The 72,089-nt window shown below is 37.6% G+C and overlaps 4 protein-coding genes across 4 annotated transcripts; 2 read left to right on the top strand and 2 right to left on the bottom strand.

The window, feature by feature from the left end:
• The first annotated feature begins 1,924 nt into the window (after positions 1-1,924).
• LOC110737829 (60S ribosomal protein L14-2-like) lies at positions 1,925-4,240 on the top strand. Its single transcript, XM_021918175.1, has 5 exons — positions 1,925-2,074; positions 2,182-2,283; positions 3,048-3,177; positions 3,261-3,373; positions 3,955-4,240. Exons 1-5 carry the CDS (start codon positions 2,072-2,074, stop codon positions 4,006-4,008), a joined length of 402 nt encoding a protein of 133 aa, XP_021773867.1. The 5' UTR covers positions 1,925-2,071; the 3' UTR covers positions 4,009-4,240.
• Positions 4,241-42,683: 38,443 nt separating this feature from the next.
• On the bottom strand, positions 42,684-47,455 carry LOC110737573 (protein FAR1-RELATED SEQUENCE 5-like). The gene is made up of 4 exons (XM_021917913.1): positions 47,424-47,455; positions 44,282-44,436; positions 43,518-43,632; positions 42,684-43,431 (listed from the first exon to the last, which is right to left on the bottom strand). Exons 1-4 carry the CDS (start codon positions 47,453-47,455, stop codon positions 42,684-42,686), a joined length of 1,050 nt encoding a protein of 349 aa, XP_021773605.1.
• A 7,052-nt stretch (positions 47,456-54,507) lies between these two features.
• LOC110737572 (protein FAR1-RELATED SEQUENCE 5-like) lies at positions 54,508-56,820 on the bottom strand. The gene is made up of 5 exons (XM_021917911.1): positions 56,685-56,820; positions 56,218-56,534; positions 55,184-55,497; positions 54,805-55,047; positions 54,508-54,592 (listed from the first exon to the last, which is right to left on the bottom strand). The coding sequence occupies exons 1-5, from the start codon at positions 56,818-56,820 to the stop codon at positions 54,508-54,510; spliced, it is 1,095 nt and encodes a 364-aa protein (XP_021773603.1).
• Positions 56,821-64,930: 8,110 nt separating this feature from the next.
• Positions 64,931-71,753, top strand: LOC110737828 (universal stress protein A-like protein). Its single transcript, XM_021918174.1, has 5 exons — positions 64,931-65,109; positions 66,570-66,781; positions 67,831-67,952; positions 68,106-68,224; positions 71,485-71,753. The coding sequence occupies exons 2-5, from the start codon at positions 66,601-66,603 to the stop codon at positions 71,591-71,593; spliced, it is 531 nt and encodes a 176-aa protein (XP_021773866.1). The 5' UTR covers positions 64,931-65,109; positions 66,570-66,600; the 3' UTR covers positions 71,594-71,753.
• The last annotated feature ends 336 nt before the right edge of the window (positions 71,754-72,089 follow it).

Below are 72,089 nucleotides of genomic sequence, written 5' to 3'. Positions count from 1 at the left end.
GTGGGGTTTTAATTTTTTTTTTTTAATTTGTTAAAAAATAAGTCATAATTAATGACTTAATTAGAAGTTAATTAAATGTTAAACAATTTTATCAAAAATTAAAAATATAAAATTATTTATTTTCTTAAAAAATTTAATATTTAGACCAATTACATGACTACACGTGTAATGAGTAACCTATTTAATAGGTTACAAGTTTTTTGTCTTGTTTAAAGTTGAGACCCCCCAAAGGATGTAATATTCATGTATAATCCAAAGTTTGTATTATTTAAAAAGGATGGTGCAAAGATTGTATTATTTTTGGCAATTTTTCCTATTTTGTCTTGTTTCCACACACTAATCTTAGTAGTTTTAAAAAAGAGCTAATTAACATTAATAGGGGTAATTAAGTAAATAAACATTTTAGAGGGTATAATTGTCCAAACACTATTAATAAGAGGGTTATCTCATACGAAATCAATAACATAATAGTAAAACACACACCAGGAATGACACGTGTCACTTCCTGGTGCTGTATTTTCCCTCCAAAACTCCCCTCCCCTTTTAGCAAAAAAATCTTTTATTTTTACATAATAAAAATCTTTTATTTTTGGAATATTTGTATAATACAACTATAATAAAAATTATTCCAAATCTAATACTATCTCCGTTTCATATTATTTGCAACGATTAGACATTTTTCCTCTCTACTTTATGTCAAAACGTTGCAAATAATATGAAACGGAGGCAGTATATTATCTTTACATAAAATTTATTTATTTATTTATTTTGTGTTCTTAATTTTTCCATACACATTTACCAAAAATGTTATTCCAACTTTTTTTTAAATATAGAAAAAGTAAGCCACTTAGGTACCAGAAACTACAATTACCACCTAGACACCTTATAGACGGAGTATTATTGAATTTTTCTCAAAAAGTAATAATAAAATTGATTCATATAATTGATATTAAAGAAACTACTTTAAAACATCACTTTAATTTTTTACTAAATACCTCTAATATGTTGTTTCTTAGACTAATGAAGTATTAGATATGACTATAAAACACAACTATATCATAGGTCTATATCTAGGAAAATGTGAAATATCAATCAATTTTTTTGTTACATTAATATCTTAGTAAATACGAAAAAATTATTATCGTTTGCTGAATTATAGACACGTATCCTTTTTTTTTTTTTTTTTTTTTTTTTCTATAAATAGTTATCATCTACAAATAAAATTTTAAACTAATAAACAAATAATGATCAAACTATAATTATTGGATACCAAACACATTTTTATATAATAACAAAGAGCGATGATATCATGTAGAGAATCAATTCATAAAATGAAAATGTACTATTAATAATATAGGTTAGTGCTACCTAATTGTGGATTATAATTGCCTTTAATGATCCGAGTAGTATTTATTTCCATTGAAATTATTTTATTGGATATAAAAAGTGATATATTATTTGTAATTTATGTATTTAAATGTATGTTGTGCTAATAGTTTTACTGTAGATTTTATTTTATTGTTTGATTAATATTTTCATGTTTATTAAAAAGCATTTATAAATAAGACTTTAGTCACATAGTCACTAGATTGTATAGTTTTATTGAGAAATAATATACATCATTAGTGTAATATAATGTATACTACTTTTAAATATTTTCAACATAACTATAATCAACAATAATTTTTTTTTTTTTTTTCCTCTTCTCTCAATTGTAGTTTTAATAATTTTGCCTTTTTTTTTGAGAAAATATTCTTTTATTTTTCTATATGCATTGCATTTGTTTGTTCCGCATAAGTTGTTTTGTATTATTTTACAATTAATTATAGGAAAAGATTATTAGTATCGTTTATCGCACGGGCACTTATCTAGGACTTTTTAGAAGACAGTAATAATAGGAATTTTTTTTTTAAATAAAAAAAAAAAAATCCACACCCAACCCCAACCCAAACCCAAACCCAAATGACCTAATAAAACCCTAGCCAAACATATTGATAATTGTCAGCTGCCTCCTTCATCCTCCTCTCTCCACTCCACTTCCAGGGATACCAAAAACCTTCGCACTTCGAAAATGGTAATCTCTCTCTCCTCTATTTTCCATGGAAATTTTACTTCCTTCTTATATTTTATACGAATTTGTAACAATCAAATCAAATAATTTGATGAATTAATTTGATGTAGCCTTTCAAGAGGTACGTGGAGATCGGAAGAGTAGCTCTTGTCAACTACGGCAAAGAGTATGGCCGTCTTGTCGTCATTGTCGATGTTCTTGACCAGAACAGGGTATTTTCCTTTATCTTTTTTCATTTCAATTGTTATAGAAATTCAAATTTCATCTTCTATTATGCTTTTCTGAACTGTTAAGTTATGATTGATTGCTTTGAATCGGTTAGATTTAGGATTTATTTGCAGTTTTTGAGTTGAAATTTGGTTAGGGTTTAGTTCTGGGATATATGTTTGTTTGTAATTTTATTGATGAGCTGATGATTTTGTTTCAATTCTGCTTCAATTAATTTACCTGCATTTGTGTTTTTATGGTCGTTGTGAATTGGAAAACAAGCTCAAATCTTGTATTATTTGCTTGTTTTCATGGAATTATGGACCCCTGTCAAAAAAAAAAAATGGAATTATGGACTTCTATCTTATTCATAATGAGTAAATTTGAGAACTTTATGTGAATTATGAAAGTATGTAGGCTTTTTCTCTTTGGCTGCGTTACTAGCTTGACTTGTGTATTTAACCTTGAGTTATCCGGGTTTTTGACACCCTTATATCATTATATGGGTATATAGTATAGATATTTGATATTTCAATGGAACCTTTGTTTGTTGAATGGTTTGGGATGTCACATGGACTCGTATCCAAATCCTATACCCGAGTACGAGCCTTCAGTTACGCACAATTTATTCTTGATTGGACTCCTGCATGCTAGACATTTCTCGACGTTAATTTCGTGTTCGATTGCTATGCTAAATTATAATTTGTTAGTTTTGGTTGAGTGGAGCACGAGTTTTGTTTGCATCTAATTGTCCAAAATTACATTTTAGGTTCTAGTTGATGCTCCCAATATGGTCAGAGGTCAAATGAACTTGAAGAGGCTCTCCTTGACTGATATTAAGGTTGAGATTGAGAAGTCACCAAAGAAGAAAGCCCTCGTCGAAGCCATGGAGGCTGCTGGTAGGGTTTCTTTTATATCGTATTGTTCTTTTAGCATATTTGTCTTCTGTGTGCATTATAATTGAATTGCAATGATGGTGCAGATGTTAAGAACAAGTGGGAGAACAGCTCATGGGGTAGGAAGCTGATTGTCCAAAAGAGAAGAGCTGGTCTTAACGACTTCGACAGATTCAAGATCATGTTGGCTAAGATTAAGGTTTGTGTTTGTATTAATTGTCTTCATTTTTATTGGTCCAAACTTCATTTTGTCCCTACAATATTGCTCTGGTTGTTCAGTAGTACTTTTTTCTGAGGCTCCTTGTTAAACACTTTGATTTTTGGGGATATTTTTGTGAAAAGTAAGCTTTGAAGACGTTGAGCAGTGTTTGCCAAGGAACATTATTATGTTTTCGCATGTTGATTTTAGCATTGTTTTTTCCTCTGCTTGTTCTGCAGTTCCTAGTTAAACACTTTGATTATTGGGCCAGGTTTTTTTTTTTTTTTTTTTTAATGAAAATAAACCTATAAAAGTTGTTGAGCAGTATTTTTTTTGCTAAAGAAAATTCAGATGTTTCTTTTAGTGTTGTTTTCCTCATTTGCTTGTTATTTCTGATGATGAGTAGCTGCCTTGTTCTGGGTTGTGCTTTGTTGCTCTGAATTGCATATTGCACCTATTACTTTTTTTTTTTCTACGGTTCATTTCATCAGATATCGACATGCTATTTCTATAGTTGTTAATTCAATTGTCATGTTGTCTATTATGGTGCTGATTCATCCCTTCTATTTTGACTCCTGCAGAAAGCTGGTTCTGTGAGGCAGGAGCTTGCTAAGTTGAAGAAACAGGCCGCATAAGATGTTAGGATTCATGATTTTGTTCCCTCTGGTTAATTTGTTTTAAAATTCAAGATTTTAAAATTTTTTGAGTGACTTCGTTTTTTGAAGTACAACCTAATAGCAAGGGAATTTTTATATCTACCATCTTTGTGCTGGAACTAATACTTGTGTCTGAGTAATGATTAGAAATCAGCTGGTTGAAGGTTTTTAGCTTAATATTGTTAGTGCACCTTTCCTTTTGAAGTTTCAACTTGTTATTCAACAATGTATGTGTATCTTCGATCTTCCAGTTTCAACATGAAAACAATCGAAAAGTAGAAAAACATCTATCTTTGCCAATGTCTTCCAAGATCAAGTGGATGGGAGAACTATATATCAGCCCCTTGTTTAATTTCATTAAATACATGAATTAAGTCACTTGTATCAATCTTAAAAGCCCATCTTGCCAATTCCTAACCATACCTTGCTGAGTTGCTGCACCCGCTTCTGCAATATCCTCTTCCGCAGTATGATCAATGCAGCAGCTTCCAACAATTCACCCTTCTATCTTGCTAGTTGCACCCACACCCAGCCCCATATACTCTCACATGTGCATCTGATTATCTGAGTTAATTTTGATGCATACCATAGGAGGGGACAATGGCTAGGCGAGCAAAGGTAGGAGAGTAGATGAAGGACTAAAACCTTCATGGCACAGAGAGTAATTTTGCATTGCATTAGTTGCTTCAACATTATGTAGTGTTACCTCCTTTTTTTTTTCAGATCAGTGTGACCTCAAAAAGTCTATTAAAATTCGATTTGTCTACTATTTAATGTTAGTAAGCAACTTGTAAATAACTCATTTTTTCACTGAACAAAGGTCATAAACTCATAATGTCATATATAGGATTGGGTTAATAAATGAGCTTGTTTCATAAACAAACGTCTCTCACTCTCTCATAAACAAGATTAGTGCTTTTGACAAATGAAAATCTTAAAATTAATCCTTTTGATTTAAATTAACATCCTCGAGTAATTTTCAAATTGATAAAAAATTGAGTAATTAATATCTAAATAACAAATCGATTGACATGCTTTTACAAGAACAAACCAAGTCCTGTTTTTAATTTGTTTTTATTCTTTTAAAATGAAAAAAAAGAAAAGAAAAGAAAAAAAGAAAAAAAAAACCTAATGTTCATAACAAGAGGTCTTGAACTTGGATAAACAAGTATATATTCCTTTGTTTGAGTTAAAAAAAAAAAATCAACTTGGTTATTGTACGCGTCATTCGAAGCGCCTATTTAAGCATGTTATGAATATGCTCGGCATTTATAGGAAGTGGAAATTGATATATACGATTAGGGACAACGATTAGGGACAAAGCAAAGTAGGGAGCCGCCAACAAGTTTTTAAGGAACTTGTAAACCGTCACGGATCATTAAAAGGCAACCACGAATAAGGGACAACGATAGGTAACAACGATTGACCCGTGAAGGTTACACCCTATTCATAATCTTTGAGATTACTAACTCCATATGGTTCAGAACCACGAAAGGAGGATCGGGGATGATGGTACGAAGTGAGTCATTGAGTCACATTCGCCTGTATTGGCATCTACTCGATTCTTATGGTGAAAAGTGATTCCTGCAATCTCAAAGGCATACAAACAAAAATTCAATTTGCTCCAAACTATTATTAAGCTAAATTAGTGAATGTTAATGCAACATATAATTCTAAAAATATTGTGATACTTGATTAAACAAATAAGATTAAAGAGGAACCTAAACCGGTTCTCCAAATTATCTTATCAGGCGTTATATTCAATTACATATTCCCTTTAAACATGCAATATGGTGATCAATAAATATAATACAATCAACATCAACATTGGAAGCAATTTAACCATAATAACGTTAGTCAAATCAAATCATAATAATAACCCTAATCATGATACTAGCAATAAAAATAACAATAGTAAGTAATTGAATGAATTACTCACGTTCCGCGCTTCTTTAAATTGCTACATCATTGCTACATCATGAATAGATTGTTAGTAACTTCAATAAATATAAATCAAATTGAAATTAAATTAAATTAAATTAAAGTAGAGTTGATTTGGTTCAAACCCTCAATCGGTTCTACCTTTCACGCCTCGGTTTAAGTACTGAACTTCGGGTGTTGTACGGACTCTGGGGAGTGCTTAGGGAATGTATTGTGAAGGAATAAGGAAGGCAAGTATTTAGGCTATAGCATAGGGGAGAGAGATAGAGAGAGATAGAGAGAGAGTGTGTGTGTTATTTAGTGCCCTGAAACTGAGAAATGAGCCTCGTATTTATAGAGGAAATGTGAGGGGTGAGGTACAGAACCGTAGAAATGAAGGCGCCGTGAAACAAAACCCTAGAAGATTGCCGCGTCATGGCAGAAATTGTCGTGATTTGGTGCAGTCGTTTGCCGTGACACGGCAGAGACTGCCGTAGCGCGGCATTTCTGCCGTGACACGACAAATCCCTTTTCTGGAATTCTGTCCAAATTCATTTCTATCTTTTTGTTTAACATTTAAGCACGTGATAATTAGGCGCCGTTTCAGTATTCTGGACTTATTTCTGGCTTAGGGTTTTAATATTTATTAATCGGGCTAAATTAGTAAATAAAATGAAACGAATTAAAAAGGGTTTGGGCTAAAATGAGGGTTGGACTATGCTTTGACTAAACATTTGAACTAATTCCTAATGGCTACACCCCCTTTAGCCATAACTCCCTACCCCCCTGAAATTACCATATACCCCTTACCCACACCCCCCCACTAACCACACAGTTACCTGCGGTAACTTTAACTAACCACGGTAAGTGAAAATAACCCCCCCTACCCCACTTATATATACAAAAATAAATAAATAAATAAATTCAAAACCACCATTTTCATTCCCAGAACAATTTCTTCGTCGATTTCTCTTTCTTCAAAACCAAAAACTCGCAACAAAATCACTACAAATTGCTTCAAAATTACTGCAAATTGCATCGAAACTACTAAAAGTGTCTGACATTCGCGATGAAGTTCTTCAAGCGCAACTAGATTCCGAGAAAGAAGAGTAAGAATTATCCATTTTAGTAGACTTTTGAGTGTAAACCCTAGATTTTAAATTCTAATTTGCGTTTTGATGTTCTAAAACATAATCTACTATAATTAAACTTATTTTTGTGCAAAATTGACTAAAATCTACTATATTTGGTGGTATTTTTGTAGAATCGAAACAGAGAAGAACATGCACTTCGAAGAAGAACACTTCGGAAATGAACACTTCGGAGAAGATTCTGTCGGAGAAGACAGATTCTGAAGAAATGTAAGTTTCGTTTCAAAGAAAATGTATAATTGTTAGTTAAATAATGGATTATTAGCAAAAACATTAACAAATTGGTTAAAAACAGAGATGATGAAGATCAACCTATTCAAAGAAGAGTAGAAAAACTAAAAAAAAGTCGCGAACAAAAGTCACCAGTTGTAGATCTAGATCTTTTAAATGAAATAAAAAAGTGGTACGAATCCAAGGTGATTAGGGGATTTTTCCCCAACCAATCATCATCTGACACGTGGACCATTTGGGTCCTGCCATGTGTCCGCCACATGGACCAGTTGGGGCCTGCCACGTGTCAGGCGATAATTAGTCCACCTCGGACCAGTTGAGTCACGCCACGTGGCCTCGGTATGCCAACTAGGCCAAATGGCCACCTAGGCCCAATTCCCAAGGGAAGCCCAGTCAGCTCTTGAAAGGAATGGTGTCCTTCCAACAAGTGTATTATTCCGATAGAGGGTTCAAAATTATTATAGAGCTAGTTCTTCAGTAAGGTCAAGTGATCGGAATGCCTAGGTGGAGGCCGCTTCCGATCAGTAATATCGAGGTACAATTGATATTACAGCTTAATCTTAACTGAACCCTTCGGGTCGAACCCAATCGAATCTCCGATCCGAGACGTCGAATTTATCCGAAAGGATTTAATGAGTCGACAGAGTTTTACGAAAACAGACGTCGGAAATCGAGCCTAGGGCGTCGATACCGAGCGTCGCAAAATCACAAGCAACAAGTATGAGCGTAGCCGTAGCTAGGCTAGGCTAGCTCATAGCAAGCCTAGGTGCACCATGTGTGTGCTAGGCGCACCATGGTGTGCTAGGCACCATCGCAGCCTAGGCGCGCCCTGGCAGCCCATCGCAAGCTAGCAACATGCTAGCATGGGTTCCTGGGTGCGCATGGCAGCCATCGCAAGCCACATAGGCACCAGGCAGCCCATGGCAGCTAGCAGCATGCTAGCGTGGTGCCTGGGTGCATATGGTGCCCTATCGCAGGCAATGGCCGCACTAGGCGCACCGTGGCAAGCACTAGGTGTTGCGTGCGTGCGTGCCCGGCTTGGCAGCACCATCGCAAGAACCAAGTGCTGGCATGGTTGGCTGCCTGGAAATGGCGCGCCATGTGCATATGCTTGTGTGCTAGCCTTCGCATGGCAGCACCAAGCATCGCAGCACATGCAAGAGGCTGCGCGCCAGCGTGATGCTAGGCCTCGCACAAGCAGCCTCGCACCACAGGCGCATTGATGCATGTGGGCTGGCAATGCGTGAGGTGCAGCGAGGGACGCGAGTATGTGCGTGGTGCGTGGCGCATGGCTGGTGCGTGAAGCAAGGCATGTGCGACCAGCCAATGCGTGGGATGCGAGGGCCAGCATCAGCGATGCCCAGCAAGCACTAGCTGGGCGATGCATGGCTGTGCATGCGATGGCAAGGCAGCACCACGCATATGCGTGTGTGTGTGCCTGCGATAGCAAGAAGGCAGCATCACGCATATGTGTGCGCGTATGCCTGCGGTAGCAAGGCACCAGCGCCAGCAATTCCCAGCAAGTGCTAGCTGGGCGATGCATGCTGTGCGTGTGATAGTGGCGCTGGGCAGATTGGCTGGGTGATGCGTGGTGCGCCAGCCAAGCAAGCTAGCTGGCTGAGCGTGCTGGCAGCGCCAGATGGCAGCCAGCCTAGCTGCCTTGCAAATGGCGGTTTGAAGGGGAAGTGGGGACCAAAGCCACCAAGCTTCCCTTGGGGAGCAAGGCAATGATCCCCCCCCCATGGGATATGGTCATCACCTAACCCATTCTCTCCTTTTGCCACTTGTTGGCTTGTGATTGTTTTGCATAATTATTTATTTTAGAATTAAATAAATTATTGCAATTGCACATGATCCCACATTGATCATGAAAAGGGGTTTCAAGTCCCCATTCTCTATAAATACCCACTTGGTTGGGATTTTGAGAATACAACCTTGAGTGGAATTAAAAAGGCAACTCTAAGAAAAGAGTAAACCTTTGATTCGTAAAACTCATAGTTATTTTGTCCAGATCTTGACTAACCTTCAAGACTTAGGACGCTCGGGTCGGGTCGAGGGTACGATCCGTCGGAGATCTCGTCTTTTCGGGATTTTGAAGTAAGAGCTCTTTGGGAGCGAAGCACGCGTCAAAGGTATAATTCTTGTCCTTAATCTTGTTTGATTAAGTTTATTATGCTTGTTTAATTGCTTTAATTAAGGGGCGGGTCTTGGTGGGTTTCCTTCCGCGTAGTGTCGGGTCACTACGAAACCCTACAGCTCTATGTTAACTTAAACCTAGTATTTGGCACATTTCCCGAGGTTATAAATACTCTAATTAATCCTCATTAAGGGGGATTAAGCAAATTAATTACTCTCACCTAGATAAAACCACTACTTTTTCCGCATTTAATTACTCCTAAAACAAGTACTAACTTGACCGTCGGAGGCGGAGCTCCCACCACCCGGAGCCTACGTTGTTTTGCAGGTACAGGCGCACAGTTCCAGTCTCGGAATTGTAACTCTCCCGCAGGACATCAGAAAACCCCGAAACATTTTGGCGCCGTCTGTGGGGAGAGTACTTTCGAGATGGCATCAACGTCTGTACTGAATCCAGAAGAGAGGCGTCCAGTGGACGACCCTCAAGTCTACTCAGACCAAGATACTGTGAATGAGGTCGAGGTTGAAGCACAACCGGCCTCAGATGGGACCCTAAGGGCCCGATGCACCCGTCACACCGAAAGGAAAGAACGGGTAGATTACCAAGCTGGACCCAGCAATCCAGCCGGCCAACCGCCTGAGCAATAACAGGCGGCTGAAGGATCCACTCCCATTACAAGGAATGAACTCATGACTTTCATGAGGGGATTCAAGGGAGAGATCCAAGAGTTGATTAATAAGAAGACGCTTGCTCTCTCCAAGGAGCAGTCGGCTAGAAAACCTTCTTAGTTTGGAAAAAGGAAAACTGTACAGGGTCGAGAGGCGACTTCTCACCCTAAATCTAGGAAGTGGGAGCCTCCTGTGATTGACTTAACAAAGTACCGCTTCCCCTCACCAGGGAAGAGAAAGCCCATTCGTCATGTACAAGCGGACGGGTCAAAGAAAACATACTCAGATGCTTGGCTGTTGCTAGAGCAGAAGAAGAATGAGCGACTGTCAGAGTCGGCCTCTACTTCAGATTTTCAAGATAGTCTGCATAATACCTCCATAAGGTATACTCAATAAAATTATGAAAGTCAGACAGGCGGTACCTCCTGTCGGTCTGGATTTCATAAAGATCAGTCGGCACCAAACATGCCATACGTACCGCAACAACAATACTTTTTGCAGCCCCCTTTGTTTAGAGGGCAGGCGGCAAAAAACATCCAACCTTTGGACTGGTAACTACGGTTGCTAAGACTTGGAGAACAGCCGTCCGCCTTCTCCAAGGAAATTACAGAGGTCGCCCAGCCGGCCAAAGTTAAGAATGTGTTAATAGGCGCCTACGATGGCACTACAAACCCTGAAGATCATTTAATGGTGTTCACCAACCTAATGTACCTCCAAGGGTTGGATGATCCCACTTGGTGCAAGTGTTTCCCAGCGACTCTCAAAGGAATCGCATAACAATGGTTCGGCAACCTGCCGGACTGGTTGTATGAATAATTTCAGGACGCTTGCTTATCTGTTCACTTCCAATTTTTCTATGAACATCCCTGCAAAGAAGACGACCCTTGATTTAGGGACCATTCAGCAGGGAGAAAAGGAGGGACTCCGTTCCTACATCAGGTGGTTTAACCCGATGAGGATACAAATACAAGGACTGCCGGATGAGGTGGCCTACACCGATTTCTTCAGAGGTCTTAAGGATGGGTCGACCTTCAAGTTCGACTTGGTCCGAAAGAGGGTTGCGACTCTCCAAGAAGCATTGATTGAAGCTGAAGCCTATATACAGGCGAATGATCTCTGTAACACTGGAAAACAGTTGGATGGAAGGAGGTCTGACAAAAAAGAAACCTGACAAAAGCAGTCGGCAAATAAAGATGAGAAAAAGAGGAAAGAAGTCTGGGCGGCCGACTCTTCTGGACAGTCGGCCTAGAAGAAGAAGAAAGAATTCAAACCATACTCTCCCAAGTATGCGTTCGACAAGGATAGCCAAGCTATCCTCAAAGAAATCAAGAGCCGGATCTCAATAGAGAAGCCGACACCCATGAAGGGTTCTGTAAGCAATCGGAACTTGGATAAATTCTGTCACTTTCATGAAGATGTTGGTTATGAAACCAACGAATGTATCAGCCTCATGCGCTACCTGGACTGCCTGGCTGAAAAAGGCGACCTTGATTCCTATGTCAAGAAGTCCAAGGGGAATGCTCCCACAAAGAACAAACAGTCGGCCAAGAAGAATCATCAACTGGCCGACAGTTCTGATACTGATGACGCAGTCGTCTACACTATAGCCGACGGCTTCTCAGGAGGCGGCCCCACTATCAGGGGCAACAAAGATAATATCAGGCAGCTAGATGTTAATTCGGTTCACCAAGAACGGACCGCCAAGAGTTCATTCCCAGAGATTGTTATCATAGAAGAGGATCTGGGAGGTGTTAAGGGGCCGCATGATGACCCCATTGTCATTGAATGTAAGGTGGCCAACCAAAGAGTTGGCCGCATCCTCATATATACCGGTAGTTCCTCTGATCTCATCTGTAGCAAGTGCTTGGCAAAGCTCAAGTACAAAACTGACTACATACATCCGGTATCTTACCCTTTAGTAGGGTTTGGAGGAGGTGTCGTACACCCAGTGGGACGAGTGGATCTACCCATCCATCTGGGTGAAAAATGGGAGGGTCGTCACATGGTGGTTCGGTTCTTAGTAGTTGAGGAATTGTCGGCCTACAATATGATACTAGGACGACCCACCCTGAACAACTCTAAAGCTGTCATTATACCTTCTCTTATGCTGCTCAAATTTGAGAGGGATGATGGAACAGTCGGCTCCCTACGGGGAGATCAAAAGATGGCACGAGAGTGTTACCTCTCGGATATCAAACCCACTGTGGCGAATGCTGGCCCAAGTGGTGAAAAAGCTGACCTTGAACTTATCAAGGAGGATGCGCCTGCTCAAAAGGCAGGCGACAAGAAAAGAAAGGCTACCCGATTGGGGGTCGAGAGAAAAGAAAAAAGATAGCAATCACTGGCAGAGGAGCGGTCGGACGAATTTCGTCCTCAGCCGGCTGGCGAGCACACGGATGTTGTCCTGGACGACTCACGTCCCGACCGAACAGTCAAGGTTGGGACGACTGCTCTTGAAGCTTTGGGTGAAGGTTTTCACCAACTTTTGAAGGAATACAAAGATATCTTTGCATTCGAAGTTCATGAAATGCCAGGCATCAGTCCTGACCTGGCCGTACATAAATTGGCTGTGGATCCGAAAAAGAAGCCAGTCAGGCAAAAGAAGCGGAACCATGGTGAAGAAAGAAGTCAAGCGGCTGCTGCCGAGGTTAAAAAGATGCTTGATGCAGGGTTCATTTGGCAATGTTATTTCCTTGAATGGGTCGCAAATGTGGTACTGGTAAAGAAGCCGAATGGTACCTGGCGAATGTGTGTGGACTACACAGATTTGAATAAGGCATGCCCCAAAGATAGCTATCCTTTGCCTAAAATTGATAATCTGGTCGACTCAACAGCCGACCATGCTTTAATGAGTTTCATGGATGCCTATTCTGGCTTCCATCAGATTCCTTTATGGAAGAAAGATCAGGAGAAGACGGCCTTCGTCACTGATCAAGGACTGTATTGCTACACGGTCATGCCGTTTGGTTTGAAGAACGCCCCGACCACTTTCCAAAGAATGATAAACACGGTCTTCTTTGACCAAATTGGAAGGAATGTCGAGGCATATATAGATGATATGATTGTAAAAAAAAAACTTCAGACGGATCATCTGGCGGACCTCCGAGAAACATTCTCCACAATCAGGTGGCACCATGTCATGCTCAATCCCAAGAAATGTGTTTTTGGGGTTGAGTCTGGGAAGTTTCTCGGATTCCTCATTAATCAGAGAGGGATAGAGGCGAACCCTGAGAAAGTGCAGGCAGTCATTGACATGCAGTCGCCTCGCACCATCCGAGAGGTTCAGAAGTTAATAGGTTGTCTGGCGGCTCTAGGGAGATTTCTCAGCCGGTCAGGTGACAAGTGCCTTTACTTTTTCCAGGCAATAAAGAAGAAAGCAAGGTTTGAATGGGGGCCGGATGCTGAGGCGGCCTTCCAAAAATTGAAAGTTCATCTGCATTCCTTGCCGAGGCTGGTCAGTCCCTTGCCTAAAGAAGTGCTCTACTTGTATCTCGCAGTATTTGACCATGCTCTAAGTGCCGTCCTCCTTGCTGAAAGTGACGGTTGTCAGCTCCCGGTCTACTTTGTCAGCCATGTGTTGAAGAATGCCGAGTTGAGGTACCCCCTAGTGGAAAAGTTTGGTCTTGCTCTCTTCATGGCCATTAGAAAACTGAAGCCTTATTTCTTGGCACATTCAGTCGTCGTATACACAGATCAGCCAATCAAGCGGCCACTGACAACTATGGAGTCGTCAGGCCGGATGATCAAATGGGCGATAGAGATTCAGAGCCTTGAAATCACATTTGAACCTAGGAAAGAAGTAAAGGGGCAAGCCTTTGCTGATTTTATTATAGAGATGACTCGACCCTCTGATTCTCAAATTCCAGACCAAGTCTGGAAGGTCTACGTGGATGGGAGCTCCACATCAAATGGTTGTGGAGCAGGCGTCATATGTTAGTCGCCAGAAGGCGACAGGTATGAGTATGCTCTACGTTTCAACTTTCAAGCCTCGAATAACGAGGCAGAATATGAAGCTTACTGGCCGGTATCCGCATGTGCAAGGCGGCTGAGGCAAGAAGAATAGACGCCTGCTCTGATTCACAATTGATAGTGAGTCAGTATAATGGCGAATACGAAGCAACCCATCCGGCCATGATTAAATATTTGCAGGTGGTGCGACAAGCAGTCGGGTCCTTTGAGGAGTTTCATTTGACTCAGTTGCCCAGATCTGAAAATAACCAGGCGGATGCTCTTTCAAAGATGGCATCCTCGGCCTCGTGTGATACTCCAAGAACTGTCTTCTGGGAAGTTAAGGAGAAGAGAAGTATTGAAGAAGATCCTATTGGAAATCTAGATCGAAGTTCAACTTGGATGGATCCAATCTGGGTATACTTAACAGACGACACCTTGCCGGAAGATCATTACCAGGCAACTTTACTGAAAAAGCGAGCGTCCAGTTTTGAGATTCGAAAAGGGGAACTCTTCAAGAAAGGGTACCTTCAACCCCTCTTGAAATGTTACCCCAGAAAAAGGACGAGAGGTCTTAGAAGATCTGCACTCTGGATACTGCGCCTCTCATGTAGGCGGCAGGTCGCTTGCTCAACGAGCATGACGGCAGGGTTACTTTTGGCCTACCTTAGAAGCAGACGCCATGGAGATGGTGAAAAAATTTGACAAGTGTCAAAGGTTTGGCAAGTTAATTCACCGTCCGGCTACTGATCTTACTGCCATCCATAGCCCACTACCGTTTTCTAAGTGGGGCATGGATATCCTTGGTCCCTATACGCCTGCTACAGGCGGCCGAAAGTACATACTTGTTGCAGTCGACTACTTCACCAAATGGGTAGATGCAAAGGCTGTAAAGGGAATCAAGACGAAAGATGTGATCTCATTCATCTGGAAAAATGTCATCACTCGGTTTGGGGTGCCCATGTCTATGGTTTTTGATAATGGTCCGCAATTTGAGACGCCTGTTCTTAAAAATTGGCTGGGACACCAAGGCATCTCATATTGCTTTGCATCAGTCGGCCGTCCTCAAGCAAACGACCAAGTAGAAGCTTTCAATAAAATCATCTCAGACGGACTTAAGAAGAAGATTGAACGAGCAGGCGGCCTATGGGTAGATGAACTACCACATGTTCCCTAGGCCATCAGGACGACTGAAAAAAGGGTCGACTGGAGAAACTCCATTCCTCCTAACTTATGGTGCAGAAGCTGTTCTTCCAATTGAACACTACGAGCCGACTCTTCGAGTAATGTTGTATAATGAAGAGGCGAACTGGGAGTCCATGCGCCTGACATTGGACTCACTTCCAGAAAGAAGGGGCAATGCAGCCCTGCGCCATGAAATCTACCGCCTGAGAATGACAAGGTCATACAACAAAAGAGTGCACAAGCGTCCACTCAAAGTGGGGGACTTTGTACTAAGAAAGATGGAAGCAGTCGGTAGGGCTAATGAGTCAGGCAAATTAACTCCCAACTGGGAAGGACCCTACCGAATCTATGAAGAGGTCCGGGACGACACCTATCGCCTGGAAACACCAGACGACCAACCCTTGCCTCGAACCTGGAATGTAGATAATCTCAAGAAGTATTATTTTTGAATGATGTAAAAAGCCAAGAGCTATTAATAAAAGTCTGCTATTTTACTTCATCTATTTTGTATTATGAGGGGCATGCCGCCTGCTCCATGAGCAACCGCCTACTCTCCGTATTTTCTATCAATTGAGGGGCATGCCAAACTGGTAAAACAGTCGGCTACTCTCCATTTTACTCGAATATGAATTTAACTAAGAGGGGCACGCCGCCTGTAGTCATACAGTCGGCTATTCTCTCATACTTAGTTCGTCATGAACTACCTAAAGGCATATGGCCAAATGATCAGACCAGGCGCCCAGCCAACTGATTCAATCTATAAACTAATACGACCTGTCCCAACATCGTAGCAGGCGTCCGGCGGCATCCATTCGGATGAAATTCGTCGCAGAGAGCAGCTCCCTTTTGGGTGTAACATTGTTCAATAAACTAATTACATGGCACCCAGACAACTGTCCACAAGGATAACTACGTAGCTGTTTTTGAGACAAGGATAACTCTAACACTAAACCAAATAAGTGTTAGCTGTTAACATTTGAGTCGGATAACCGTCTGTATTACTTGGGATAAGTACAGGCGGTACCTCTTGAGTTAATAGCCAACAAACATTGGCTAATCAAGGGGACTAGCCGGCCTCCGCCACCTGGTACCTCTACTACTCAAGCAGGAGTGGCAGCGACTGAATAACACCAACGTTAACTCATAGTTACTCCCTCAACTTGGTATGGAACTTAAAAGGTTTGAATAGATCGCCTGTTTTTTGGCAAACAGGGACGTTCAACCCCTATTCCTACTAGGTTACCACTCCTTGGTTTAATAGCTAACAAACATTGGCGAATCAAGGGGACCAGCCGGCCTCCGCCGCCTGGTGCCTCTACTACTCAAGCATAGAAAATGACGAATGGGTAACCTCAAAGATTGCCCACAAGTCACTCTCTCATGCTAAGACGATTTCTTGTCAAACTAACAGGCGGGCTAGTTATAAGCGGCCTGTTCTTTTCTAACTTGAAAAAGTTAAACAAACCTAACGTATTGCCTAAAATATGTTGGGGTCCGACTGGGTAAATGGCCGACTGATCGCCTAATCCAGGGGCATAGGCGGTCGTTAATTTGTACCTGTTCTTTGTACCTGTTCGCAATTTTTGGCTTACAATTTTAAATATGGCCAAAACACAGTCGGCATGACATGCAAGCGGATATCAAGGATCCTCGACACTTAGAAAAAATAAAGTATGAAACAAATACAATAAGCAAAGACGACCAAAAGATGGTCGCCAAATTCATATAAACAACCAGCCATAAAGACCAGCAAAATATTCAAATACCCCGACCCCCTGGCCGGGTAAAGAGACAAAAATAAACGGCACGCAGGCCGAAGAAAAATTAAAGAAATAAAAGCTTTAAGATTGAGGCAGGGTTTCAATATTGACTGCCGCCTGATCAGCAAGGGACGCCTGGTTCTGGGAGGCATCCTTCTTACTTGTCTCGGCATCAGGGGCAACCTTCTTAGATGCATCCACCTCAATCGGCCGCAGGGCTACCTCCTCCTCTTCCTCTTCTGAGCCGGACTCGGCCGCCTGGTCATCCTCCGCCGCCTGCTTCATGATTTGTTGATTGTACTTTTCAGTACAAGCATTGAACTTTTTCTCCTAGGCGATAGTGAGCTTTTGGGAAGAGAGCCGTCCAAGTCATCTTCATAATTTGAGCTGAGTCGTCCATCATGGCTTGGACTAGCTCCATGGGAAGTGGCCTGCGCCTGATAATAAAGAATATCAGTTGTCAAAATTTCATTTTGGGCAATTTGAAACATTGCCTTATCAACGTCAGAGGCGGCCATAGCTTTAGCAGCCTTTACCTCTTTATTTTTGGCACTAATTGGCCTTCGGAGGCCGTGTACTCTTTGCACGGTCTGGAAAAAGGAAAAACAGGTGTCAGATTTGAGAATAGCAGGCGGTATGCAAAATAACCAAATTAAAAATATTCCAAGTCTACCTCAGAAAGGAGACCCATGATGTCGTCTAGGTCAAGGGTGCCGACTCCCTTGACCGCGTCCCTCTCCTCTTGAGGGACAACCTTAATCATGGACTTGGCCATTTGGACCAAGTCCGGTTCCGTAGGGCCACCTGCAACAAAAACAAAGAGAAACATCAGAAACATGAAGAAAGTGATGAATAAATAAGCTAAGTCTAGCGGAGCAGCCTATACCTCTCGGCGGCCGATTGAGAACAAGTGGTGGGTTCCCCACACTTTGTGGGGAGACTGGCTGCTTGTCAGCCGATTGTTTCCTGGAAGATCCAGGCGTACTCCCACCAGTCGTCTTCCGAACTTTTGAGTCCGGTTGTTGGGAGGAGGAGGGTTTGGAAGTGCCCTCCTGCGAAAAAGATGAGTAGTCAATAATTATTTAAGCAGCTTTTCAAGACAAGTCCTAAGGCTCGAAACTCACTATGGGCGTCTCCTTGGCAGGAGAATCAGAAGAGGTCCGCTTCTGCTGCATGATGGAGGCTCGTAGCAAGGCAGCCGCCTTCTTGGAAGCAGAAATTTGGTCCATAGCGTCAACTACAAGCAAGAACCAAAGGAGTTAGAAAAAATTTGAAAACAAATCAAAAGAAGGGTGCAAATATTCAAGAGGCCGGCTACCTCTGGAGGACTGACTGCTAAGGCCGCAGGCGGCCAGAAAAAACTCGTTATAGAGCCATTGAAACTCTGGGATGCAGTTCAGGAGCACTTGCTCTCGTACCCCAGTAGTAGAGTTTGCCCTAATCTCTACTTTAAAAAGCTCTCGGTCCAGGATCTCTTCCCCGGCCTTGAGGGGAACAAGCGGCATATTGCGATCGCCTGCTAGAAGAGGCGGATCCTTGTTCCACCTATTATAGCGCTTGTTCAGCAGACGGTCAGGGCTGGCAATGATGAGGAAGGTATTTCTCCAATCCTTCCATTTATTTTCTTTGCCCCTGGTCATTAAGTAGCCCTTGTGGCTCGTTATTTGGTACCAGCCGGTACCGCTTGCCTTGGGGGTCCGGCTGAGATAATTCATATGGGTGAACGCCTCAAAATTCGGCTCCACCCCGTGCATTTCACATCCGGCTACGTAGCCAAGGATGTTGAACCAAGAATTAGGGGCTAACTGCCAAAGCCCCACCTCGTATCCATCGAGGATTTGCTGAACGGCTGGGTGAAGGGGAAATCGTAGCCCCGCCTTAATGGCCGCCTCGTAGCAGCCAAAACAGGCGTCCCCGTAGCTGGATCCTACGGGCTAGACGACGGTATCCTCGCTATCTGGCACAAATACTTGATAATCCGGACCCATCGTATGGTCCGAAAGAAAGGTATCTATTCGTTCCTTCATGGCCTTGATTCGACCCTTTGGAACATGACAATAATAAGGATTATTTAACTCCCTATGAGAAGCGGATGGTTCCGACCAGTCATCCCCCTTTTCAGCAGCATGAGAAGCCCTCGCCTCATGCAAGCGAGCATGCCTTTCCTCTGAGCCTATAGAGAGGCGGCTTGAAGAGCTAGAATCAGACTTACTATCAGAAGAGTCCGACTCCTCCCCTCTCCTTGAGGGGGCCGATCCCTCTTCTTCTTCAGGGGCCGCTTGCTGACTGGCCAGGTCAACAAAGAAGTGGGAAGGGGCTACTTTAGCTCCCTCCTCAGAGCTCTCGGCAGAGGGGCCGCCTTGGGTCCCTGCGGTATCAGGCGGCTGGTCCGATGTTTCACTAATCGGAACCCGGAAAGAGGAGCCATCAGAGTTTTCTATTCTCTTGGTCTTTTTTGTTCTTGCCATACTGTCCTGCATAGATACAAAGACAGTTGGATTTCGGGACTTGCGCAAAGTTTGAAGTACCGCAAGGCAGTCGGCACCCCTAGTCCTAGACTCAGCCGTCCCCGGTGACCGGCTGATTACTAACCTAGGCCGTGCCGGATGCTTTTAAGGTCTCATTTTCAAAAAGAAAGAAAAAGTGCAAAAGCAAAAAGAATAAAGAACAGACGGTTACCTGAAACTTAAGTTCTGAAGATCTCGATAGAGTAGGCGCCTAGTAAAACAGTCGTCCTGTCAGGTCAAAAGTTGCAAAGTGTTAGAGCTCAAGTTGAGGGGTCTGAGAGTTCTCTTGAAAAAGTTCGCAAATATGAATAAAAGACTTGTTCAACATGCCTTTATATAGGGCAAAAGAGAATGCGAAGAGTCGCCTCCAAATTCAAAAAATGAGCGGGAAAAATGCTCGGCCCGTCATAGGGCGACACCTGTAGCAGGCCATCGCCTGTTACAGGCCAACACCTGTCTCAGGTGACATGTGAACAATCACGTGCCACCTGTGAGGGGCAAATGATTAGGGGATTTTTCCCCAACCAATCATCATTTGACACGTGGACCATTTGGGTCCTGCCATGTGTCCGCCACATGGACCAGTTGGGGCCTGCCACGTGTCAGGCGATAATTAGTCCACCTCGGACCAGTTGAGTCACGCCACGTGGCCTCCGTATGCCAACTAGGCCAAATGGCCACCTAGGCCCAATTCCTAAGGGAAGCCCAGTCAGCTCTATGTTAACTTAAACCTAGTATTTGGCACATTTCCCAAGGTTATAAATACTCTAATTAATCCTCATTAAGGGGGATTAAGCAAATTAATTACTCTCACCTAGAGAAAACCACTACTTTTTTCGCATTTAATTACTCCTAAAACAAGTACTAACTTGACCGTCGGAGGCAGAGCTCCCACCACCCGGAGCCTCCGTTGTTTTGCAGGTACAGGCGCACAGTTCCAGTCCCGGAATTGTAACTCTCCCGCAGGACATCAGAAAACCCCGAAACACAAGGTAATATATGTTCATGTCCTGAAAATTATATGTTCATTTACTAAGTAATATATATTCATTTGTTTAATTGACTTTATATGCCAAAATAACAAATGTTCATTTTGATGAGACGTTATGCACATTTATGACATTCATAAATAATCATATGAGTATGCAAATATACTTATATGCCTATGAAAACGTTTGATGATTTATGAAATACGAAATGCTCATTTATATGTATAGTAATGTTTATTTTTAAATGTATGTTTATATTGGTTCATTTGAGTATACATATATATTTTTATGCCTAAATATCAAATGATCATTTCTTTTAAACATAATGCACATATAATATTGATACTTTGCATTTGATTTGTATGCCTAAATATGAAATGTTCATTTCTCTATTGTAGTGATGTACCATCTAAAGTGAAACACTTGCTTCAATTTAGAGATGGAAAATCTGAACCATTAACTCTAAAGAAGGTTATAGGAAAAAATGAATTGGGTTGTATGTTATCAAAGATACACGTTAAACGACAAGTAAGTTTATATGTATAAACATAATTATTTTTTTATGCAATCATTGTGCATTGTGTATATATATCAAACTTATTAGGTAATTCTTAAAATTTTAGTGAAAAAAAAGGTTCGAGCGAAATTTGTAATGTCAAAATCAAGATCACTAGAGACAAATCAACCAATAAGGTATAAAAACTTTATACCAAATATTCTAAATTAGTTCATACTTGAATATCATGTTATAACAATAATTCTAATTTTTTTAGTGAACAAAGTGAGAATGTACCTGCTATTCATACCACTACTGAGATTGAGAATCAATCTGAATCACAGGAGACAGAGTATGTTCTACACCAATTATTTTATAGAATGTTCAATCTAAACAAATTTTTTCATCTTGATAATCCACATTCTAATCTATGAAATGTAAATAATATTCAGAGAGGACAAACAGGCCAGGATGCAAAAGATGACAAACATGATACAAAAGATGACAAACAAGATAGGAACCAAAGGAAGATAAACAATACTCGGTTTAAAAAAAACAATGTTCAATTTTTTATACATAAATGTTTATTTTGTGTACCATATATGTTCATTTTTGTTAATAGTATTACTTAATATTAATTTCAACAAGATGGAAGTGTTCAACCAGATTTGGAAAAAAATCCAGAGAAGAAGACTGATGATAAAATACCTTCTAGCCCAAAGTAAGATATATAAAATGTTCATTTTTTTGTAACCTTTATGTTCATTTCATATTTGCTTAGTTACAATTATAAATTTAACTAAAAAAATATTTCAAATAGTTTATCAGAAAAACCAAAGCTGATGATCAAGTGAAGCCAGCAAGGAAAATACACCTAGCTGATGATCAATAAAAAATAATCACTCTAAATGGGAAAATGCAAAAAATACATTTAGACATAAAGAAAAACCCAAAGTATATTCAAAATGGAATAACTAAATGTTATTAAATAAATACTGTCCATATATTAAGATTGCATACTTTTATCTCTCATTTACAGGGAGTACAAAGAATCAACTATCAAAATTATGCAAAATCTGAAGAGAATGGAAAAGGCAAGCAGCATGTACAAAAACATAGGAAAAACAAGCAAGAAGTTAAAGCAAGGTAAATGTTCATATATAAAACAAATAAAGCATATTTTATTTTGAATATTTATAAATATTTATTATTATGTTCCTAGTTGGAGAAAAAACAAATACAGACAAAAAAGGACAAAGGACCTGAAAAGAAACAAAGCCCTCCAAAGGAAAATGTTGAAGGTGATAATATAAAGACAGAAGAGCTGAATCAGACTATTGGAAATGAGAAAGGTAAAATGTTCACACTTGTTATATAAAATGTTTAGATTTGTTGCATATAATGAACATGTTTACTATGTTTACAATTAAAGCATATTTTCTTTTGAATGTTAACAAATATTTATTATTAATTTCCCAGTTGGAGAAAAAACAGATACAGACAAACAAGGACCTGAAAAAGACAAAGAACCTGAAAAGAAACAAAGCCCTCCAAAGACAACAGAGCTGAATCAGACTGTTGAAAATGAGAAAGGTAAAATGTTCATATTTATTATATAAAATGTTCAAATGTATTACATATAATGAACATGTTTACTGTATTTACATAAATGTTCATTTAATATTCTGTCTTTTGTCATTTGATATAACTGTTAAAATAGATGCAATAAAGACATCAAAGAATTATGTCCTTGTTGAGGATGAGACTCACCTCCTGGATCAAGAAAAGGAAACAGCTAGTCTATTAGCTGAAATGAGTCTTGAGAAAATTACTTCATTTGATGTGAGTGAAGGGGCATCAGTAAGAAAAAGAAGATTAAAAATGGTTGCAAGGAGAGGAGGCAAAAAGAATAGCCTTTTAGAGGAAGAGATGACAACTGGAAGAATTACAAGAAGCAAAGATAAAGATATTAATTTTGTATAGGTTTTTAATAGAAATTTTTTATAATTGTCATTATCTAATTGTCGTTATCTAATTACAAGAAGAGGGAAATGTTCAATCTGAAGCATCACAATCTCAACCTGCTATCAAGGAAGCTTCACCAATAAAAAAAAATTAAAAAAAAAACAGGCAAGTGCTCCTGCTGAAGCAAAACAATCTGGACCTGCTGCAAAAGGTCAGAAAAAAGGTCAACCAAAGGATATTAGTCCTATTCAAAAGAGGCCAGGTGCTCTTGCTGAAAAAGTAATTCAAAAAGGTAAATGTTCAATTTCATAAATTCTAATAAAATTTAAGTTATGAAACTAGTAACAAATTTTTTTTGATAATTTTATATAGGAGAAAAAAAGACAATTGCTACCGCTAAAAGAGGTCAACCAAAGGACATTAGTCCTATTCAAAAGAGACACGTGCTCCTGCTGGAAAAAAAAAATTCAATCAGGTATAAAAAGTAATTTAATTTTATTATCTTATAAATTTATAATAAAATTTATACACTATGAAACTAGTAACTAAAATTATTTGATAAATTTATATAAGAGGGAAAAAGAGACCTGCTCCCACACCAGCAGGAGGAGTGAAGAAGATTGCTAAAAAATCAGGTATAAAATTTATAAATGTTCATTTTCAAAAAAATAGAACGATCATATATATTAACATTTATGTTCATTCATTGTTTAGAATAAAACAGCCAGTGAACATTATATATATTTATAAATGTTCATTTTCAAAAAAATAGAACGATCATATATATTAACATTTATGTTCATTCATTGTATAGAATAAAACAACCAATGAACATTATATACATATATACATACATATATACATATATATATATACATATATATATATATATATATACATGCATATACATATACATGTATACACACACACACACACATATATATATATATATGTATATATATATATGTATATATATATATATATATATATATGTATATGTATATGTATATTTTACATATATTGAATAATCATTGGTAATGTAAATAATCATCATTTGATAAATGTTCATTTTCAATACATTGAATGATCATATGTGATGACTTTTATATTTAATTTCAATTTTTTAGTTGTCAGCCTTGCCAAGAAGAATGTTGGGAAGAGGAAAAAAAATACAAGAAGTACCATCTGATGAACCATCTCATGATCCTACTGATGAAAATTCCACTGACAGTGGTGATGATAATGAAGATTCCGTTTGTAAAGCTAAAACAGAGCCTGCCAGTGAGGAAGCAAGTGAATGAAGGAGAAGGAGATTGAAATAAAGCCAAAGAAGAAAAAGGTAAAGAAAGAGAAGGAGCAGAAGTTAGTGAAGGCAAAGACTGAGAAGGGGGAGCAGAAGTTGGTAGTGTATAAACAAGAAAAAAGTGAGGGTAGAGGAAGAAGGAAACAGAAAGCAAAAATAGTTGAGGCGAAGGAAATTGAGGAAGAGCAGTTTGAGGAAGAGAAAGCAACAAAAAGAGGAGGACATGTCAAGTTCATGGCATGGATAAATGCAATGACATATAATAAAAAACAACAAGTTGTTGATATAGGGTTAGGGCCACTTCTTGACATCAAATTACCACAACTTGATCAAAAGTTCTGTAATTGGATATTGGATAGTTTTGGAGCAATAGACTTTTGAATTGCCAAAGAATGGAAAAATATAAGTTGAGGTAGAGGATGTGAGGGTAGTTTATGGCTTGCCTACAGGAGAAATTCCCATTGTTGAGGCAAAGTCTGATAAAACTAGTGAGCAATATGGGAAATTTCTAAAGAAATGGAAAAAGACATGGGCAGGAAAAATTCCATCTGTGGGTCAGGTATGATCACAACCTATACAAATGTTCATTTTTAATACATTGAATGATCAAATATTGTAACTTTTTTGTTCATTTTCGATTGTGAATGGATACATCCATGAAAGTTTTAAAAACAACAGACCACCAAGTGAGCATTTCATAACCAACTTTTTAGCAGTAGTTGTAAACTGCATGATGAAGTGCAAAGCAAACAATCAGTGTCATTTCAAGTTTCTTTATTCAATGATGGACAAAGAAAGAATAAGAAATTTGAATTGGTATCAGTATGTATATGACTCACTTATCAAAAGCCATGTTGATTGGAGAAAGCAGCAAAGCAAGGGATTCTACAAAGGCCCTCTGCAATTTTTGATGGTAATTTCATATATACATAGTTTTATAAAATGTTCAATTCTAATGTGATAATGGTCATTTATATTATAATTAATGTTCACTTTTATTTTCATTAATGTTCATTTTCTATTTTTTCTTGCAGCTGTTTTATTTTGATAGGGTTCAAAGGTTAGACAAACGGCCTCCAAGAACATTCCCCATAATATCTGCATGGAAAAGAGACATGGTTCTTGAAAGGTTAAAAACTGAATATGAACTAGGGTTTGGAATAGGGAAAATCCTACCAAGAATTGCTGTAAAAGTTGAACATAGTCCTTAGGTTAGGAAAATGATCAGTTGCATTGACATAATTTTTTAGTTTTGTTATGTTAAATATATTATGGTAAATCTAATTATTTGATTTATAATCTATCATGGATGATTTTGTTACCCTGGTGGTGCATGCCTATCAAAACTTTCAACTAAATTAGTGAAGGCAAAGGAAATATTTCCTGAAAATGATTTGTTCAAAAAAGTTGATGAAGTTTTAGGAAAGACGGCTAATAGGGAACACTAAATCCTAAGCCAAGATGAAGAAATCTATGGCACGGAGGATTTCTTGAATGCAGTTGCTCAAGCTGAAAAAAGATTTGATAGAAGCAACTGAAAAGGAAAGGAACAAAAAGGGAAAGGAGAAAGCGCAAGATTATGACAGCAGAAAAGCATTCAGCCTACATTTAACTCCACCATCTCCAGCCATTGGTAAATACTAAATAAATTCTTTTTAAAATATTATTTTGACTTTTATATAAAAAATTCTCTTTCACTAACTAGATTTAATTCAAAACAGAAACAGGTCCAACTTCTTCAACAAAGGCTATTATTGTTGAACCCACAGTTCTTGAACAATGTAAGATGTTCATATTCAATTGATTTTTTTTTTATTTTTTTTATAATAAATCATGTTAAATAGTTAGATTTCTAAAATATATTTTCATCTAATACAACAGATAAAAATGTAGCCTCTGCTTCAGAATCAATTGGAAAGGCTAATGAAGGAACTTCTATTTCAGGTTCAATATGTTCATATTTAATAGTCATAATGTTCATTTTCAAATGTCTAAATATATTTCATCCTCAACATTCATGTCTATAATTTATAAAAGAATTCATTTTTTATATTTGAATTTCTAAAATAAATTTGTCATGTCTTACAGAAGAAAGGAATGTAGCCTCTGCTTCAGAATCAACTGCAAAAGCTAACGAAAGAACTTCAGCTTCAGGTAAAACATGTTCATATTTAATAATAATAATGATCAATTTCAAATAATTAAATGTATTTTATCTGTAATGTTCATATCTATAATTTATAATGATTATTTATAGTTTTTACAGAGGTTACAGTTCCAAAGAGTGGTGCAACAAAACTCGATCAGCCAGAAAAATTAAATGAAGAAAGTCTGCCCACTGGAGAAAGAACTGAAGAAGATATTTCTAACCTTTTATCTTCCCCAACATGCACAAATCTGAATGATGTTTTAAATGATGATAAGGCCAACAAGGATGGTGCACAGGGGTAAAAACAACACTTCAAGATCTATTGTGTAATAGTAGTGTTTATGTAGTATAAAATAAACAATTAAAATATTTTGGTTATGTAACTATTATGGATATTGAGTTTAATTTAAAACAATTAAGTAATGTAATTTATGTAATTCAGTATGGACATATTATGGTTGTATTATTAAAGTATTTAAGTATTTGAATATAAGAATGTTTTGCAAAGATGGTTATTTTAAAATGAACATTTAATGATGTATGATTGTTCATTTTCATTACTAACTTTCTTTGATGTTTCAATGAAAACAAAGAAAAAGATTCAACATCAGCAAAACTCAAAGAAAGGTAAACAATGCTCAGTTTATTTCTTTTTTAATAATAATAAATAATCATATTTTTGAACCACATATACATGATCATTCTTGTAAAGGTAAATGTTCATTTGTAAAATGTAATATGTTCAGGAAAGATGAGAAGAAGCTCATTGAGGAAAAAAAACAAGGAAACAAATCCAAGGTATTTTATTCAAAATCTAATTTAAAGTTGATAATTTATAGATAGGCAAATGCTCATTTTTTTTAAAGAAACAACAAGACCACAACGTGAAAGACAAACAGTTCCTCTTGCTTTCCGGTCTCCGTACATGGTCAAATACAAAGATCTATTCAAAGATGAGAAAACAATGAATCAAATTGCAGTAGACTTTGCTCTCAGTGAAAAAGATGACTGGTAATTACTTATACTGATTTAACTTAAAGTTAAATATATTCTATGACAATATGTTCAGCTTTATATGACCAAATGTTCATTTTGCAGTGCACTTATATATTATGATGGGGTGAATCTCATCAATAGAAAAAAAATGAAAACACTTGGAGATGATGTTGAAGTAACAAATTGTGTGATAGATGCATGGGAAAAATTTCTTAATCATAAAAAGTCGAGAAGCAAGATTTACTTCTCAACAATGCTTCATGTTAGTTTTACTTCCTTTAATTATAATACAAGTGTTGTCTTATATAATTGTTTCTATTTTCCTATAATTCATTAATTTTGTATATGCATATGCAAATCACAGCACATTATGTGTACAAATAGAGTTTGTCCATAAGGCTCATCCATGGAGACAAAAATTAAAGCCTTCATAGAAAGAATTGACAATGAGTTGAAGCTGAACAAGATTGATAGCATTGTTGGATACAAACAGGTATTGCTATGAAGTTCATATAAAAATGTTCAATTATGTTTAGTTAAATGATCAATAACATTTTATTATTTGTTCGGGTCTTCTTCCCAGTGGCAACTTCTCAACATTTTTATCTCTTGTGCATCAATCATATGGAAGACAAAATTCATATAATTGACAATAGGAAACTACCTCAACATGTCACAATCCAATCGAAGTATCTTGACCAACCAAAAATGATGGTGAGTAAACATGTTCAATTATGCTTAGTTAAATGATCAATAATGTTTTATTATTTGTTCAGGTCTTCATAGCATTTTTATCTCTTGTTTTACTAATTCGTTGTACTTATGTATCAGTAATACATGAAAATCCTTGGATATGAAGATGCACAGAGAATTGAAGAATATGCAGTTGTTTTGGAGAAAATGAAATGGTGTAGCAACGCTGATTATACGAACTGTGGAGTATATATTATGAAACGCATGAAGACCTTCACTGCTGATCCTAATGAGAGTTGGATTTGCGATTTAAAAGCAAACAATGTAAGTTTATTAAATGTTCAATAATGTAAGATATATTGTTCATTTTTTAATTCATTTTGTTCAAAAAGTGGACCAAATTAGGAAGCTAAGGATGCAATACATAGCAGAACTGATGCTATTTGAAGAAAACACTAAATCAAGGATAAATAGAAGAAAAGCAAGAAAGTTTGCAAAAGAGTAGTGTCATATGTTCATTTATGAATGCATACATGTTCATATACATATATAGACTTATAGATTTTATGTTTTTGACAAAGTATTCTATTTGATATTTGTTTTAATTATTTGTATGAAAATAATATTTCTATATTTCTTAGATTCAGTTTATATGAAAATTGCGATTTTATAAATTTGTTCTTGTCCTTGAATTTTAATTACTTATATGTAAACAAAATAATTAAAATATTCATTACCAACAGAGTATATGCTCATTACCAAAACCAAATTTGTTCATTTACATCACTTAGCAGAAAAATATTAAAAGATTAAACTCAACCTGGAGTATAATATTTCAACAAAACAAATTCTTACTTGTTATTGTTTGCCAACCTCTTAGCTACATTAGTATCAAAAAATGCTAAAAACCTATAGTACTTATAAGAAACATGTTGACTACCATGTTGAATGCCTTGAACATGTGAAGGTTGAACATTTGAAAGAGGTTAATCATTTGAAGGAGGTTGAACATTTGAAGGAGCCTTAACAGTTGTGGTAACTTCAACTCTTCTTGAAGATGGTGGAGGAACTTGAACATGTTTTGCACGTAACTGAACATTTCTTGGAGGAAGTTGAACATTTCTTGGAGGAACTTGAACATTTTTTTGAAACACTTGAAGAAACATGAGCATTACTTGAAACATTTAAATCCTTCTCCTGGATACAAAATATTCAACATTATAAAAAATATATGTACATATTGAAAATTATAAATGACATTTTTAAAAGAGTAAATAAACATGATAAAAATACAAATATAAAACCTTAGCAAGGGCAGAAATATCTTCATCAAAAGATAAATTGGATCTAGAAGAACTTTCAACAGCAACCTATAAAAAATAATACAATTAAGCAACAAAACAATAATATAAAAATTATATTAACATAATTAATATAATTTTTAAAATAATGAAAAAAATAATTAAAAAAACAAATACCTGATTAAAACCATTAAAAAATACTTTCATCAGATTCATTAGAACAAGAAGGAACATCTTCTACAGAAGATGCTTTCCTAGCAACCTAAAATATAAATAAATACAATTTGATCATTCATAAAAACATAAATGAACAAATTTAAGAGAAAAAGTTTTTCGCTAAAAATATTACCTTAGAAGGTGGGTTATTCAATATAACCAATTCATTAAAATCACACATAGAATTTGCATAAGAAACTGGAAGTCTATTCTCATCCAATTCCTATAAAAAGGAAATGAACATTAGTATGAAACTAAATGATCAAATATAAAAGCTTTTATGTTCAATATTACCTGAACTCCTGCTTGACCTTTAGCCCTCATGTAAAGTGTATATGATGACTTTCTCTTCCTCCAATTACCCCTAGCTTTATTACACTCCTTGTCTACAGTACTCTTAGGACGTACATTTCTCTCACCAACAGGTCTATTTTTGGGAGGATTATTAACTTCATGATCAACAATTTCAATACCTTCAGCAGCCTCATTGAAATCAATTGTGCCCCTAACACTCTCAACTTTGTCTTTTAAAATATTAAAATAGCAGTCAACTTCTGCTCTTGCAGGCAAAAAATTTTGACAACTAGTTACCAACTTCACAAACTTCCTTAGTGTTTGTGACCTCCAAACAGTAGAAGATACAATATTAGTTCTTGAAGAAGGTTCATTAACAGTAGTATGAGTACACATTGTAGCCTTGGTCCAAGCTTCAAAATATACTCATTCGGAATCTTAGGTACACAATGTAAATGATTTACACGAAGAGAATGAGAGCATAACAATCCCATTTCACTAAAATACATGCATGTGCAGCATATAGCATGAGTTTGCTTATTGAAAACAACTTCATGCCTAATCAAATCCTTCTCAGATCTCCATAAATAGTATGAATATTCAGGAAAATGAACACCAGCATCAGAATGTTCATATGCAGTACCCTTAATGAACTCTTCTTCAAAAATAATATATGCTTGAATGGTGTACAAATATCTAGCATGAACTAAAATGCTAATGTGAGCAAAAGCAAGATGACGATTACCCCTCAATGTATTAAATCATTTCCATTTTCTTTGCTCCTCCACTCAAAGATAACATCAAGGAAAACATGGTAGAAGTCACACAAACCTTGTGTCTTATTAAGATTTTCTGAATTTATTTGTAGTTTCACTTCGTTGAGATGATAAAACACCACCAGACCAATGCTTCTTAGAATAGGTTGGACACCACATCTCTTTAATCTTGTATAAATCACACAACCAATCATCCTTTTCACATTCATATTTCATTAACATTCTGCATAATACAAATGATCATTAGATAATGTGAAAATGAACAAAGTGTATATTAAAATGTACATATATATAAAGTAAAATGATCATATTTCTAAGGATAAATAAACAAATGCAAAATAGATGTTATATGAACCAATCATCCTTTTCACAATCATATTTCATCAACATTATTAAAAAATAAAGTGATCAATACATAAAGTGAAAATGAAAAAGCTATCTAATAAAATGTACATATATGTAAAGGTAAGTGATCATATTTAAGAATAATTAAAATACCTTTTCCAAAAATGTTCAAATTCAGCAGGGGTTTCACAATACTTCAGCAAATAACCAAACAAATCTGTAAAGCCATACAAAGCTCTCAAAGCACCAATATGCTTCTTTGAATTTTGCTCATGTGCCAAACACAAAGACGATGATGCACGCTGTTTCGGGGTTTTCTGTTGTCCTGCGGGAGAGTTACAATTCCGAGACTGGAACCGGGCGCCCGTACCTGCAAAACAAACGGATGCTCCGGATGATTGGAGATCCGCCTCCGACGGTCAAGTTAGTACTTGATTAAGGAGTAATTAATGCGGAAATTAAAGTGATTGGGTCTCTCTAGGTGAGAGAGTTTAATGTGTGTAATCTGCGTAATCTCCCTTAATGAGGATTAAGGGAGGTATTTATAACCTCGAGAAACGTGCCAATCTAGGTTTAGGTTAACCTTGGGCTGATTGGGCTTCCCACGGAAGTTGGGTCTAGGTGACCGGTTATCCCAGGTGTCATGGGAAGGACACGTGTCGTGTCATAATTGGTCCATAGTGGACGGATCATTGCTTGACACGTGGCAGGCTCCTATTGGCCCATGTGACGGACACATGGCAGAACCTGATTGGTCCGCTTGTCAGATGGTGATTGGTGGGGAAAAATCCCCTAATCATTTGCCCCTCACAAGTGGCACGTGACTGGTCACGTGTTACCTGTGACAGGTATCGCCCTGTAACAGGCGACGACCTGCTACAGGTGTCACTCGGCGAGAGGCCGAGAGATTCTTCCGCCAAAATTTTGAATTCTGGAAGTGACCCTTCGCCTTCTCACTTCGCCTATATAGAGGAGTGTTGACTTCGGTCATTTTCACACTTGAAAACTTTGTGAGAGAACATTCGGACCCCTGAACTTGCTCTGACATTTTGGACCCTTTCTGCCTACCGCCTGCTCTGACAAGACGACTGCAAAGGATTTTCAGAACTTCATCAATCGTCACTCGTTCAGGTAACCGTCGATTCTCTTACTCTTAATTTTCTCTTTACTTTATTCTTTATGGAAATGGCACCACGGAAGCACACGACACGACCTAGGTTAGTGATCAGCCGGTCACCGGGGACGGCTGAATCTAGGACTAGGAGTGCCGCCTGCCCTTTTCTGGACCCATCTTTGCCCTTTATACAAAGTCCGACTGTATCTGTGTCTATGCAGAGCATGATGGCCAGAACAAAAAAGACTGCCAGGATCTCAAACTCAGAAGGATCCTCCCACAGGGTGCCGATTAGTGAAACATCTGACCAGGCGCCAGATGTGGAAGTGAAACAAAGCGGCTTGAAATCCGGCAGTTCTGAGGGAGGAGTCAAAGTGACCCCTTCCCATTTTACAGTTGACAATTCTACATTCTCTCCTGCTCCTTTTAAAGGAGAGGAGGCGGGCCCCTCCGGGAGAGGGGAGGAGTCGTCCTCTTCGGACTCGTCAGAGGACGATTCCGAGTCTAGCTCTTCTGGCCATGCTTCTCTGGACACAGAAGAGAAAAACAGTCGCCTACAAGAGGCGAGGCTTTCTCACGCAGTTGAGAAGGGGGACGATTGGGCGGAGCCATCCGCCTCTCACCAAGAGCAAAATACCCCTTACTACTGCACGGTACCTCGGGGCCGGATCACAGCCATGCAAGAGAAAGTGGAGAGCTTTATCGCAAACCACACAATGGGCCCCGACTTTTTAGTGTTCGTGCCGGATCCAGAAGACACAGTCGTCTGGCCGGCTGGTACCAGTTATGATGGCGCCTGCTTTGGCTGCTACGAGGCGGCCATCAAGGCTGGGCTGCGCTTCCCACTACATCCGGCTGTTCAGCGGATCTTGGATGGGTATGAGTTGGGGTTATGGCAGTTAGCCCCGAACTCCTAGGTCAACGTACTCGGCTATGTGGCCGGGTGCGAACTGCACGGGGTGGAGCCGAACTTCGAGGCTTTCGCCCACATGAACTACCTCAGCCGGACCCCTAAGGCAGGCGGTACCGGCTGGTATCAATTGACGAGCCACAGGGGCTACCTCATGACGAGAGGTAAAGCAAACAAATGGAAGGACTGGCGGAGCACCTTCCTTATCATTGAGAGTTCAGACACAGAGCTGAACAAGCGCTTCAACAGGTGGAACAGGAATCCGCCCCTTCTTGCAGGCGGCCGCAGCATGCCGCCTGTTCCCCCCAAGGCTAAGAAAGAGATCCTAGATAAAGGACTCTTCAAAGTAGAGTCGAAGGTGAACTCTACTTCAGGGGTACGAGAGCAAGTACCCCTGCACTGCGTCCCGAGCTTCAAATGGCTCTACGACGAGTACTTTTTGGCCGCCTGTGGCCTCAGCAGTCGGTGCTCAAGAGGTAGCCGGCCTGTCGAATACTCTGTTGTTCCATGCATTTCTTGTTATGACTTTTATTAACTTTTCTATTTGTTTTTGCAGCGGACGCCATGAGCAAAATTACCGCCTCCAAGACTGCGGCGGCCATGTTGCGGGCCTCCATCATGCAACAGTCTTCAACCGACTCCCCCAACAAGGGAGCACCCTTGGTGGGCTTCGAACCTTTCACCCTCTTTTTAGAGTTGTGTTTATGCATATACTGACTCTTTTCTTCTTTTTTAGACGGGCGCTCCAAGAGCTTCTTCTTCCCACCAGCCGGACCCCAAGGCCCGGAGGACAACTGTTGCAAGCTCTCCTGGTTCTGCCAGGAAACATGTGGCGGCTGAGAAGCAGCCGGCCACTTCTTCTAAAACTCCAGCTGGGCCACCTAGAAGTATGAAATTATCCTTTGTAAATTTTAGACTTGCTCCCTTCTTTACTAGGTCTAATCCGTTTGTTTATGCTTGATGCAGCCGGTCCTCAGGAGCCTGACTTGGTCGAGGTGGCCAAGTCTATGATCAAGGCCGTTCCTCCAGCTGAAAGGGAGGCGGTTAGGGGTGTCGGCACCCTTGACCTAGACAGGATTGCAGGGGTCCTTGCTGAGGTATACTTAGCATATTTTTGAGTATTTGAATTCCAGGACGCTTGTTTTCTTTTTTGTTTGGAAACTGACGCCTGTTCCCCTTTTTACTTAGGCCCTGCTCCGAGTGAACGGCCTTCGCAAGCCGCTTGACCGGAAGAACAAAGAGGTAAAGGTTGCAAAAGCTATGGCCGCCTCTGACTGTGATAAGGCAATGTTTCAAATTGCCCAAAATGAAGTTCTGACCATTGATATTCTTTATTATCAGGCGCAGGCTACCGCCGCTATCCGGGCTCAGTTAGAGGCGGCCCAGAAGAGGAATAGAGAGCTGGAGGCGACCATCAACAACCTCAAGGCCGAGCTGAGACCTCTTCGCCAAAAGATGTCCTCATACGAAACCTTGGAGAAATCCTTGGCGAGCGTAAAGGTACGTCTGGTGACCCAGGAGAAGAGTCTTACTCAGGAGCTCTCGGAAAAGGCCGAGCAAGAAAAGAAAGAGCTGGTCCGGGAGATGATGGAAGACTCTGCTCAAATCCAGCGCATGACATGGGGCCGCCTCTTCCCCAATGCCGACTTTGCCTCATGGGAAAAAACGTACCGCCAGTGTTCTGATAGATATAATCAAGAGATCCTGGCGGCTGCTGAGGAAGAGGCGTTGGAGGAGGAGCAGCAGCCGGTAGTGGCGCTTGTGCCGCTTGGGGGTAATGCATCAAAGAAGGATGCAGCTGAAGCCGAGTCCAGCAAGAAGAGTGCTAACCAGGCGGCAGCTGCTAATATTGAAGATCTGCCCCCTTCTTAAGCTTTATGTCTTCTTTCCACGGCCTGCGTGCCGTTTGTTTGTGTTTACCCGGCCAGGGGGCCGGGGCTCTGAATATTTTGCCGGTCTTTAATGAATGGCTTCTTTTTAATGAATTTTTTTGTTTTGCTTCAAATTTGTTCAAGTATTGAATTATTCTGATATCCAATTGTACACTATACCGACTGTTTTACATGGCCGATAGTTGCAGACAGGTACGGATAGTTAGTCACGCCGCCTATGCCCCTGGACGAATGGTTGTCTGTTTCCAGGCTAGACGATCAGTCGGCCATTTATCCAATCGGTATTCGAACCATTTTAAAGACTGGATCCCCTTTAGGCAGGCGGTCCTGTCATTTGTAAAATTAACCAAGTAGGAAAGTTGTTTCCTACTTGTCATGCTTTTAGGCTAGAGACTTTAGGCCGTCTAGGCCGACTGTTTCCCGCCATATTAAATCTAGTGTGAACAGGTGCTGTATGAACACCTTTTTAGTTTCATACTAAAATTTTTAAGGAGTGACCAAACATGATTGTTACCTAGTCGCCAAGTAACTGAGTAGTAGAGGTATCAAGCGGTGGGTACCGATTGTTCCCCTTTATTCGCCAATGTTTGTTGGCTTTTAACTCATAGGTTGTTAACCTAGCAGGAGTAGTGGTTGAGAGCCCCTGTTTGCTAAAAACAGGCGGACGACTCATACCTTTTAGGCTCCATACTAAGTTTGAGAGAGTGACTATGAGTTAACTTTGGTGTTACTCAGTCGCCGTCACTCCTGCTTGAGTAGTAAAGGTACCAGGCGGCGGAGGCCGACTGAACCTTTTGATTCGCCAATGTTTGTTGGCTATTAACTCAAGAGGTACCCCCTGCATTTATCCCAAGTAATACAGGCGGTCATCTGACTCAGATGCCAACTGCTACCACTGGTTTGGTTAGTGATAGAGTTATCGTTGTCTCAAAAACGGCTACGTGGTTGCCCTTGGGGACAGTCGTATAGGTGCCGTGTAATTAGTTTATAGAGCAATGTTCCACCCAAAAGGGAGCTGCTCTCTGCGACGAATTTCATCCGGAGGGATGTCGCCGGACGCCTGCTATGATGTTGGGACAGGTCGTATTAGTTTAAAGATTGGATCAGTTGGCTTGACGCCTGGACTGATCATTCGGCTTGTGGAATTGGTTAGTTCTTGGTGAACGTAGGTGCTAAGTAAGAGGAGGTTAGCCGATAAGAATAAAAATTAAACATGGAGAGTAGCCGACTGTTTGTCAGTAGGCATGCCCCTCTTAAGTAAAAATGAAAACTGAGTATGGAGAGTAGCCGACTGTTTGTTAGTAGGCGTGCCCCTCTTAGTACAAAATTGAATATTAAGTATGAAAACTTTTATTAAGTAGCCCTTGACTATTTATATCATTCAAAAGAAATATTTCTTAAGATTATCTGCATTCCAAGTTCGAGGCAACGGTTGGCCGTCTGGTGTTTCCAGACGGTAGGTACCGTCCCTGACCTCTTCACAGATTCGGTAGGGTCCTTCCCAGTTGGGAGTTAGTTTGCCAGACTCATTAGTCCTTCCAACTGCTTCCATTTTTCTAAGTACAAAGTCCCCCACTTTGAGTGGACGCCTGTGTACTTTTTTGTTGTATGATCTAGTCATTCTCAGGCGGTAAATTTCATGGCGCAAGACAGCATTGCCCCTTCTTTCAGGAAGTGAGTCTAATGTCAGGCGCATGGCTTCCCAGTTTGTCTCTTCGTCATATAGCATTACTCGAAGAGTCGGCTCGTAGTGTTCTATTGGAAGAACAGCTTCCGCACCATAAGTTAGGAGGAATGGAGTTTCTCCAGTCGCCCCTTTTTCAGTCGTCCTAATGGCCCAGAGAACATGTGGTAATTCATCCGCCCATAGGCCGCCTGCTCGTTCAATCTTTTTCTTGAGACCGTCTGAGATGATTTTATTAAAGGCTTCTACCTAGTCGTTTGCTTGTGGACGGCCGACAGATGCAAAGTAGTGTGCAATTCCTTGGTCACCCAACCAGCTTTTGAGAACAGGCGTCTCAAATTGGGGACCATTATCAAAAACCATAGACATGGGAACCCCGAACCGAGTGATGACATTTTTCCAAATGAATGAAATTACATCCTTCGTCTTGATTCCCTTTACAGCCTCCGCCTCTACCCATTTAGTGAAGTAGTCGACGGCAACAAGTATGTACCTCCTTCCGCCTGTAGCAGACGTATATGGACCCAGAATATCCATGCCCCACTTAGCAAACGGTAGTGGGCTATGAATGGTAGTGAGGTCAGTAGCCGGACGGTGAATTAGCTTGCTAAACCTTTGGCACTTGTCACATTTTTTCACCATCTCCATTGCATCTGCTTCTAAAGTAGGCCAAAAGTAGCCCTACTGCCTTGCCTGTTGAGCAAGCGCCCTACTGCCTATATGGGAAGCACAGTAACCAGAGTGAAGATCGTCTAGTATCTCTCGTCCCTTTTCTGGAGTAACACACTTTAAGAAGGGTTGAAGGTACCCCCTTTTGTGAAGTTCTCCCTTTATTATTTCAAAACTGGTTGCTCGTTTTTTCAGTGCTGCCGCCTGTTGATGATCATCCGGCAGGGTACCGTTTGTCAGATATGCCCTAATTGGATCCATCTAGGTTGAGCTTCTGTCTAGGATTCCAATAGGGTCTTCCTCGATGCTTCTCTTCTCCATTACTTCCCAAAAAACAGTTCGAGGAGTATCACAGGAGGCGGATGATGCTAATTTTGACAGTGCATCCGCCTGGTTGTTTTCTGATCTCGGCACTTGGGTCAGATGGAAATCCTCAAGGGAGCCGACTGCTTGTCGGACCGCCTGTAAATACTTGATCATGGCCGGATGGGTTGCTTCGTATTCGCCATTGTACTGACTCACTATCAATTGTGAATCGGAACAGGCGTCTATTTTTCTTGCCCCTGCCGCCTTGCACATGCGGATTCCGGCTAGTAAAGCTTCATATTCTGCCTCATTGTTTGAGACCTGAAAACTGAAGCGTAGAGCATACTCGTACCTGTCGCCCTCTGGCGACTGCCATATGACGCCTGCTCCACAACCATTTGAAGTAGAGCTTCCGTCCACATATACCTTCCAGACTTGGTCTGTAACTTGAGAGTCAGGAGGACGAGTCATCTCAACAATAAAGTCAGCAAAGGCTTGCCCCTTCACTGCTTTTCTAGGCTCGAAAGTAACTTCGAGGCTCTGTATTTCTATAGCCCATTTGATCATTCGGCCTGACGACTCCATGATGGTCAGTGGCCGCTTGATAGGTTGGTCTGTATACACGACGACTGCATGTGCCAAAAAGTAGGGCTTCAATTTTTTAACAGCCATGAAGAGTGCAAGACCAAATTTCTCCACTAAGGGATACCTCAACTCGGCATTTTTCAGTACATAACTGACAAAGTAGACCGGGAGCTGACAGCCGTCTCTTTCAGCAAGGAGAACAGCGCTTAACGCATGATCAGAGACGGCCAGGTACATGTAGAGTACTTCTTTGGGCAAAGGGCTGACCAGCCTCGGCAAGGAATGCAAGTGAACTTTCAATTTCTGGAAGGCCGCCTCAGCATCCGGCCCCCATTCAAACCTTGCCTTTTTCTTAATTGCCTGGAAAAAGTATAGGCATTTGTCGCCTGATCGGCTTAGAAATCTTCCCAAGGCCGCCAGACAACCTGTTAACTTCTGAACCTCTCGGATGGTACGAGGCGACTGCATGTCGATGACCGCCTGCACCTTCTCAGGGTTCGCCTCTATTCCTCTCTGATTGATAAGGAATCCGAAAAAATTTCCCAGACTCAACTCCAAAGACACATTTCTTGGGATTGAGCATGACATGGTGCCGCCTGAGTGTGGAAAAAGTTTCTCGGAGGTCCGACAGATGATCTTTCTGAAGTTTAGACTTGACAATCATATCATCAATATATGCCTCGACATTTCTCCCAATCTGATCAAAGAACACAGTGTTTATCATTCGCTGGAAAGTGGCCGGGGCATTCTTAAGACCAAACGGCATGACCGTGTAACAGTTTAACCCCTGATCAGTGACGAAGGTCGTCTTCTCCTGATCTTTCTCCCATAAAGGAATTTGATGGAAACTAGAGTAGGCATCCATAAAGCTCATCAAAGCATGGCCGGCTGTTGAGTCGACCAGGTTATCAATTTTAGGCAGAGGGTAACTGTCTTTGGGGCACGCCTTGTTTAAGTCTGTGTAGTCTACACACATTCGCCAGGTGCCATTCGGATTTTTAATAAGCACCACATTTGCAACCCAGTCTGGGAAGTAACTTTGCCGGATGAACCCTGCATCAAGTAATTTTTTAACTTCGGCGGCTGCCGCCTGACTTCTTTCTTCGCCATGGTTCCGCTTCTTCTGCCGTACCGGCTTCTTTTTCGGATCCACGGCCAGTTTATGTACCGCCAGATCAGGACTAATGCCTGGCATTTCATGGACTTCGAATGCAAAGATGTCCTTGTATTCTTTCAATAGTTTGTGAAAGTCGTCACCCAGGTCCCTTAGAGCAGTCGTCCCAACCTTGATTGTTCTGTCAGGACGCAAGTCATCTAACATCAGGTCCGTATGCTCACCAGATGGCTGAGGGCGGAATTCATCCGACCGCTCCTCTGCTAATGATTGCGATTTTCTGTCTTTTCTTGCGGCCCCTGTCTGGGATGCCTTTCTCTTCTTGCCGCCTGCTTCTTGAACAGGCGCACTCTCCTTGACATTGTCAAGGTCTATTTTTCCACCACTCGACCCAGTGGGCTTGACATTCGAGAGATAGCACTCTCGGGCCATCCTCTGATCTCCCCTTAGGGACCCGACTGTTCCATTATCCCTCTCAAACTTGAGCAACATAAGAGATGGGATTATTACAGCCTTGGAATTATTCAGGGTTGGTCGTCCCAGAATCATGTTGTAGGCCGAGAGTTCTTCTACTACCAGGAACCGGACTACCATGTGTCGTCCTTCCCCTCTTTCACCCAGGCGGATGGGTAAATCCACTCGTCCAACTGGGTGGACGACTCCTCCTCCAAACCCGACTAAAGGGTGGGATGCCGGATGTATGCAATCAGTCTGATATTTTAGTTTCGACAGACATTTGCTACTGATGAGATCTGAGGAGCTTCCGGTATCTATGAGGATTCGGCCAACTCTCTGGTTGGCCACTTTACATTCAATAACGATAGGGTCGTCATGCGGCCCTCTTACCCCTCCTAGATCTTCTTCAGTGATAACAATCTCAGGAAATGAATATTTGGAGGGCCGTTCTTGGTGAACGGAATTTACATCTAACCGTCTGATATTGTCTTTGTTGCCCCTAATAGTGGGGCCGCCTCCTGAGAAGCCGCCTGCAATGGTGTAGACGACTGCATCATCTGTATCGGAATTGTCGGCCTGTTGATTCTTTTTGGCCGACTGCTTTTTCGAGGAAGTGTTCCCCGTAGATTTCTTGACATAAGTGTCAAGATCACCTTGCTCAGCCAGGCGGTCCAGATACCGCATGAGACTGATGCATTCATTGGTGTGATGACCAACATCTTCATGATAATCACAGAATTTTTCTTGGTTCCGGTTGTTTGCAGAACCCTTCATGGGGACCGGCTTCTCAATTGAGATCCGTCCCTTGATTTCCATTAGGATAAATTGGCTATCCTTGTTAAACGCATACTTTGGGGAGTATGGTTTGAATTCTTTTTTCTTTTTCTAGGCCGGCTGTTTAGAGGAATCAGCCGCCCAGACCTCTTTTCTCTTCTCGTCTTTGTTTGACGACTGTTTCTGTCGTCCTTCTCTTTTGTCGGACCTTCTCCCGTCTGACTGTTTTACCGTACTACAAAGATCAGTCGCCTGTATATAAGCTTCCGCTTCAATCAAGGCCTCTTGAAGAGTCGCCACCCTCTTTCGGACCAAATCAAATTTGAAGGTCGACCCGTCTTTGAGACCTCTGAAAAAGTCAGTATAGGCTACTTCATCCGGTAACCCTTGAATCTGTATTCTCATCAGGTTAAACCGCCTGATGTAAGAACGAAGCCCCTCCTTCTCGCCCTGCTGAATTGTTCCTAAATCAAGGGTCTTCTTCTTCGTAGGGATGTTCATGGCGAAGTTGGAGGTGAATAAGTAAGCAAGCGTCTTGAAGTTATTTACACAACCGGTCGGCAGGTTGCCGAACCATTGTTGTGCGATTCCTTTGAGAGTCGCAGGGAAACACTTGCACCAAGTGGGATCATCCAACCCTTGAAGGTACATCAGGTTGGTGAATGCCATCAGATGGTCTTCTAGGTTAGTAGTGCCGTCATAGGCGCCTACTAATACATTTTTCACTTTGGCCGGGTGAGCGGCTTCAGTAATTTCCTTGGAGAAGGCCGACGGCTGTTCACCAAGCCTAAGCAACCGTAGCTGCCAGTCCATAGGTTGGACATTTTTTGCTGCATGTCCACCAAACGGAGGTGGCTGTAAAAAATACTGTTGTTGCGGTACAAACGGTAAGTTTGGTACCGCCTGGTCGCTATGATAGCCGGACTGACGGGAGGTGCCGCCTGAATGACTCTCATGATACGACTGAGTATACCTCATCGAGGTATTTCGCAGACTGTCTTGGAAGTTTGAAGTAGAGGCCGACTCTGACAATCGGTCACTCTTCTTCTGCTCTAGCAGTAGCCGAGCGTCTGTGTATGTTTTCCTCGACCCGTCCGCCTGAATATGACGAACAGGTTTCCTATTTCCTGGAGTAGGAAAACGGTATTTTGTGAAATCAAGGGCAGGTGGCTCCCACTTCCTAGATTTAGGATGAGGGGTCGCCTCTCGCCCTTGAACTGGCTTCCTCTTCCGTGAAGTGGAGGGTTTCTTAGCCGACTGCTCCTTGTCCAGAGCAGACGGCTTCTTGTTGATAAACTCTTGAATTTCTCCCTTGAAGTCCCTCATGAAGGTCATGAGTTCGTTCCTTGTGATGGGAGCAGACCCATCAGTCGGCTGCTGCCGAACAGGCGGTGCGCCTGCTGGCTCGCTTGCTGTATGAAGAGGTTCCCGTTCCCTCCTTTCGGTATGACGGGTACGTCAGGCCCTTAGGGTCCCGTCTGAAGCTGTGTGAGCTTCAACTTCAAATTCATTCTCAGTATCGTGGTCCGACTGAACTAGAGGGTCGTCCAGGGGACGTCTCTCTTCAGGAGCCGGTAAAAACGTGGATGCCATCTCAGAAGTACTCTCCCCACAGACGGCGCCAAGATGTTTCGGGGTTTTCTGATGTCCTGCGGGAGAGTTACAATTCCGAGACTGGAACCGGGCGCCCGTACCTGCAAAACAAACGGATGCTCCGGATGATTGGAGATCCGCCTCCGACGGTCAAGTTAATACTTGATTATGGAGTAATTAATGCGGAAATTAAAGTGATTGAGTCTCTCTAGGTGAGAGAGTTTAATGTGTGTAATCTGCGTAATCTCCCTTAATGAGGATTAAGGGAGGTATTTATAACCTCGGGAAACGTGCCAATCTAGGTTTAGGTTAACCTTGGGCTGATTGGGCTTCCCACGGAAGTTGGGCCTAGGTGACCGGTTATCCCAGGTGTCATGGGAAGGACACGTGTCGTGTCGTAATTGGTCCATAGTGGACGGATCATTGCTTGACACGTGGCAGGCTCCTATTGGCCCATGTGACGGACACATGGCGGAACCTGATTGGTCCGCTTGTCAGATGGTGATTGGTGGGGAAAAATCCCCTAATCACACGCTAAGAGGGAAAACATTCTGAATACCGGCAATTGCTTGAGCTGGATTCGTTATTGTGATAGGACTTTTCTTTCCCGTATATTTTAAGAATGTATCAAAGAGCCACACAAAAGATTCAGTTCGCTCGTTGAGAATAAAACCCATACCAAACATAATATTATTAGCATGATGATTCATGCCAACAAATGGAGCACAAATCATTCCGTATTTATTTGTCCTATATGTAGTATCAAAAACCAGCAAATCTCCAAAATACTCATAATCTCTCTTCATCCGACCATCACGCCAAAAAAAGTTAACTAAACACCCATCCTCATCTTGCTCGAAATCGTAGTAAAATTCAGCTTCATCAAGTTGTCTTTTTGGAAAGTATTTGATCAGTTGATGACTATCACAACCATCAAATAAAGATCGCTTTTCTGCAAATAAAGCATTATAGGCATCGGGTCCCGTAAATCCTGAATTAGGAGAACCACCAACATCCTTCTTCATTGCTCTCAAAGCTGCAGAAATTTTTACTCCACTACACCTTAATGTAGACATAAATTGCAAATTTTCTGTAGAAACACTCCTTTGAGACCTTAACAAATGCCTCTTTTCAGGAGGAATCATATGATGATTATGTTTTGCACATGTCCATAAACCTAAACGATCAATCTTGAATTGAATAAAAGCCAAACAACCAGTTCTTGTTTCAAGTCTCTCATAAGACCTTTTATTCTTAGCCTTATCTCCTTCCAACCTTCATTACAACAAACAAATCATTTCATCTTCAAAGAAAAATCATTTCGGGTTTTACTCTTATCAATACTAATACCAAATCCATGCCTAAATGCGTATTCATTATAACTATCATAAGCTTCTTCTTCAGAATTAAAATCTTTACCAATTAACTCTGATTTAGTTATTGCTTCTTCAAAGACAATTTCATCACTAGTACCCACTGCATAAGTTTTTAAAAATGAACATATTCAATAACATATATGTACATATACAAAACAGTAAACAATAATAATATAAATGATCATTTAGCATTATCAAATGATCAAAATAATAAAATTAAATATAGTACTGAATATAAAAAAATATCATGTAAACATCTATAACAAAACATTAGTTTGAATAATAATGATCATTTAGAATTATGAAATTGTTCAAAATGATAAAAAAAAATAAATAAAAGGTACCTACAAAATTCACTGATCATTATATCAACATACTTGATTAAAGCATTTCAATTAGATCAAAAATGAGAAATTGAAATAAAACGTACATTATAACAAAAAAAAATTCGAATAAACATACAATAACAAATGGATTAAAATTAAACTAAAACAGAAACACCATCATAAAATTCTAATACATAGTAGCGTAAAATAGAAATCAAAATCAAAGTTCACAAATTGAACTAAAGCAGAGACAAAATCAACTAATGCTACTACAAATAAGCGTAAAATAGCAATCAAAATCAGAGTACACAAATCGAGCTAAAGCAAAAACTAAATTGATCTAAAACAAAGACAATTTCGTCAATCAAATCACATTGATAAAACAACTAAAATAGAAGCAAAATTAATAAAAAAAAAACTCACATTGATCAACAAATGAATTAAGCAATCCAACAGAAGAGGGAGAAACAACTTCACAATCACGATCAAAATCGGAAATCGAAGAATGCCGAAGTTCACAATCACGATCGACAGCTACAATCAATGATTCATCCATGAATGAGAGAGAAATTAACAAACTATAGAGAGAAAATGCAAAAATAAAGAATAAAAAATATAGGAAATTAGGTTTAAAATGAAATATATAGGTGGCTTGGATAGTAAGGAAAGTAATAAGAAGAAGGAAAGGGAAAAAATTGAAAAGGAAAAACAGAAAATGACTAAAACGACGTCGTTCAAGGGAGGGAGTAGCCAACTATGCCTATAGGGGGGTGTAGCCAAAAAATTTGGACATTTGGACTAATTTGTTGACTGATTTGCAGGCTACGTTTGACTGAATATGGATTTTAAGCACTCCCAAGATTAAATACTTGACCCAACCAATAATGGCGGTGAAAGGTTGTTCATCATCGGGTTTGGTTTTGAGGATACATTTTTAGATGTCTACAGTTATTAAACGAGATTTCAAAACCTGTTAAGCTTGGGTAATTTTTTAAATATACTAACATAAACAAGCTTTGGTTGATCTCGAAAATGAGTTGTCCATTGAGAGTCTTTACTCGTTACCCTTATTTTAATTCATCCCTTGGACATTATTAGAAGGTCTTCATTTTGAAATGTATAAAGTATAAGATTTATTTCTAAAATGCAAGTACCGCATTTAACTAAGTCGAGTTAGTAGCATCCCATTATCATTATCCTTTATATAATAAGAATATTTGTTTAAACCACATTATTCAAAATCTCAATCAAACAATTAGCCAATTATAATTAATCCCTCCAAAACTATTTACAAAATTCAAAAACTAACTTAATCCAAGAATTTTTAAATAAATTAAATTGTCCACCGTGGGATAACAAGAAAAATAATTAGGATCTTGCTAACAAGAGCCTCGGGCGTTAGATAACTAAGTAATAATTAGGATCTTGCTAACGCGTCGATCGGTGTAATTAATTTTAATTTTACTTTAGTATTTCTACTTTTAGTTATCTTATTTAACGTCCGGAGGCTCTCGTTAGCTTTTGCCAAATAATTAATTTCAAAGTCTTATATAATTCCATACAATACAATTTTCCTTACATATGCACGAGTATACTGTAGTTGCGCACTTGTGTTAATTAAGCATTTAGGCTTAAGCACAATTTAACTACAACTCTTGAAAATCACAAATACATTCAAACAGTCTTATCCATTTCTTTCTACAAAAATCTATACTCCCTCTGTCCCTTATCTACATGCCTATTTCCCGTTTTTCACGAGAATTAAGGAACTTAGAGATTCCTTAAAACCCATGATTCAAAAGTACAAATATGCATGTGGGGTTAGAGAGAGATAAAGATAAAGAAAAAGTATTTGGTAATTATCAAAGAGATGGAAAGAGAAAGTGTTGGAAAATGATGTTAAAAGTACAAAAAAAAAAATGATGACAACTCATCAAAAAGAGAGAATATTGTCAAAAAGTATATTCTTTAAATAGATATAGGCATGTAGTTTTGAAACCCTAAAAAAAGAAAGTAGGCATGTAGATAAGAGACGGAGGGAGTAGTAAATTAAATATATGTTTTAGTCTTCACAAGTACAAATCATATGCAGGGCTTATGCAATACAACTTTTTTTTTCTTTTATATATATATATATAGGGGAGGGATCATGTGAGAACCAAGCCTTATATGAGAACCAAGTTAAAATGAGAACCAATCTTATGCCATTAAAATTATGAAACTAACGGCTGAGATTAAACATATGCACATGTATACCCATTGTGCATTTATTGAGACAATGATCACTTTTCCCTCGAAAATTTAAAACTGCAATCCTAATGTCTAATCAAAACTGACGGTTGGTTTGCTTCCCTTACACACCGATTATTCTTACAAATTTACATCATTTCAAAAACCAATTATCTTACTTCAATTGTGTTCGCGCCCATAACTTCCATTAGGAAAAAAACGGAAGTAACTGCTACATTGTTCTATCAAAACCCCAAAAACTACCCAAAAATACCCATTTTCGATTTTGTTAGCAAAATGAAAGAACAAACGCAGAAAAAGGACTACCGAAGCAAGGAGAGTTTCAAGAAATTTCAGTAAGTTTTTTATAATTCAGTAAATTATGATGAAAATAAGATAATGTAAACACTTAGGGTTTTAAATTTTCAAAATGTTTGGTTTTGAACAGAGAAAGGTTGCGAAGAGAGTTGGATGGAGTGGAGGCGGAAAATCCTATGGAGGAGGCCGGCGTTCCCGCTGCAGCCGAACAAGCGACGGAAAACCTACAACCACCAACGACGAAAGCTCAATTGACAAAGTAATGTTTCCAATTTTATTGTTAATGTCGCGCGAATTATACTTAGGGTTTCAAAAATTATATAGATTGTGTTTTGGTATTTTTGAAATTACTGCAACTAGGGATTTAAAATTAGTATCAAATTAATTTTGTTATAGTGTTTCTGTATTTGGAATTATTGTAACGGAAAAATGAACCATTGTTTCCGAACGTTGTTATGTATTGAATTATAAGAGTAATTTTGATTTGTTCCATAAGTTGTTGTTATTTTTTCAAAATTAAAAAAACTAATGCCACAGTCAATTGTGTTGTTAAAATGTAGATTAATTGTAATTTAATGATGTTTCATAAAATATATAAAGTGTTATAATTTTTCAAATCAATGTTTCATTTATTATATTGCTTGTTTCATATAGTTTGGTCCTTTATGAACTAGATGTAGTAATATGGTTTCGTTTTGTTTGTAAGATGGTTCATATTTTCATATCAATGATTTATATATTATATTTCTTGTTTCATATAGTTGGGTTCTTTATGAACTAGATGTAGTGATATGCATTCGTTTTGTTTGTTAGATGTCTCAATTGTTTCAGATTAATGTTTTATATATTATATTGCTTGTTTCATATAGTTGGGTTCCATATGAACTAGGTGTAGTGATATGTTATACATTATGTTTCAAAAAATCACACCATATGTTTCATTTATTTATGTATATGTTCCAAACAATATGTGCATTTTTTCATATACTAATGGTATACTATTTCATTTCTTACATACCTTATATCAATGACTGCTGGTTCATTTCTCATAGTTATTATTACATAGTCATAATTGTGGTTTCGTTTGGTTTGTTAGATATGTCAATGTTTTTTTTCATAGTCACAACTGTGGTTTCGTTTTGTGTGTACGGTGTTTCGATTTTTTATACTAATGTTTCATATATTATATTACTTGTTTCATATAGTTGGGTTCTTTATGAACTAGGTGTAGTGATATCTTATCATTATGTTTCACAAAAACATACCTTATGTTTCATATTATTATATTTATTTTCCATATAATATGTGCATTGTTTCATATACTAATCATATACTATTTCATTTCTCATATTTATTGTCACATAGTCTTATCTATGGTTCCGTTTTGTTTGGTAGATGTTTCAATGTTATCATATAAACCATAATATTTGTTGGAAATTTTAAATACTTTTCCTTTTGAACAGCGAAAATGTGCAAAGAGATTTGGAGGAAGAAGTGGCGGAAAACCCCGTTGATAAGGCCGTCGTTCCCGCCATAGCCGAACAAGCGACGGAAAACATACAAATCCCAACAACAGAAACAAAATCTACAAAGTAATGTTTCAAATTTTATTGTATGATAACAATAATTTTGACTTGCACCATAAGGTGTTGTTATTGTTACAAAAAGACTTGTCACTGATTCAATTATAAAATCTAATGTTACATAGTCATATCTGTGGTTGGAAAACTGTTTTTGGAATTGTGTTGTCAACGTTATGTAAAAATGTAGTTGAATTGTTTTTTAATGATGATTCATAAAATATGTAAATTGTTTCAGTTTTTCATATAAATGTTTCATATAATATATAAATTATTTCAGTTTTCCATTTTCCGGAATAATAACAATTATGTTTCATTTTATACTAATTATGTTTAGGGGTGGGACTTCGGTCTGGCGGTTCGGTTTGACCTCGGTTTGAGTCGGTTTCGGTTTGGAGCGGTTCGGATTGAAACGGTTTAGTTTAGCTGGCGGGTCGGTTTGGTTCGGTTTGGGTTAGTCACGGCTCGTTTTGGTTTCGGTTTATTTCTTTGCGGTTCAAATTCGGTTTGGGTCATAAGCGGGTCGGTTTATAAACGATTCGGATTATGTCGGTTCGGTTTGATACGGGTCGGTTTAGGGGGCGGGTTTACCCGGGTCAATGTCAGTTCGGTTTACAAACGGTTTAGATCAAGCCGGTTTGGTTTGAAATGGGTCGGTTTAGGGGCGGGTTTACCCGGGTCAATATCGGTTCGGTTTATAAACGGTGCGAATCATGTCGGTTCAGTTTGAAATGGGTCGGTTTAGTGGAGGGTTTACATAGTTCAATTGGTTCGGTTTATGAACGGTTTGGATCATGTCGGTTCGGTTTATAAGCGGTTTGGGTCATGAATTCATGATTGTTTTAAAGATCGCGTCATGACCATGATTTAATGAGTTGATACTTATAATACGATAAATCGATAATTAAGAATGTACAAGTATTCAATTAGATTGATCAACAAGTGTTTTAAACTTTTAAGTTTTAATAATCAGATATGTAAATATGTTTATCGATTGTAGTACATACCAATAATTCAATGAGGCAATGATACTTATGATAGTATGATAATGATACCAACCGTACATTCGTACGATATGATATACATAATAATTAATCTATAATTACATATACATTAACAATATTGTATTGAATCAATTTCCATTTCCAAACATTGCATTTCTTATAAATTATAACTTACACGAGATTAAATGGATTCGTTATTTAGTTTGTTACTTTATTTAGATTACTAACTCAAACAACTTAATAAGTTAAATGGACGAAATCACGAAATCATGACCATGATTTAATGAGTTGATACTTATAATACGATAAATCGATAATTAAGAATGTACAAGTATTCAATTAGATTGATCAACAAGTGTTTTAAACTTTTAAGTTTTAATGATCAGATATGTAAATATGTTTACGATTATAGTACATACCAATAATTCAATGAGGCAATGATACTTATGATAGTATGATAATGATACCAACCGTACATTCGTACGATATGATATACATAATAATTAATCTATAATTACATATACATTAACAATATCGTATTGAATCAATTTCCATTTCCAAACATTGCATTTCTTATAAATTATAACTTACACGAGATTAAATGGATTCGTTATTTAGTTTGTTACTTTATTTAGATTACTAACTCAAACAACTTAATAAGTTAAATGGACGAAATCACGAAATCACTAATTAAAGTGGTGATGAAATCATTATGCAATACTAATGTACGAATAGTCAAATATACAACGGTTAGATTGAATGCCCATGAAAAACAATGGTTAGATTTTCATTACTTTATTAGTTATTACTTATTAAGTTATTATTAGTTTATTTTATATACTGATATATAGTCACAGACTCACAGATATATATAATATACATATAGAGATGTCAGATATTGATGTGCATTAACTCATTAAGTCATTAACTATGTCGTATTGAATCAATTTCAATTTTGAAACATTTGCGTTTCTTACAATTTATAACTTATAAGTAATAAACTAATAATAATAATAATAATAATAATAATAGTAATAATAATAATAATTATAATAATATTATAATAATACTATAATAGTAGTACTGTAGTAGTAAACTAGTAATAATAATAATATTAACAAAAAATTATACTAACAATAATAATAATAATCTTTCAAAATAATAATAATAATAAATAACTAAAAAAACGGTCAAAAAGACCTAGAAAAGCACAAAGAAAAATCTAGACCGTTAGATCTAGATGAAAATTCTAGAATCTACAAAAAAAAAAAAAAAAAAAATGAACGGTTAGATGTTGAGAATCCTTGAGATTGAATATGGACGGTTGATCAAATGAACAAGTAAAACCTAAACCTAGAATCTCAAGCCCACTCTATCAGCCATTCAGCCGTTTTACTCACTCTCAGTTTCTCTCTCTAACTTCTCAGTTTCTCAGTTCTCATCTCACTCATTCGTTCTGAAATTCTCAAGAATCTCAAGCTCAACTTCTCAACTTTTAAAAATCCTAATTAGGGTTTTTGTTTTCGTTTCATTTGTGTTTTGGATCTACATTTCTGATTTCTCGCTTTACATTCTCGTTTTTTTGTTTTTTCAAATCTTCCTCTCCTTCAATTTGAAGGCTTCAAGCCGTCAAAAGTTCAAAACTCAAGGTAATTTTTTGTTAATTTTTGTTGTTTTCGTTTTGATTTTTTTTCGTTTTTGTTTCGGTTTGTTTATTTAGGGTTTTTGTTTTCGTTTCATTTTTGTTTTGGATCTAAGTTCTAATTTCTGACTTTTTCATTGTCGTTTTTTTGTTTTTGTCTTCCTCTCCTTCAAGCCGTCAAACCTCAAGGTAATTTTTTGTTAATTTTTGTTGTTTTCGTTTTGATTTTTTTCGTTTTCGTTTCGGTTTTTTACTTTTTTTTATTTAGGGTTTTTATTTTCGTTTCATTTTTGTTTTGGATCTAAACTTCTTATTTCTGACTTTTCCATTCTCGTTTTTTTTTTTTTTCAATTCTTCCTCTCCTTCAAGCCGTCAAACCTCAAGGTAATTTTGTTGTTAATTTTTTCGATTTTTTTCGTTTTCGTTTCGGTTTTTTTTTTACTTCAAGTTCTTGATTTTTTCTTTTGATCTCCAGTTCAGGCAGTTCTCCATCTTCAAATCTCCTTCAAGCCGTCAAAGACTACTCAAAGGTAATTACTTTTTCCTTTTCGTTTTTTTTTTTTAATACAGTTTTTCTGTTTTTGTATTTGATTATTGTTGTTGTTGTTCTAGTCTATGTTTGAGTTTACTTCTTATAAATCTTCATAGAGATTGCATATTTCCTTTGCTTTATATCTTCTATGAGAACTAGCTAAAGCCATTGTTTGCCTCTCTTATTTGCTTGTCTGTGGTGTCAAATTCATTTGATTGTCTAAGGTCCCAAAGTGATTGAGACCTTTCTTTTTTCTGTTTTCTTGTAGAGAGTCAATAGCAGTTATAAGCTGCAGGTATCTAGAACCAATAATGTACTGCATTTTCATGTATGCAACATGCATCTTGCTTGCAATGAGACATTAAGCCTTTTGTTTTCACACTCCAAGCTAGCTATCTTCTTATAGCAGCTGATCTGTACAATTACTTGGATTAGTGGGGGTCTGTCCTGATGTTGTCTAAAAGCACTTGCATGTTTCTTATCTGAGTTTCAGAAAGCAAGGGTGGACTTTTGATGGTCTGTATTTTGGCTATCTTGTGGATATATGATTGGTGAAGAATGATAGAATCTTCAGTAACTGGATACCTAGTCAAACTGTGCGGGAAAGTCTAGTTAACTTATGCATTCCTTGTTCACTTCACCGAGCTTGCCTGGAATGTTTATGTCAAGAATTCATTTTTGACTGCTTTGATTAGAATGGAATGTTTATGTCAAGAATTCTTTTAGTTGGGCTTAAAGTTAGTACTTAAAATGTACTCATATGTTAGTCACATGAGACAATGCATGCTTAATTGCTCACTATTAGTAGAATCTGTCACTTAATTTGGTACTTATAAATGCTATTTTTTTTTTGTTTCAGTCATGTCTCGAGAGTATGATGAATTTGACTATGAGAGGCAATCAAATTTTGATACTGTTAGCTCTTAAGCTGCCTCTGTCCCGCTTGATGATGCTAGTAATACCGGCACTATCAATCCTTCTGTTAATAAACGTCAAAGAACCGCAGGTATATGGAAGCATTACACTTTTTTTGAAAAGACGATAGGTAATGAAAAGGTAGCAATTTTGAAAAACAAAAATAAGTTCATGCTGAGTCCCTTCTGCTTATTGTTCCTTGCTTCTGATAAGTTGTTGATCTGTTATTGCGTAAGCTGGTTCCTGCTTGTTGCTGCTATTTCCTCTGCTCTTGGGTATTGTGCTGCTGCTTCAAGATTCTGCTGCCTTTTGTTTTTAGGATATAGTAGTATACTAGTATTCTAGTATGTTAACTTTCCTTTTACCGTCTGTTAGGGGTGTAAAATTTTTGATCATGTAAAGGAAGGGAAAGTTTCCCATTTTCTTCTACCATAAATTTCAAATCTAGACATCTAGTTATTCTCATGCAGTTTTATAAACATTTTAGTCCTCCCCCTTTACAAAATACTTGTATAAGAAATTTTTATAAAGTGATAATGTGAATGATTGTACATTTGTACGCCTTATTGACTAGTACAGTAATATTCTAATGCTTATGCCACTTTTGTAACGCAATCTCATACATCTCCAATCTTATGTTACCTTTGAGTGTTATTGGATGATCATGAATATCTTTATGAAGGAACAATGAAGATAATTTGGGTGGACTAGCATTATTACTGGAATGAAAATGGTACAAATGATATATCTTGTAATTAAAATAAATAAGTAATATAAAACGATATTAATAATGCCGTTGGACTAGATCTAGGTGATATAAACCTTTGTATAAACCTAAGCCGTTTGATTAGATCTACATTTATTAACATTAATTGTATTTACTATTTAGCCATTTAGGTTGTAAATAATTCAATTTGAATTAAGCAGTTTGTAATCGGATCAGTTTAAACAGGTTGCGATTCGAAAACAGTTCGATTTTAACGGTTTAACGGGTTATGGCAGTTCAGTTTAGACGGTTAGCGGATTATAACGGTTCGGTTTATATAGTTTTTCCAGCGGTTTAAACGGTTTCGGTTCATAAACGGGTCGGTTTAAACGGTTAGCGGGTTACAAATGGTTCGGTTTAAACGGTTTTTTTTTACGGTTTAAACGGTTTCGGTTTATAAACGGTTCGGGTCATTAACGGGTTTATAAACCATTCGGTTCGGTTTTGTTTCGGTTCGGATTTGAGCAGTTTGGTTTGTTATCGGTTTACGGTCCGTAACGGGTTGACATTGAGCGGTTCGATTCGGTTTCGGTTTGATATTGAACGGTTCAGTTCGGTTTTCGGTTTAAATTTATCGGTTTATAAACGGATCGGTCCGTGATGGTTCGGTTCGGTAACGGCCGGTTTCACGGTTCGGTTTGAAAAGTCCCACCCCTAATTATGTTCCATAAAATACATGTATTGTTTCATATACTAATTATATTGTTTCATGCATTAAATCTATTTTGTTTCATATTTTATATTAGGGTCGCTGATAAGGAAAAAGTGGTACCCGTGCCAAAAAAAAGGAAGGAACCTCCAGCAAATGTACAGTCTACGAAGGGGAAAAAATCAGACATGTGCAAGAAGACAGTGATGAGGAGGAACAAGTGGCATTTAGACAACGTATTCCACCAGCCAAATTCATGAAACATGTTATTGTAGGACTTCCGGAAGCTCACAAGCAAGCTGTAAGGGATGTAGGCTTTGGGTCCTTCCTACTATTGGACCTGGATTCTAACAAAAACTGTTTTTGTCACGAGCTTGTGGTAAGCTTCAACCCCGACAGAGCCTCCCTTCAATTGCCAAATAGAGAGGAGATAGAAGTCCTCCTGGAAGACGTCCATGCTGTATTTGGTCTTCCAATTGGAGGGAAAGAAAATAAAGACAATAAGTGGATTGAAGAGGATGAAGAATCGCAGGTTTTCCTGCAAAAATGGAGAGATCAATTTGATGATGGAAGTCCAACCAATACCTCATTAATACAGCTGATTGAGACCCAAAAAGATGAAGATGTAACCAATGAATTCATCTGGAATTTCATTGTGGCTGCCATAAATTGTTGTGTACGATCTACATCTCGTTCAACATTAAAGTTTAAATTTTTGTATTGCTGTGAGAATGTCTCACAAATTAAGACTTACGACTGGTGTACATACACATTTGAGAATTTGATAAACTCCGTAGCAGAATGGAAGGAAGGAGCTGCATACTTCACAGGACCTCTGCCATTCTTGATGGTAAATATATTGTTTCAGAATCTTAATAAACTGTTTCACTGAATAATTACAATGTTACTAAAATAATCCTTACTGTTACACTGTTAATTTTAGTACTTGCTTTAGTATTAGCTGTTTCATATTTTATGTAAGTTGTTTCATGTTAAATATATAATGTTTCAGTATTAGCAACACAATGTAAGTTGCTTATGTAAGTTGTTTAGATGCTGGAATTCAGATATTGTTTCAGAATCTAAATAAACTGTTTCACTGAAGAATTACAATGTTACTAAAATAATCCTTACTGTTACACTGTTAATTTGAGTACTTGCTTTAGTATTAGCTGTTTCATATTTTATGTAAGTTGTTTCATGTTAAATATATAATGTTTCTTATAATAAATATGAAACATCAGACACATATTTTGAAACAATAGTATTCACAAATGAATCATTCTAGTTGCAGTACAATAAAATAAATACCTGTGCTCACATTGCTGGAAAACAGAATTTACAGCAATTTTCATAGCTGGATCTTGATCCGTAATTAAACAATTGGGCTCCCTACCGCCCATTGCCTTAACAAATGTTCTAAATAGCCATTCGAATGAAGCAACATCTTCCTTTGCATTAAAACCAACAGCAAAAGTGACACATTTCTTGTGGTGATCGACTCCCATGAATGGACCAAACACCATATTATATTTGGAAAACATGAAACATACGCTGAAATTACGATTCCGATATTTATGTCTACTGTTTCGTAATATTATTCCAATGTTCCGAAAATTAAAACAAATGTTACATCAAATTGTAAAACCCAAAAAAAATTCAAAAAACTTTAAAAATAACACTATGATACCTGTTGCTTTGGTAGGTTGTATCAAACGAGAGCATATCACCAAATACGACATAATTTCTCCGGCAAATAGGATCTGCCCATAAAGCTCTACATAGACAGTCGTCTTCATCCATTTCGTAATAAAAAAAATAAGTCGACCACATCAACTTTTTCCTCTTAAAATTATCAACAAACATCTGGGCATCCGATCCTTCAATATACGCCTTTAAATCTCTATGAAAATTTTTGAAGTCATTCCTACTAGCACCTATATTCTCATACCCACCAACATATTCCTTCACCATTCTGTATGTCTTGACAGGACCAATATTCACCTGTGGAGACAGAATGTAAAAAGACTAGACTGTTTGAGGACCATGATATATATGGAAATAGATCTAACAGTGCATATTTAATTTTAGGAAGAAAAAAAAGGCAAAAAAGATTTCAAAGATTCTAAATATAAATGTGAACAAAAAACAAAAAGGCACACATTTAATTACAAATAATGGTACACGTTATTCCTGATGGATAGTGCGAAATTCGATGATGACATATTATATGAAACAAAAATGCACTTTATTGTTCCATATATCTGACCACCTGTTCCAAAAATGCACTTTATTGTTCCATATATCTGACCTACTGTTCCTCCGCATTACCCTATTGTTACATTTGTTATAATAACTGTTAATATTAAACCTTTACAACCAATCGCTCCAACTATGTTTCAATTATACGTTATATTGTTCCATTTATCAAAACCATTGTTCCATATAGTTGTACTTACACCTACTTGAGTACATACATTACAAACAATTGTTCCATCAAAAACAATATATATTTCATATTACAGTACTAATGTTTCATATATGTACATAATTGTTACTTCACATTTAAAATTTAATCATTTTAAACAAAACCATATTCAAATACGATTGTTCCATCCAAAACAATATATATTTCATATTACAGTACTTATGTTTCATATATGTACACAATTGTTACTTCACATTTAAAATTTAATCATTTTAAACAAAACCATATTCAAATACCTTTGAATTATCAATTATCATTTTCTTATGAAACATTGTCAGCTTTCTTTTGGACTTCTGAAAATGAGAGTTCTCGGATGAATACATATGATGAGTATGCCCTTCTTCAAAATTAGAAACAATGTAACCTCCATCTTCGCAATACTTTAAAATCATCTTTGCCTTACAACCAACTCGAGTAGACAATCTTCTTTTAACCATAGGAGTATTCGCTTCTTGACAATCATAGTCTTCTTTATCTTGACCAACAACCACTTCTTCAACATTCATATCATCTACAAAATTATCATCTTCTTCCCCGATACTATCAACTTTCTCTGTCACCACATTATTTCATTTTTCTTTAAACCCAGCTTTATTACATACAATAATTTGAAAAGAAATAATACCATTTTTTCTTTTTTTGACCGTCGACTTTCTAGTAATAAATCCTACAACAGCTGCGTAGGACTCATAAAAACGCAAACCTTCATCAAGTTTTGAAAATTTCATACCTATAGCTGGTCTAATTTCACTATCACAACATGGAATCCATATCTTCGTTCCACCAGGGGTAAAAGCATGAAGAACATTAGACGTACCACATTCAATAGACAAATCCATGCTTAATATAACTACAGAAAAAAAAATTGAGCTCTAACCTTTGATAATGTATTCCAATGGCTGAATCTATTCCAATGGCTGAGATAACGTCTTCCAATGACTGACCCATAATGTATTCCAATGGAATACAACGTCTTCCAATGCACAAAAATAAAAAAAATTACAAACAATCATTACCTTTTCAAGTTGGCCCACGTGAATTCCCACTATAGTTACCAATAAATCTGAACCATTCATCTAATAAAAATGAATGGTCTTAGATTGGTTCTCATTTTATATTGGTTCTCACCTAAGCCATGGGTTCTCACATGATCCCATTTCTACATATATATATATATTATATATATATATATATATATATATATATATATATATATATATATATATATATATATATATATATATATATATACACTTTTTGACAATATTCTCTCTTTTTGACAATATATATATATGGGATCATATGAGACCACATCCCTTATGTGAGAACCTGGTATATGTGAGGACATATTACAACTGTTTGATCAATTGCATCCAATGGCTACCATTTATCCCGGTCAAACATAATTTTTTTTAAAAAAAATCAGCGTTTTCTCTCTCCTCCTTCATTTTGCAAGTTATTTTCTCTCTCCTCCATCAATTTCTCAGTTCTCTCTGCTCTCTTTCTCTCTGCTATTTGCTCTGATTCTTCATCAATTCTTTTTCAAACTTCATCAATTCTTCGTCAAGGTGAGTTTCGCTTATGTTTTAATTTGTGTTCGATTTTCTTGGATTAATTTTTTCAATTTGTGTTCGGTTTTTTTGGCTTAATTTGTTCAATTTGTGTTCGATTTTTATGGCTTAGTTTATCACTTTGTGTTCGATTTTTTCAATTTCATCATCAAATTTTATGAATTTTGTGTTTCTGTCAATAATTTTGATGATATTTTTCTGATTTTGTGTTTTTGTGGACATCTAAGTTCGTTTTTGCTCAATTATTTCATGTAATTGTGTTTATTTTTTGGACATGTAATGTTTTGAGGTTTGCTAGTTACTTGTTAAATAATACAGTAAATGTTTTGTGTTTTAAGGTAATAATAATTGAGTTCTAATTTAGGGAATGTAATGTGCACACCAAGTGTTTGATAAAAGTCTCTGATATGATGTTACATATGTTTGAGTTCTAATTAACTAAATACATATCATTGATCAAGGTGTGTTGTGCCACCTTATGTCATTTAGTATTAAGAATTATGGGATATTTGATACTTTGCAGTCATATTTGTCTAATAGAATTTTTGCTACATTGCACTTTGGAGGACAAGGTTTTTGGCTTTGTCATGTGTTGAAAATAAGCCTTTTTTCTATGCTGCTTTTCGAGCAACTTACACTGTTAGAATTCCATATACAAACCTTGGTCAGTTTAGCAGACCATGTTTCAATACTATGACAAAGATTCCTTATCTTTACCATTCTTCCTCTCATAAAAAATGTATCTTTATATGCAAATGTCTACCTGCTATATGATTCGATGTGTCAAAAAAATTGAACTTGTCTTGGCAAACTTCTGGTTTGGTTTTGATTTTTTATTCACATAATTTGCAGTCATACTTGTTTGGAGGTTGAAAGCAATGGTATTTAATAAGGTTGAAGTTCTTAATTTCCCGAGGGCCTTATAATGAAGATGTAAAAACAAAAAGAAAATAGGTCCACTTGTAAGTCGTAACCCTTGTGGAACAGGATTCTTGGGAAGCGAGCCTAAAGCTTTTGAGATGATGATCTGATTTTTCTTGTACAACAGTTATAAAACCTTTAATGATCGATTCTGATACTAGTTATTTGCTTATGTACGTGCTTTCTTATTTGCTCATTTTATGTTTTGTTGGTCAGTATAATAGTTATTGTTTGGATAAAACTTGCTCATTTTATCTTTTGTTGCTCATTTATGAAATATCAGGTTTTTGATTTTGTAGAGCATATCTAATAAAATGTATGTTTTTAGTTTGGAGTTGCAGTCATTTGTTAAATTAGCACTAAGTATTTTCTCATTTGACAAATGAGCAACTAACTATTTGCTCATTTGCTAAATGAGCAAAAAAATGATTGCTCATTTCCAAAATGATCAAAGAAATGTTTGCTTATTTTCCAAATGATTAACTAATTATTTGCTCACTTTACAAATGAGCATCTAAGTTTTTGCTCATTTGTTAAATTAGCAACTAAGTATTTGCTCATTTGACAAATGAGCAAAATATTGATTGCTTATTTGCCAATTGTTCATTAGATAATTTATTAGCCTATGATTCTCTATCATAACATACTCCTTAGGGTCAATTTATAGTTTGTACCAGGTTATTCTTTAGGGTCAGTTTATGCTATTAGGAGAAGTCAATCCTTCTAATTCTGATGGCATGTGCTTTAGCTGAGGACACCCACTAACATCAAGGCTACCCAAATTGATATGTTTTCTAATATTTTGTATGAGCAGGACATCTGTTAAGACAGATTCTGCTGCTAATGTTAGTGGTGACCAAGATGCAGTAGGGGCACAGTTAGGAGTTGTTGGTGATGACCAAGATGCAATAGGGGCAGCACAGTTAGGAGTTGTTGGTGGTGACCAAGATGCAGTAGGGGAGCATAGTTAGAAGTTGTTGGTGATTCTACACAGCCACAACATAAGGGAAGGAAGTTCAAGACAGTTGCTTCTAAGGACAAAGGAAAAAAGGTTTTAAAGGAAACATTAAAAAAAGAAAAACTAAATATTTGTTAAATTAGCAACTAAGTACTTGCTCATTTGACAAATGAGCAACTAACTATTTGCTCATTTGCTAAATGAGCAAAAAACTGATTGCTCATTTCCCAAATGATCAAAGAAATGTTTGCTTATTTACAAATGAGTAACTCATTATTTGCTCATTTAATTTGACAAATGAGCAAACTAATGTTTTCTCATTTCACAAGAGCAAAGAAATGCTTGTTGATTTAATGAATGATTTAAGAAATGTTTGCTCATTTGACAAATGAGAAACTAACTATTTGTTCATCTAACAAATGAGCAACTAACTATTTGCTCATTTATGTTATGACCTTTCAACTATTGCTTTGTTCTAATTGTCTAACTTTTCCTTATGATTACCCTTTTCTTAGATGAGCAAAATATTTGCTCCTTTCATAGATTGAACATAGAAAAATAAGTTAAAACATATATTTTGAGCAAATATTCTTTGTTAATTTATCAAATGCCCTTAGTACTTGTATATTTTCCCCTACGACCTACTGCCATCACTATGGCTTGGAGGGGAATGACGGTTGATATTTTGTGTCCTATGTGTGGTGAAGTGAGTGAGACAACTCTTCATACTCTTGCATTATGTAACAGGGCAACATCTGGTATACTTCTCCACTAAGTCTCGACCTTAGCACTTTTGAGGTTGGATCTTTTTTTGAGTGGTGCTTAGAGCTAGAGATGGTGCACACTGATATTGAATGGTGGAGCATGTTTTGGAGTCTTCTTTGGGGTATATGGTTGCGAAGAAATACCTGGGTTTTTGAAGGGCAGATGGTTGATCTAGCTGGGATTCAACAAAAAGCTATGGGCATAATTGGAGAGTATGAGAAAGCCACTGCTAATTTAGGTACTGCTACTGTTTTGTAGAAATACGGCGGGTTGGTAAAAGGTATAAGGTAAACTCATTTGAATTTAATTTGCTCATTTTATGTCAGTGCTCATTTGAATTTAGTTTGCATTAACCTACTAGCTCAACATGTAGAGCATTGTGCAAATGCACAAAAGATGTGGGTTCGAATCCCACGTAAGTTCATTTGTGTAATGAGGAGACAAAGCGTTTATATGAGAGTTTAGTTGTAACAATGTTTCTATAGTTATTAATAATTTCAAGCCAATTTTTTGCTCATATAATTTTTTGCTAATTTAATTTTCTTTATTTTTTATTTAATTTTTTTAGTTATTTATAGTTATAACCTATGTAGGAATTGAACCTACATCCTATGCATTTGCATAGTGCTCTACCAGTTGAGCTAATATGTCTTATCATATGTTATAAATAGTTTTTTCATATGTTCTAAAATTTACTGAATATGTTCCAAAATTTACTACAACCATTCTGAAATTTTTCGCTTATGCTCTAGAATTTTCTACCTAAGCTCTAAATGTATGTCTTAAATTATTTTTCAGTTCTAAATTTTTTCACCTTCTGTTGCCCAATTGATAAATTAAAAAGAATTGTTGCTCATTTGATAAATGAGCAATGAATTGTTTACTCATTTGATTAATGAACAAAGAATTGTTGCTCATTTGATAAATGAGCAAAGAATTGTTTGCTCATTTGATAAATGAGCAAAGAATTGTTTGCTCATTTGATAAATGAGCACAGAATTGTTGCTCATTTGGTAAATGAGCAAAGAATTGTTTGCTCATTTGATAAAAGAGCAAGAAATTGTTTCCTTATTTGATAAATGAGCAAAGAATTGTTGCTCATTTGATACATGAGCAAAGAATCGTTGCTCATCACATATTATCAAAACAAGCAGCGAAAGAAACTTATACATCACATATTATCAAACCAACTTCTGTTTTTAGCACTCATATTACATGGCAAACATCTAATTCTACCAACTACATTCTCCTTAAGCCGAGTAATCATTTGATCAGCATTAATAGTCCCTTGTTCAATTCCATGTTATATTATTCCTCAAACGACAAATGCAATATTGGGCTTTAGCTAGACAACTAAAGCCGCAAAGACAACCTGTTTATGAAATTTAGTCAAATTATAGGCTCTTTGAATATATCTCAGAATGCTACAATAGCTCCCACTAGGAGCAGAGTTAATAAGCCAATTATAAATCCGCTTCAAAAAAGGCATTGCTAACTAAAAACCCACATGTCATCATCACACATAACCAATTTCTATAATCTGACCCGAGTCTTGAGTCTCATACACATTGCTAACCAAAAACAGAATCTGTGCTTAGGCACTGATAATCTGTTCCACACAAACTAAGCCTAGTAAATCTTGTAATTACAAGGATGCATATATATATTGTAATCCATCATCATGACGTACCAAGCTAATACTCAAAGTGTAATTAAAGATAATACTCCAATTCTAAGATATGAAATATCCTCAGCAGCATATTTCAAACTTGATACCCCGAGTATTAAGTAGAAGAAAAACAAGTAAGTGAAAACCAAGCACCCATGTTTCAAGCATGTCAAGAGTGTGTGGTTGCCAAAACTGAGCGACCACTTAGCAAAGTATGTCAAGAAGAAAGAATCTCAAACAAGAACATCTCAATAATGGTAGATATAGTTAATTTGAAAAATTACAAACCTTGGTGGCTCACCGAGTATAGAAAATTGTTGGGAACCTTCAGTAATCAAATTCAGATATAGTTTTATAACTAAATTCTCTAAAGCTGTAAAAAAATCAACTATTTATGCCATTCGGAATCTCAATTACACATATATTAGTAGTCATCCATAATTTTAATCGCACTAAAGCTCAGGATTCAATATAACTAGAAACAGTATTTGCTTGACTAATAATTCTATTAACTTTATAAAAATCATCATCTCTATAAATTTAAACCAAGTACAATTAGCACACAATCACATAACCGCACAACACCACAAAAGACAGGAAGGGATGAAACAACAGGAAAGTAGCAGGGCTGCAGCAACATAGCGACATGTAGTAGTAGAAAAGGGGAAAAAAACTAAAAATAAAAGGCTGAGAGATTATCTTACCTCATGAATTGTTTCAATGGATTAGAAGAGGAACTCAGAATTTGTTTAAATGGAGAAGTTGGAGTTCCCGCAAGTAAGAATTAGAATAATCCTCAAAATCCAAACAATTCAAAGAACAAGAACCTTAATTTGCAACCAGTGGTGGTTGCTTGTTTTTATGGCCGATGAAGCTATTCTATAAGCTTCTAAACTCAAATATTCCTTGATTGAATTCTAGAACAAGCTAAACCGTTTAGAAATCTGCTATCATAATCTCAAATATGGGATTGAAACTTGCAACTCAAACTTTCAAATCGTGGTTCATTTGTCAAGCCTTCCCTAACAAGAAGAATCAAAAATATTGAAAATCAAATCAGACAATCAAAAATCGACTTGAACTCATTCGAAATCAAAATCGCAAAAACATGTTTCAAAATCGATCAAATTCAAAATTAAACTGAAATTTACATACCTTAACGGATTATCGCGAGAAATTGATGAGCAAAAGCAAAGAAATTGAAGACCGAAAAAATGGAAGAGCGTAGAATCAGAGAACTTGGAGGAAGAGAGAGAAAATCTAAAGAGGAGAGAGAAAATCTCAGCTGTTGGATTTGATCTAATCTAGCGGCTGAGGTTTGTCCTCACATAAGGTGTGAGTTCTCACATAAAGAGTGGTTCTCACCGAATCCCGACCTTATATATATATATATATATATATATATATATATAAACTTTTGAGACAATATTATCTCATATAAACTTTGATAAATCCAAATAAGATAACAATAGAAAATATGTAGAATTTGTTATATACACCCCACCCGAGTGTACCGTACACCTAAGTGTATTTTGCTCATTTAATAATTTTTTTTGCTCATTTTAAATCTAAAATGAGCAAAATTATATCAAATGAGTAAAAAAACACCTTTGGGTACACTTACCTCCATGTGCACCCGGGTGTACATAAAAGGTTCTCGAAAATATGAGTTCATATACTTAAAAATGATACTACTCCCTCCGCCCGCTATTATCTGCAACATTTACTAAAAATAGGTGCTCTCTATTATCTACAACAATTTTTCTTATTTCCTCCTTTGGTAAATTTTTAGCAGTAAAATGTCAACTTTACAGTTACTTAAAATTTTTAACTTTGTTTACAATTTGTTAATTACATGGACTTACCAACTAATCCACCACCTAACCCAGCCACCTTCGCCGCCCCTACCACCAGCCCAGACGAGCCCAGAGCACCAGCACCACCGCAATTCGTCGCGCAATTCTCCACCACCTTACCCCAGCCACCTTCGCCCCAGTACCATCGCAATTCGTCACCACCTTACCCCAGCACCACCGCAATTCGTCATTGCGCAATCCTCCAGATCTGGGTTTCGTGGGTTTGGTGGTGGGCTTCGTGGGTTTGGTGGTTGGTTTCGTGGGTTTTGGTGGTGGTTTCGGGGTGGGTTTCGTGGGTTTGGTTTGTGGGTGGTGGGTTTTGGTGGTGCTTTGGGGGGTTTCGTGATGGGTTTCATGGGTTTGGTTTGTGGGGTGGTGGGTTTTAGTGGTGGTTTGGGGGGTTTCGTGGTGGGTTTCATGGGTTTGGTTTGTGGGGTGGTGGGTTTTGGTGGTGGTTTCGGTGGTTTCGATGGTTTGTGGGGTGGTGCGGTGGTTCGTGGGTTGGGTGTTGGTGGTTCGTGGGGTGGTGCGGTGGTTTGTGGGGTGGTTGTTCTCCATTCATTGATTGTGTGTTTTGTTTTAGTTTAGTTTAATTATCCCTTCTCTCTCCTCTTACTTTTCAATAATCTTGTTTAAGAAGTTTTGCCTAAGAGTCCGTATTTCACTCCTTTGTTGCAGATAATCCCGGGCGGAGGGAGTATAATTTTTGGGTTTGGATAAGTCACAAAGGCAATACAATTAGGATGATTGATTTGAACCTACGATCTTGTACACTATCTACCAGTCTTATACTTAGTTCAATTGATTTTTATGGAAAAAAAAACTCATAATTCAAAACTTATACAATTATATATATTTTTTTGAAACCTTATGCAATTATATATTTCGAATACTATTACTTTATTACTTCGGTCTACTTCAAATAAGTTATACAATATACGGAGTATTAAATTTGGAGTATTATAATAGTTATCGGGGAATTGATGATGTCATTGGAGGTTTTTATGCACGGCACGTTGTCTCCACAAGGCTGCAATCTATATCCTTTATTACAAATTTAAATTAAATTATAATATTAATTATAATTGTTTTACAAGAACAAGTTTCTGTCTCAATAAATGTTTGAATCTATTCAAAATAAATAAATATTCAAAAAATAAATAAAAAAGACTCCAGAAAATATCGTTAATGAATTTGAAATACGTAGTAGTTTGCTTCTGCAAACGTTAAACCGTCCTCTTTCTGGGCCCTATCGCCATTCGCCAGAACATCATACATAATCATTTTATTATTTTTCATTTAATCCAAAAACCCTGATTTCTCTTTCATTTCTTCATCAATTCTATTTTGATTTTCTCTCTTCTTTCTTACTTACTCTCGAATCCTTGGTAAGTTTTCATTTATTTAATCATTTTCTGACTTATTTTGTTGTTGTTGTTGTTTGATCTTTGTTTGATTAACTAGCTTATCTTAATATCTTTTAGATTTTGAGTTAATTTTGCTGTTTTTTCTGTTGATTTTTGATTAGTTGTTCTTATTTATGGATTTTGTTCTTGTTATTCATTATTAAGTTTTATTAATTTGTTAATTTCTTTCTTAATTTGCTCTTTGGATTGATTTTTAGTTACTGGCATGTAAAGAATAGCTTGCTTTCTTGGAATTTTTGCTTAAATAATGTTGCCTAGTTTGCCGCATTTTTGGTTAGGGTTAAGTTAATATGCAATGATTTAATTAAGGTTTTACATTAGTATTCGGGTTTGTATTCTGTACCTTTTGATTTCCATGTTGGTGTAGCTTTCATAGTTTCCTAATCATTCATAAACTAGAACATTAGTCTACTTATGTCGAAGGAATTACCGGGTTAAGTCACCTTAATTGTGGTTAAAATGAGAAAAACTAGTCGGAGAAGGCCGCATCTTGACCCACTTATTATGTATATGTGATGATTTTGACAAGTTGTGAGCATTTGAATGTAGCAGAATTTACAAGTTGAATCAGAATTAGAATACGAATGTACGAGTCTAAATACCCTTTTTGTTGCAAATATCTATCATTTTTCTAGCTTAAATGCTTAAATAGTCCACTATTCAGATGTAGACAATATTACACCATTTCCTTCTTGTTTTCTTCTAAGAATGATGGGAATCTCTAGAGTTTGGAGTTTGAGTGCCTCAGAATATACTCTATAAAAGTACGTATATTGAATTATTTTCACTTTCTCCATCTGCCCTGTAATGCTATAACAGAATTTAGTTGATTCGTATTTGCCATTATTCTTTGCTATATTTCCCCTTACGTTAATTGTATGTAATATTGTGTTTACATCTGCAATTTTTGTGAGTTATAAACAATTGTTCCGATTTTAAATTGCAAATTTTATATGAGAGATTCAAGAGCAGTTGCATTATAGTCTCATTTTTTATCGTGGAGATTCGTGAAGCATTTGCATGCTATGCTAATGTAGTTTGTTCTAACTTCTTGACAATTGACCAGCATTAGTTTGCATCTGTTTAGTTTGTTCTGCTTCTGCTTCTGCGTGTTAGACATAAATAGCATATGGGGTTGAATGGTTTTATTTAGTGTTTTTGTTTCTGTAACTAGTCATAAAGCTAAGGGGCTATATGGATTTGGTTTCTTTTCCCTATCTCGAGACCCAAATAAGGATACAAGATACAATCATAATTAATAAAAGTACAAGTGATTTATTCCATAGTCGTATCACTCTTAGAAGTAACAATTATAATTGCTGTTTTCTTTCCTGCAAATCCTGCATATCATTATTGATTCCCTCATTGTATGATTTCTTTTCTTTCTGCTTCCAACTATTGAGCTAAATCTACTCTTACAGAGACTTCTTTGCTAGTGAGAAAAGAGAAAGGATGAGTGGGAGCGAGCCAACTCGAGTGCTGATAGGGGTGAACCAATCCAGCATTAAAGGCTATCCTCATGCTTCCATTAGCTCTAAAGGTGCTTTTGAATGGACTCTCCAAAAGATTGTGCGAGACAATATTCCCGGCTTCAAGCTCCTCTTTCTCCATGTGCAAGTCCCTGATGAAGATGGTTCTCTCTTTCTCTCATACTCCTTAATATTTGTTCCTATAGTATCTGATTACTGGTTTATCTAATTAAGATGTTCTAAAGGTGTTGTAGACTTGTAGTTGCGCATTTTAGGGGTAAATTATATGTATTTAATTATACTTTTGGTCTTCTGGCTATAAGTTTTTTTTTTTTTTTTTTTTTCCTTTTTGGCATTTTGTATAATTGCATATGACCTACATTACAAATCATATACTGACCTATGTTTTAGCTTAAGGCTGCCTTTATTTGAAGCATTCAATATTATTCTTACATTTCTTTCTCTATTGTATGGATTATTTATTGCAACTCTGAATAATTGCAATTACTCTATCTTTTCCAAAAGTATTTGTCACTCTAGGATACTGCATATAAATCAGGATTTTAAAGTTATTATTGAAGTGATCTAGAAAATTGCATTTTACAAAGGGATGTGTAGTATCATATTGTCTTTTTAAATGACCCATATCAACAAAAGATTCGGTCAAACTATCATATATACATTGGGACATTAGGAATATTTTAACATTTTGACAGTTTACATATATGCTTGGTCATCGTGTGCTTTCACTTTTCTTCTATCATGCACAACTCATGAAGTTTATTGTAGGCTTTTTATTACTCATCCCCTCTGCACAGTATTAACTACACTACCTAATTTATGATGTCCAAAGGACACACGTCACCTCTTCATTTTTTATTCTGATATTGGCATGAAATTTTTATCATCACACGAATGGGGATGGTGACTTTGGGATGTTTTGCACATGCCTTTTCTTTTGTAACTGCATTCATTATGAAAACAAGTGTCACCATTGAGAGTGTATCAGCAAATAATAATTCATTACGAGTGCACCGTTGTTTTACCTAATCTGTTCCCTTATGTTTTTGCAAAGATATTTTTTTATTCTTTATTTGTTTTTACTGCTGGGTATAAATATATGGGTCGTTTCTTTAACTTCTTTAGATATTTTACCTATGTATGAACTTTGAAGGAATATCCCATAATTCTTTTGACATTTTGTTCTTTTTAGGATTTGATGATATGGATAGCATATATGCATCACCTGAAGATTTCAAAAGCATGAAAGCCAAAGAAAAGAATAAAGGACTTCATCTCTTGGAGTACTTTGTTCAAAGATGTCATGAAATAGGGGTAAAGTGAAATTTTTTTTTTAAACTCTGAACTCATCACCCTTACATGATTTTTTGGTTTCTTTTGAGTAGGCTTGCTGATAATTTGGGCACTACTTTTGTCTTATCATTCTTCTAATATGTGCTTTTGTTGGCTTTCGAATGATTCTTGCAGATTGCTTGTGAAGCTTGGATTCGGAAGGGTGATCCACAAGAAACTGTTTGCCAGGAGGTGAAGCGGGTTAAGCCTGATATCCTTGTTGTGGGATGCAGGGGACTTGGACCTTTCCAGAGGTATGCTAGACTCTCTCCGGCTCTTGTTGTTCTTTTTCTTGATTTTCTCCTTTGTTCTAATGTATAGTGTAGATTTTGCTTTGCATTCTTTATATAATTTAAGGGAAGAAATGTTCACTACTCTACGTCTGAATTTTTTAATGCCGAGAATCCTTTTGTAATTTTCTAGTAGCTATTTCATTTATTCTCATAGAATTATTTCCGGAGGAAATTCAAGTTTATCACCATGGTAAACATGATCTGTTTATCAAAGGGTATAATTGGACTATTTAATCATGAATAGTAGGGACAATTTTGTCATTTTATATCTATTAGGGAAATTCAAGTAATGACGTTAGCCTTGCCGTTAGTCAAAGTTTACTGTTGGTGAGCAAATCTTCATCTTCTTCCCCTGTTTCCGCATATTCATCTCCTTCCCCAAAAATAAAAACTTCAAACCCTCCCTGTTTCTGCATCTTCATCTTTTTCCCTAAAAATAAAAACTTCGAACCCTCATGAGCAGCTTCAATGGAAGATGAAAGAGGATGAAAAATCCTACCCTTAAGGGTTAAAGATTTCCTTTATTTCTCCCTTTTATCTTAAGGTTTTCTTTTAATTCACGGCAAAGCTGCCGGAAATATGGTGGTAGAAATGGTGGCTCTCAAATAACTTTAATGGAGGAGATAGTTATATGGAGGAAATTATGGTGATAAAAATGGTTATCCATTGACTTCATTTCTCATTGATCTTTGTGGGCAATTGACTTCACCGCCGTCTTCCGACCTTCCTCCATTGTTGAAGGGAGAAGTTGGGTCTTCTTTCTTTCTTTCTCTCTCTCTCTTCTGTTTGGTGGGAGAAGATGGAGTGACTCCCGTCAGTTAGAGACCGTCTTCAACACGTGGATAAAAGGTGTTGAAATTTTTTTTAAAATTAGCCACCCGAGATTCAATGGCGAAGTAATTACTGAATTGCCATTTGATAAACATTTCAAGTTTATCAAAATGAGCAACCCGGGTTTTCATTTGTATTGACCCCTTCACACCAAACTGAGCGATCATTTGTAGAAGACTGCCATCTTTTCAAGCCTTGATCCCATGTTGCACCTCTTTTCATTTACTGCTGTGCTACTAGCCATTGGTTATTTAACTAGAACACCAAGGAGGTGGGGGTCGTATTATCTAGATTGTACTCCCTCTCACTTCTCTAGATTATTTACACCATGAGTTTGGAATTAAAGTAGAATAATTCTACCTCCGTTAAATGTTATCTGCAACTTTTGCCAAAACGGGATGATCAAGGTTATGTGCAACTCTCTGTTTTCTTTCTATTTTTAGTAAACAAAAACCCTGGAAATTACATATTTACCTTTACTTAAAAATTTTGATTTTCTTAATTTTACCCTTATCTTATTTTAATCGCAATAACCTTTTTAATCTAATCTAAAATATTAACCTAATTCAACTCACCCCATTTACTCATCTCCTAGTCTACCCACCGGGCCACCACCCATTCATTTCTTTCTTTAACCTCTCTTTCACCCTCTTCATCTCTTTCAACCTCTTCATCCCTCCTCCCTCACGAGTCACGACCACCGCCATTCTCTCTCCTCCTTCACGACCACCTTCCATCCCACCACCGTCTTTCTCCTCCCTATGACCACGACCCTTAGCTCCTACCACCGATGAACGATCCTCTTCATCTCTCCTCCCTCACAAGTTTCAGTTGAAGATGATGTGCGATTATTCTGGGTTTTGTTCGAATATTCGGGGTTTTGTTCGATTTTATGAGTTTCGATTTTCTGGGTTTTGATTTCGATTTTTTGGGTTTGATTTCGATTTTCTGGATTTTGATTTCAATTTTCTGGATTTTGATTTCAATTTTCTGGCTTTTGATTTCGATTTTCTGGGTTTTGATTTCGATTTTCTGAGTTTTGATTTTCTGGGTTTTGATTTCGGTTGAAGGTGATGATGATGGTCAGATTTCTGGGTTAGGGATTTAGGGCGTGGGTTTTGGGTTTTATTGAAGGTGATGATGGTGACGATTACTGGGTTAGGGTTCTATTGAATGGGTGGGTTTTAGGTGTTTTGGGTGACAATTTCTGGATTTCTGGGTTTGGGAGTTCTGGGTTAGATTTCTGGGTTTTTAGGTTAGGGAGGGGGCTGCTAGAAAAAGGAGGAAAAGACGGGGGAGGGGGCCTCCGGAAAAGGGAGGGGAAGACGAATGAGGGGTTGTTTGTTTGGAGGTGGTGGCCTGGGTTTTTGTGGGTGGTACGGTGGTGATTTCGTGGGGATGGTGGGTTTTCGTGAGGGTGGTGGTGGTTTCGTGGGGTTGGTAGTGGTGGTGGTGAAGGCGGCGGTGGTGTTGGTGAAGGCGGTGTGGGTGGTGTTGGCTGGTCTTGGTGGTGGCAGTGGGTGGTTGATTAATTATCCAAATATTCTCTCTCTACCTTAATTACATACCACAAGTTCCTTAACTTTCTCTAATCTTTGCCCCTTAAATTTTGCTTTGGTTTCCGCTAACCCTCCATTAGTTGCAGATAACATTTAACGGAGGTGGTATTTTTATTTAACCTTAAGTTTACAGGTCTAATTCGACTAATTCTGAGTTTAGCTCTTAAGCTCTTTCAGTACTCAACTATACCTGTATTGAATTAGAACCTGATTAATTTACAAAATGAGTTAACTCCAACCAACCTTTTAGATGATCTGATTTTGTATTGTTCATTGAATCATGAGTGGCTTTATTAGGGACCATTCATTGCTACACGGACCATTTTATTTACCCTCTTAGTCTTTAATCAAAGTAAAATCATCTCCACTCCAAATTTATCTTGTTCTGGCCTTCGTACGCTCTGAGAGCACTGACATGATTTGGCAGTTGCTTCAGATTGTCTGGCTTATGCTTTGTTGTTTTGTTCTTTTCTCATTCTTTACTTGTGCTTGGTGGACCTAGTTGGGTGACATGAGGAGGGGGTTGGATTTCTTGACTGAAAAGCTGGACCCTGAATAGAGGGAGAGAAGCTAATGTTGGGTTAGGGGGCTATTTTTTCTTTTGGACTACAACTCTTTTTTGGTCCTGTCATACTAATTTGCAAAATATATACGTAGTACAAATATCCCACTTTCAAAGCGTGATCGATATCTTGGGATGGAGACATGGAGTAGTCATTAAAATTCATTATCTGTTGTACTTTTGTTTAATCTAATGCCGGATATTAGTTTTTCTTAATTTGTTTCTACTTTGAAAGTATGAACATGTGGTTTTGACTGTTTGCTATGCAGGGTTTTTGTGGGTACTGTCAGTGAGTTTTGTGTCAAGCATGCTGAATGCCCTGTCATTACAATCAAACGGAGTGCAGAGGAGACTCCTCAAGACCCTGTAGACGACTAAATGTTGGTGTCGTGGTTGAACTATGGTATTTTGTATATAGACCTGATTTTAAGATTGTGAACGTTGTGTAAATTCGAGTTTGAGTGAAAATTGGGGGCTTAAGACTTGTTTTTTTTAATGACAATGAATTGAATACAATGCGTTGTGGTGATCTCTTGCAGAGTCTGCTTTAAGGTCTTCATACTGTACAATATTTGTAATATACCTTCTATGTTGAATACTGTATGTATTCGCTGCAGGGCCTAATAACTTTAGGCTTATTCCCTGCAAAACCTGGGCACCGTGCCAGGCCGGGCCGCCGCGGGCCGTGCCTGGCGGGCCCAGGATTTCGTGTCGTGCCGTGCCGGCCATTTTCACAGGCCAGCCCACGGCACGACACGGCCCTCGTGCCTGGCGGGCTCGTGCCGTGCCGGCCACGTGCCAGCCTGCGGGCTGGCAACGGGCTGGTGCAGTTTTCAAATATTTTTTTTTTTTTTTTTTTATATATATATATATG

Source organism: Chenopodium quinoa, unplaced genomic scaffold (genome assembly GCF_001683475.1).
Source record: "Chenopodium quinoa cultivar QQ74 unplaced genomic scaffold, ASM168347v1, whole genome shotgun sequence".
Lineage (NCBI taxonomy): Eukaryota > Viridiplantae > Streptophyta > Magnoliopsida > Caryophyllales > Amaranthaceae > Chenopodium > Chenopodium quinoa.
Note: the sequence above shows the minus strand (reverse complement) of the source record. Positions and strands in the feature narration are given on the sequence as shown.

Coding starts and splice junctions, on each gene's coding strand:
- LOC110737829 (XM_021918175.1), top strand. Junction 3,178..3,260: donor CGAAGCCATGGAGGCTGCTG/GTAGGGTTTCTT, acceptor ATGATGGTGCAG/ATGTTAAGAACAAGTGGGAG. Junction 3,374..3,954: donor TCATGTTGGCTAAGATTAAG/GTTTGTGTTTGT, acceptor TGACTCCTGCAG/AAAGCTGGTTCTGTGAGGCA.
- LOC110737573 (XM_021917913.1), bottom strand. CDS start 47,455: ATGAGAAATGAACCAGCAGTCATTGATATAAG. Junction 44,437..47,423: donor CCAGCAGTCATTGATATAAG/GTATGTAAGAAA, acceptor TTCTCTCTATAG/TTTGTTAATTTCTCTCTCAT. Junction 43,432..43,517: donor TATAATGAATACGCATTTAG/GCATGGATTTGG, acceptor GTTGTAATGAAG/GTTGGAAGGAGATAAGGCTA.
- LOC110737572 (XM_021917911.1), bottom strand. CDS start 56,820: ATGGATTTGTCTATTGAATGTGGTACGTCTAATGTTCTTCATGCTTTT. Junction 56,535..56,684: donor ATTTTCAAAACTTGATGAAG/GTTTGCGTTTTT, acceptor ATGTGGTGACAG/AGAAAGTTGATAGTATCGGG. Junction 55,048..55,183: donor ACAACCTACCAAAGCAACAG/GTATCATAGTGT, acceptor TCGTAATTTCAG/CGTATGTTTCATGTTTTCCA.
- LOC110737828 (XM_021918174.1), top strand. CDS start 66,601: ATGAGTGGGAGCGAGCCAACTCGAGTGCTGATAGGGGTGAACCAATCC. Junction 66,782..67,830: donor GCAAGTCCCTGATGAAGATG/GTTCTCTCTTTC, acceptor TGTTCTTTTTAG/GATTTGATGATATGGATAGC. Junction 68,225..71,484: donor GGACTTGGACCTTTCCAGAG/GTATGCTAGACT, acceptor TTTGCTATGCAG/GGTTTTTGTGGGTACTGTCA.